This window comes from Emys orbicularis, chromosome 1 (genome assembly GCF_028017835.1).
Source record: "Emys orbicularis isolate rEmyOrb1 chromosome 1, rEmyOrb1.hap1, whole genome shotgun sequence".
NCBI classification, from domain to species: Eukaryota; Metazoa; Chordata; order Testudines; family Emydidae; genus Emys; species Emys orbicularis.
Genome location: NC_088683.1, coordinates 134585055 through 134657143, shown reverse-complemented (window position 1 = coordinate 134657143; position 72089 = coordinate 134585055). Strand labels below are relative to the sequence as shown.

At 40.9% G+C, this 72089-nt stretch overlaps 2 protein-coding genes across 3 annotated transcripts in view; one reads left to right on the top strand and one right to left on the bottom strand.

Moving 5' to 3' along the window:
• The window catches only part of CDPF1 (cysteine rich DPF motif domain containing 1), an 18429-nt gene extending 1206 nt beyond the window's left edge, over window positions 1–17223 (top strand). Inside the window, exons 2-5 of one of the 2 annotated variants that reach the window (XM_065421014.1) lie at window positions 8329–8449; window positions 10110–10221; window positions 16016–16198; window positions 16677–17223. In XM_065421014.1, coding sequence (XP_065277086.1) covers window positions 8337–8449; window positions 10110–10221; window positions 16016–16165 — 375 coding nt within the window. In that variant the 5' untranslated portion in view covers window positions 8329–8336 and the 3' untranslated portion in view covers window positions 16166–16198; window positions 16677–17223. Of the gene's footprint in view, window positions 1–8328; window positions 8450–10109; window positions 10222–16015 lie in introns of both variants that reach the window. The other variant, XM_065421007.1, reaches the window with a different exon arrangement.
• A 14974-nt stretch (window positions 17224–32197) lies between these two features.
• PPARA (peroxisome proliferator activated receptor alpha) lies at window positions 32198–65865 on the bottom strand. Its single transcript, XM_065400606.1, is given in 8 exon segments — window positions 32198–32445; window positions 38242–38689; window positions 50222–50424; window positions 52070–52208; window positions 59004–59164; window positions 65671–65762; window positions 65764–65832; window positions 65834–65865. Coding segments are annotated over 8 exon segments (1392 nt in total).
• Window positions 65866–72089: the final 6224 nt, after the last annotated feature.

Genomic DNA, 72089 nt, shown 5'->3' with positions numbered 1-72089 from the left:
TGTAATGCTCCTTCCCTCAAACCAATGCAATGAAGCAGGACCCTGGATGCCCCACTATATAGGGGCACATCACATCAGTCTTGTGTCTTTTAGGGAGTGGAAGAAGGTTTTGCTGAAAAAAAGCACTAATTAATGGAGACAGCATGAGAATCCGGAGACATGGATTCTATATGCTAACCTTTGCCATTGATTCACTGTGTAACCTTAGCCTTACCTACTTTACAGATGGGAGAAATTGAGGCTAAAGGAAAATTACTTGTCTTGTAACTCTGATTCTTTGAGATTATTGCAGAATTATCACTCTTGGGTCTCAAGCCTGCTGGCGGCTAACCAGAGCTAGCTCAGCACCTCTCCAATACATCAGCAGATGGGAACATTCCAGCCATGCAGCATTAGTGGTACTTGGCCCATTAGGGGCCTCAACAATCAGTTTTAAGCCAAAAGGTGACATTTTCATCTATGTAGAGCCATAAAGAGGCCCCATCCGCTCTCCTCCTCCTCGGCTGTGACCAAGGGAGATGAAGCAGAGCTGAGGATTGGGCCAAAATAACTTTTGGACAGGGTAGAGGGAAGAATTTGGACACCTCTACTTCAGAAAATAGGTTGTGCAGATCTAATAGTGAGTGAAACATCCCTAAGGTTTACAGTAAAAGGTGTTCTGCCTCAGACAGTGGCGATGACCTATACTAAGGTCACATCTTATCTAGGTCACACAGTAAAATATGGAAACAGACAATTGTCAGACCTGGTTCTTTTTTTGGACAGCAATACCCAAGAAACTGTTGTTGAAACAAGCAGTTGGACCTTAATGCCTGTGTACTGTCCCAGGCCAAATAGCTCAAAGGATCCCTAAAATGAGGGCTGGGGAGAAGAACCTCTCCTAGATGAGTAGACTGGCTAAGCACAGTGATAGAAGGCTGAATAAGGGCATTCAAGTGCTTTATCCAGAGCACCTTAAAAATTCACAACATGGGGGGCTTATTTCTGGGGTGAGACTAATTCATATATGGATTGTGTGGGTGGCTACCGAAAACAGAGACTTACCTTGCATCACTGGGTGCTATTGGCACTCAATCTTGTGAGCTCAGGTACTGGCACAGTGAAGCCATGGCAGCATGGGTTGTACAAACCAACCCAGAACCCTTGGGAATGCCTCGTGGGGCTAACCCATGCTGAAACTCACACTGCCCTGGCTTTACTGTCCCAGGTCCTGAGCTAGCTGGATAAAGGCTAGCATGGGTAGGTCAGCTCGAGCTGCAATCACACCTAGTGACTGCAGTCTAGACATATCCTAGCTCAGCAGGTGTTGAAGTAACTAGTCCACGACTGAAGGATGTACAGTACTCCATTTGTAAGCCATACTGAAAGAATGACTGAAGTTTTGCTGCAAACTTTTCCCACCCTATTTACAAATCCTTCTGGCAGACTTCTTCCACTAAGGCTTTGAGATGCTTGTTCAAGAACCCCAAACTTCCAGACGTCTCTCCAGGAAAGGGAAACTCAAAAGTTAGAGTGGAGAGAACATCCGTGTTCTCCTCAAACATACTTGGCCAGATTCCTATCTTGATGGGATTGATCACTGCTATTTGAGACCCAGCTAGAATGAGTATGTTCCCTAGCTCACATGCTAGAGTGCTTGGCTATACTAGAATAGGGTTCATGTACTAGGGAAATGGATGGAGTATATTAGTCAGGGTGGGTGTATGTGGAAAATGATATATGTAGGGATATAACTTCACTGGCTTTCAGTGTTTTGAGTTTGGCACTATTGCCCCTTAAATACTTTTCATAGTTTTTTTTTTTTATATACACTTATGTGTATTTAACCAACCAGGCAGCTTTTCAGCTGTAACTCAGTCCTTGCTACTTAGTGGATGGTGTTAAGCAAACCAGAGAACATCTCATTTAGATTTTAGTGGAAAGGCCCAATCTCTTCTATATGCTAACTCTGAATTTCTCTCTAGCTACAGAGGAGTTCTGGCATTTTTTAGCAACCGCCTAATAACATCCACACACATGTACTCTTCTACATCACTGGAGTGATGATTTATGCTTGCCAAGATTATTTTAACAGTGCCAGTATCTTATTTCTCAACACATTAGGTTCTCTTTTGTTGCATATTTCTGCTTTAAAAAAAATCACACCATGATTTTTGCAGTTTGGAAAGTGTTAAGTTTAGATTGTGTTTAAGACCAGTGGTACTTTCATCTGCATTTGTGTGGCCCACTGTAGCTATTCTTAAATGGTAACCTGGAGGAAGGCGAGAACAAGCACTGTGATAGAGCATTCCTACCTTATTTTCCACCAGGGAAATTGCTTTAACAAAGCTGTCATAAATTAACTTCAGTAGGGACAAAATCAGTTCAAGCAAGGAGGTGGCCTGATGCTGTATCACCCTAACATGCTGAGAATCTTCTGAGCTGGTTTAGTTATGGGGCTTATTCTATCTCTTATTCCTACCACGTGCCTCCCCTAAAATTTTCACCCTTGAAGGGAATGAGGGGGGGACAAACACTTGAGCTAGCAGAGAATCCCTATTAACAGTATAGAGCCAATAACACACAGTTGAGCAATTCTGATTCTAACCACTAGAGGACATAGGTACATATACACCTCTACCCCGATATAATGCAACCCGATGTAACACGAATTCCGATATAATGCGGTAAAGCAGTGCTCCGGGGGGGGGGGGGGGGGGGCTGTGCGCTCCGGCGGATCAAAGCAAGTTCGATATAACGCGGTTTCACCTATAACGCGGTAAGATTTTTTGGCTCCCGAGGACAGCATTCTATCGGGGTAGAGGTGTACTGTATACACACTCACCACTTAATTACAGTATGCTGCAGCATTTAGCCTCATCATGGAATCCTCCTCCTCACAATGCACTGAAATTCTTCTCAGTATATATACTCTTACTTGGAGATGCTTGCCTTATCCAATTTTCTATTTAAATGTTGACGTTCTCCTTTCCTTGTTAAATCTTAAAGAAATATATACATTGACTCTGCAGCATCTAAGGAGACACATTTTTGAGCTGTAGCTTGTGTTTTAAAAGTTCTTTACTCAAGGAAAGGATTTGATAGCATATTTTACCAACCCCCTTGACTCGCTTTGCATATTCAAAGATTCTTAGGACTTTTCAGTTACTTCGCTTGCTTTCATGTTTAAAACTGTCTTCAGGGCTAGTCTGATGGCGTTCTGGATTGCATGTCATGTTGCCACTTGGGAGACATAGTAAGGCTAGCCACAGGCTCTCTAAGTAGTGGGGCTAGGGCATGCTGTGGTAATACACTCAACAGCTAGAGGGAGGCTGTGCATTGCAAGTGAATAATGGATAGCAACACTGAAATAGCCTCCTGTCCTCAGGGAGTCGCACACTGCAGATAGAGGGAGACAGGAGGATTTAATTCCGTGAAATGATCTCCTGGAATGAAAGGATAACTGAAAGCCATATGATGGCTATGCTCCAGTTGGCCATTATTCTCAATTCCTGACCAGTTACCCTAAATCAAGGTAGGGCAGGTGAAAGGAAGATCCGTATTCATATAGGAGGAGTAGGGAGATAGCAAAGAAATGACCTACAAGTACCTGAATGGCATCAACAGGAAGGAGCTGGGCAGGGAGGGAGGGAACTGTTCCGAGTGAATTAACTAGAAATAATGGAGGGAAGAGAAAAATGCTTTTAATAATAAGATTTATTGAACAACAGATTAGCTTTCTAAGGGAGGTGATTGCATCCCCAGTGCTGATTTCTGGGTTAGACAAAGTACTCCAGAGTAATTCTGCATTAGCTGGGCTAGGGACTGGGGACCAGCTCCCACAAGCAGGGCCGGCTCCAGGCACCAGCTTAACAAGCAGGTGCTTGGGGCGGCCAAGGGAGAGGGGCGGCACATGTGGCAATTCAGGGGTGGCAGGTCTCTCACTCCCTCTGGGAGTGAAGGACCTGCTGCTGATCGCGGCTTTTTTTTTTTTTGCTTGGGGCGGCAGAAATGCTGGAGCCGGCCCTGCCCACAAGGTACTGAGCAGCTCCTGCACTCTTGAATTGAGGACACTGAGCACCTTGCAGGATTAGGCCCTGAATGTTCTTCTGGTAGGTCATCACTATCTGTAAATAATATGAGAACACCCTGCATGGTAAACCAAGTCCCCCAAACAGACTTAATTTGAAAGGATTAAAGGTGTGTCAGTGCAAGGTTTTTCTTGACACCCTATCAAATTGTTTATCTGTGTGGGAACAATATATGTCTTGTATAGTTTCTCTAGCTCTTCAGTCACTCAGGGCTCCTCTGAAGGATCAAGAGTCAGTGCTTAAAATACACATTGTAAAGACCTGTGCTAATGAGAGCAGAAGTCTAGAAAGTCAGATTCCTTACTGTCACCGACCCTGACCATTTAATGGCAATTTATTATTTCTGGCATGCTTTACAATCTTACCAGCACAACGCTCCAAGCAGAGCAGCTCAGAAGTTGTTAGGAGCCCTGAGAGAACTGCATTTAGACCCATCCATCCAAATCCACCACACATCAGTCAAGGAAACATTCCCTTATCCCTCCACTAGACTAAACTGTGTCTTAATTAGAAGTGTTTTCTTGGAATTGAATTAAAATATATATTGCACCACCATAGCATCAGGGCACCTCCCGCCACCAGGTTTCTAACTGCACTTGTAGCTTGATGCTACAAGGTGCTGGGCACTCTGACCCCAATCCAGTAAAGCATTTAAATAAACATCTGTTTAACATTAAGCACATGAGTAGTTGCATTCATTTCAATGTATGTACTCACATGCCTAAAGTTCGTAGGTGCTTAAGTCCTTTGCCTTAGGACCAAAACGCTCCGTGCCTTGCAGAATCAAGCTATAAATGAGCAATATTAACAAGTTTTCCATTAACCACAAGCTTGCCAGATAATATTACACATCACTGGAACACGGTGCTTCTTCAGAAATTCCCTATTGTCTGAGATGATGTGGGCATTTTAAAGGAGGAAACAGATACCAACACTTGGAAAGGTTTTGAGTCACTTTAGGCCACTGCTTCAGCTGTAATGATCACCAAGGGTTTATTTTTAAAATGTTGTTCCTCCTTGGGAGCTCCCTGCAGCGTCGAGACGCTGTGTCCTGCCCAGCAAAGGAGCAGTTTCTGGTTGATTCGTCATGTGTTGCGTGGAGAGAAGATACTATTCCCTGATAGTGAATTTGTTAGCATGGCCATTTTACAGCCTGCCTCACTAAGAAAATACTAGAGGACGTTTGGTCAGGGTATGAGGCTCAGGAAAAATGCAGTTCCAGTTGCATCAGCTACATCAAGTTTCATGTAAGTGTCTCATTGCTTTGACTGCAATGGAAGCAGTATAGGTTCACCTAATCCAGTCACTGCCTCACAGGCAGGATCACATGATTTTCAACTGCCGTAGCCAGAAATGTTTCTACATATACATCATTCCTTCCCCTTTAGTAGTCCCTGAGCCATGTCTATTCTAGATGCCAGCAACTCCTTTCGGTATCTAATATTTTTCAATTCAGAACCCTGAGTTATCTTGTCTTTTAATCTGGACTCACACACTCCACAATCTGAGACCCCCCTCATAGATACTGTAATTTGATTTTATTTAATGCCTTGCTTCAAACGATCCTCATTGGCCCACTGTGCATTCTTTACTACTATTTGAATGATTGTTTAATTTGGTGACCCAAATTGCATACAGTACTCCAAATGAGGTCATAGAATCTCATTTGGATACAGGGAGGTATTTGTTTTGCTACTAATTACACATAGAGGAGTTTTTTGGTCATCTAAAATGAAGGCCTCACAACAGAGCCTTGAAGTGCATTTTGTACATAGCTGACTTTAAGAACCTCTGCTTGAAACAATACATGGCACATACACAGCCCAGATCTAATCCAAAAATCTCAAAGCATGTAAAGTGTCTCACTGCCCCTATGAGGAAGCTAAAAGATGTAGAGGGCTCCCACAGAGATGAAGTCACCTCAGGCATTGAAGGTAGTAGCATCATTAGAGTATGAAGTGAGGAATAGGCTGTACAATTGATACTGCTGGGGAATTTTAGTTACAGAGGAATACGAGTCTGTTCCTGAAGTGAACTCTGTTTGGGAGACTGAGATTAACACACCTAAATCCCCAAGCTTGCACTGTGATCTGTATGGGAAGAGTGCTGAACCTGTGTGGAGTCTCCTTGACCTCAGTCCATTGTGATCCTCGCAAGTGCAGGATTCAGCCCCCTTCCTCCTTTGGAAAGTGTCACACACTATTTAATGACAAGTGGGCAGGATCCCCTTCTCAATTCATCTGAAAAATAGAACCTCCAGCAGCCCACGGCTCCCTCACACTTTGCTGGGACACTCCTACAGTACTGACCCCAAAGGAAGGGTCCAAAACACTAGCACCAAGGTGAGTGTCGGGCGTGGGGGGGTAATCTGTCACCAGGGCCACCACTTCTCCCTGGAGCCAAAGCATATGCTGCAACACACAGTCTCAGTCAAGGAGGTTTGTGCTTTAAACAGAGGTTGGGGGGAAAAGAAAAACAAAAAAAAGACCAGAACACAGTCCTAACTTCATTCTTGGCCCAGGTTTCAGGGCCACCCCTTCCAGGGGTCTCTTGCACTCCAGTTCCTAGCAGCCTCCTGGCCTCAGTAGGTTTACCAACTTTCCAATTTCTTAAAACCAGATGCTACAGACCCCTTCCCCACTTACTCACTTCCCCTCCCCTGGGACTCACCTGCTGCCTGCAGAGCCAGGCTGGGAGCAGACATGGAGCCTACCTGCCCAGGAGATACAGGTTGGAGGCAGCCCTGACTGAGAAGGGACTGATACAGGTTGATTAACTGGTACCCCCCTCACTGTTCTGCACCTCACACTGGCCCCTCCCAGTCCCCACACCCAGCTAGCAGGGAACAGGTTGGCAGTAGTATTTACAGGCAGTAACCCTAGGGTGACCAGATGTCCTGATTTTTGGGTCTTTTTCTTATATAGGCTCCTATTACCCCCACCCCCCTGTCCCAATTTTTCACATTTGCTGTCCGGTCACCCTAAGTAACCCCCTATTCCAGCACTCCTGCAGGCAGTAACTAGATATTTGGTGTCCAGTCAGTACTTCTGATTGGACACTGTACATGTCCCCTTTTGACCAGAATTTTTGGTTGAAAACCAGACATGGTAACCCTAAGCCTCAGTCAGCTCTGCTTCCTCACTAGGACAGCATCTACAGGGCTACTTCCCTAAACCCCTAGCTCTGGGGACCCACCACAAGTGCTAACGCCACTCCACTGTGATTTATTCCCCCACACAGCTGCCCACTAGCAGCCCTTTATAGGACCAGATGGAGCCCAACCCTCTTTAATTAGCTGGACTAGGCTCACCTGCTCCAGTCCAGGGACGCTGGGCTAAGTCTATCCACAGAGACCAGCCACCCTTTGACAGGGTCTCGTTCAGTGCTGACCCAGCCCAGATCTGTCAGGGTCACAGTACAAGATGGTACTGCTGTTAGACCTGAAAGGGTTAGGGGTTAGCCGTAGGAAACTGGAAAAACAGAACTCATTTTTGATAACTTTCAAATATGGCACAATAGTTGTGCCCATGGAATTGTGCATTTGTACATGCAAATCAGGCAACCTTGTGTGCAACCACGTAGCCAGGTGTGGATGTGTGTTAATTTTGTGCATACACACATACAGTGCCTGTGTTAAAATTGGTTGCATGTGTCCGATTATATCAGAATGCAATCTGTAATATGCATCAAACCAAGCTTTTTGAAAACTCAGAAAGATGTGGCCTGGGTTGAAAGTGAATGGAAACTAGAGAGAACACAGTTCTTATTGTTGATTAGTCAAGATTTTGAAAAACATGTGCATAAAGTTAGGCCCCTAAAGCCCTTTTTAGGCATGTTGGCTGAAATTTTCCAAGCTGTCTGGGGGATTTAGACACCTAGGCTGTTCAAATCCTCAGACAGCTTTGAGAAATCTAAGCCCTAAATGAGCAGTTTGCTTACTTTAATGGGAGCTGCTGGGGGACACAGCACTTAAAAATCAGGCCACTTGTGTAGGACCCTAGCTGTAAGCACTTACTGGTTTTTTAAAATTATTTTAGGGGGTAGAGGGTATTAGTTTTCAATGTGAGAAGAGAAGAGGTAAAAACAGGATCTCCCTTTGATGTTTACTCTTCAGACCCTTTGTGCTGCCATCCAAAATTCTTCCTCTGATATTGGTGAGGCTAGATAGGACTACTGGAGTAGTTCAGTTTAATTACCTTTCATAGGTGCTCCCAATACTGCATTTTGAATCTAAAAGGATTTGTTTTCATGTATGTAGCTTTATAGATGGATTCCCGCAAAGCAGCCCAGCCGAAAGGAGACTTTGAATGCCAACTATGTGGGCTAACAGCCCCATACAGCTATTATGGGCAGAAACCCCCAAACACTCATTCTGTTGTGTAAGTACAATCTCTTCTGTGGTAGCTCTCGTTGAACGTATTTGGATTTTAGAAATCTCACACTGGGGAATGATGCAATATTGCACAAAATGCCCTGTATATCAACTAATTGGTGCCTTAATTAATGCCTGGGTTAAATGCATGTGGTAAACCACATTTTGTAGGGTTGTTTAAATAGTTTTCCATATAATATATAAGATCTTTAGAAGTGTATTTGCCTGAATTAGACAAATCTCTGCTAGAACAGATAGGTACAGCATGGCCCAACAACTGTGCAGTCAGAGTTCAATCTTGCCAAATGCCAAGCTCTCCAGCAAACCACTTACCCACGTGCTTAACTTCAAGAACATCAGTAAATCCATTGAGTCTATCCAAGTCAATGAGACTACCTGGCAGAGGCCTGAAGTCAATGGGACTTAAGATTAAGTACGTGCTTGGTGCTTGGCTGGGTTGAGGCCAGATGGCTGAGCACATTGTAAAATGGTAACAACTGTTGATCAGTACCAGCTTGGTCTGGCATTGGACCATGACTTAATGGGAGACAGTCTTGCCTCATCAGGATGGTCCCCATATATGAATCCAAGTGCCAGTAGGCTTCTAGTCTTCCTCTAGTCAGAAGAACTAAGAACCATGTTTTTGCAATGGGGACATGAGTGTGAAGCTAAAACTGGGTTATTCAGTGAAATGGCAACATAGTACCAAAAAAATTATTCCCCATACTCTCCTTGTTCATGTTTTTCTGTTCTGCTATTTCTAATGTAAGCTGGGCAAAATTCAGGCTAGAGCAGAAGACATGCCCAAAGACCAGGATTTGCATCAAATAAACCCTATGTTAAGGGTGTAAATGAGTCTTAATGAATACACAGTGCCTTGCCTGGATGTAATTAATTCTCTGTGGCCTAGTGTCCTACAAGGCTTATAGACCAGCTTTTCTACCCAGAACTAATGGCTATAATGCTTTAAATTCCAGGATAGTTCAATGTTTGAGTAAACATCTCCCTTCCCCCACATTACCAGTTACATAAAAAGGGCAGCCCGGGGGTATAAGACTACTTTTGGGTTTTTCTGTTCTGTTGTCCATTTCACTGTGAATTTATTTCTGATTTAAATCAAACTCATCCAATAATGAGCCAGTCTTGCAAGGCTGTGAGCAGACACATAATTGACTTCATTGAGGAGCCATCTGGCATGCCTGGGAAGACCAAGGCCTTTGTCTTTCCCCCTCCTGAAGCTGCCAACTTCTTGAAATGCATCACCTTAATACTCTTGAGCAGCAGCGTAGCCTGAGCTGGTAAGAGTTAAAACAGGAGTATTTTACATCACTATTTTGCTGCCTGCCAACAGCTCTTGCCAACGAGAGTTTGAATTTTAGGTTTACAGAAGTGACATAGCTAGGAGTAGTAAAGGCATTTATATGTAAATGCAGAACTTTTGAAACAGACTCCAAATTAAAAACCGCACAGTTGAACGGCCTGAACTGAAACGGTGTTTAATTTGGCTATGTAATAGTAAAAATGTAGGTTAAAACAATGTGGTTAAAAATTGTGTGGAATACCTATTACGGCAATAATAATGAATCGGTTGCTAAGAGATCTTCATGTGGAAAGAACAGACACAGGTTGAAATTGGTTTTTTAAAGCATGGAATTATTTTCTTCTAGCCTCCTGGAAGAAAGCTATGTCATGAAAGATCCTTTCGTCCCTGACAAGGACAAATTCCTTATCCTTGGATCTCAGTGCAGTTTGTGTAACAGACGGGTGTGTGTGGGCACAGTAAGTAACATGTGATACATGGTGCATTTTTTGCGCTCATTTTTGTTCCAGCCTTTTGGTGAAAGATCAAACAGCAACAGGGGAGAACCAAAGAGTCTGTATGTTTGTTTTTTGTTTTCAATGAGCTACCTTTTTGTCCTGCCAATTCTCATAAACATTGTTCCATATATTAAATGAGAATGTGTACAAACTTGCTGCAGGTCATGCTTACAAAAGAATGAAATCCACACTCCCAACTGCAGCGCTCTTTCAGTGAGTAGAAGTGCTAGGGAGTCGTAGATCTCTTTCCAAACCTTCAGATCCCTTTGCGATTACAACAGACCATGGGACAAATTCTGCCCCCTCTTTACTGTCCCAGCAGTGGATCGGGGTGATGAACGTACCACAGCTTGCTGGACTTGTCCCATCCCCAGTGCAGCCACAGCATAGGGCCTCCATAAGTCCTTTCTGTTGCCCCTCTTGCAAACCCTGGTGTAGGAGTCATGCTGGGGCAGGGGACAAAGCAGAGATTGGAGCATGGTGTGATAGCACAAATGGGCAATTGAGACATTTCAAATTCTGATGCAAGGCAGCAGTTGTTGAGGAAGCAGATGAAAATACAGAATATTGTATAGGAGAAAGATAGTGAGGCCAAATTCCTCTACGTTCCATTGATCAAGGTAATATTGCAGGAATGTAGCATAGATAAATTTGGGCCAGCGACAGTGGGTCAAGTTCAAGTATAACTCTTTTGACTTCAGAGAAGTTACACCAGGGATGGATTTGGTTCCCTATGTTCACTGGGGCAAAATTAAGTCATAACAACTACAAGTTTTCTAAGACTTTCTCCTTATAGCTTTATTTCTCCTTCTGAAATTCTCTTCCATTGCTTAGATTTATGGAAATCAGAAAATTATCAGATGACAAACTGAGATTTGTTTCTTCTTCTGAAGTCTTGAGTCATTTGAGGGCTTCAGTGGGAAATGGATTGAACCCTTGAAGCTGTTTGTCTGCAGCTGAGTTATTTACCAATGTAAAGGAGTAAATCAGGCACACTTAACTGAGTACATCCCTAAATTCAGGATACTTTAACAGCTGATATACATAAGATTTTCAACTGGCATTTTCAATTCCACCAATTAAATTTATCACAGATTTGGAGTTTCAACCAAACACACATTAATAGGAAAGTGGGAGCTACCATTTGTAAGTTTAAAGGATTAGTGCAGTTTATTAAGTATTTGAATTCATTTGGCATAACAATGCATTAGGCATTTAGGCCTTCTGTTAGAAGCCTTTTCTAATAGTCAAAGGGTTGTGGTTCTTTTAGGAACCTTTTTCTGTATGAGCTTTCAAGATTTTCCTAGATAGTATCTTTCCTAACAAAAACCTGGAGATTCTCAGTGATAGCAATAAACGTGCCCACCTGAATAGCTGTCTTTTGCCTGTTCAAGTTAGCTAAATCAGTGGGATCAGGGCCACAAGTGTGCAAGGAACTGGGAATACCTACTAAACTGGCCTGACTCGATATAAAGCCAAATGTGTGAAGATGGTTATCAAATGCATTTAGCAATAACACTCAGCATTTCTGGACTGTTTCAATCAAAAATAAACCAGCAGAGGAGCTATTTGTACTCTGTTGTGGGTTGTGTAACTTAACAGTAATATCTTAAAACATCCCTGGCCAATGTACCTCAGTACGGTGTACAATGCCATGCAAAGAAAGCAGTTTTAAAACCCCTGGGGTCCAAAAGGAGAAGTGATAGATAGATGGCCAAGTGCTTTTTTTGCCTCTGTCTTTACGAACAAGGTCAGCTCCCAGACTACTGCACTGGGCAGCACAGTATGGGGAAGAGGTGACCAGCCCTCTGTGGAGAAAGAAGTGGTTCAGGACTACATCTCTACTCTGATATAACGTGACCCAATATAACAGAAATTCGGATATAACGCGCTAAAGCAGCGCTCCAGGGGGGCGGGGCTGCGCACTCCGGTGGATCAAAGCAAGTTTGATATAACATGGTTTCACCTATAACACGGTAAGATTTTTTGGCTCCCAAGGACAGTGTTATATCGAGGTAGAGGTGTATTTAGAAAAGCGGGACGAGCACAAGTTCATGGGGCCGGATGCACTGCATCCGAGGGCACTAAAGGAGTTGGTGGATGTGATTGCAGAGCCATTGGCCGTTATCTTTGAAAACTCATGCTGATTGGGGAGGTCCTGGAAAAAGGCTAATGTAGTGCCCATCTTTAAAAAAGGGAAGGAGGAGGATCCGGGGAACTAGAGGCCAGTCAGCCTCACCTCAGTCCCTGGAAAAGTCATGGAGCAAGTCCTCAAGGAATCAATTTTGAAGCACTTAGAGGAGAGGAAAGTGATCAGGAACAGTCAGCATGGATTCACCAAGGGCAAGCCATGCCTGACTAACCTAATTGCCTCCTATGACAAGATAACTGGCTCTGTGGATGATGGGAAAGCAGTGGATGTGTTATTCCTTGATTTTAGCAAAGCTTTTGATACGGTCTCCCACAGTATTCTTGCCAGCAAGTTAAAGAAGTATGGGCTGGATGAATGGACTATAAGATGGATAGAAAGCCGGCTAGATCATCGGGCTCAACGGGTACTGATCAATGGCTCCATGTCTAGTTGGCAGCCAGTATCAAGCGGAGTGCCCCAAGGGTCGGTCCTGGGGCCGGTTTTGTTTCATATCGTCAGTGATCTGGAGGATGGCGTGGATTGCACCCTCAGCAGGTTTGCAGATGACACTAAACTGGGAGGAGTGGTAAATACGCTAGAGGGTAGGGATAGGATACAGAGGTATTTAGACAAATTAGAGGATTGGGCCAAAAGAAATCTGATGAGGTTCAACAAGGACAAGAGCAGAGTCCTGCACCTAGGTCGGAAGAATCCCATGCACTGCTACAGACTAGGGACCGAGCGGCTAGGCAGCAGTTCTGCAGAAAAGGACCTAGGGGTCACAGTGGACGAGAAGCTGGATATGAGTCAACAGTGTGCCCTTGTTGCCAAGAAGGCTAACGGCATTTTGGGCTGTATAAGTAGGAGTATTGCCAGCAGATCGAGGGAGGTGATCATTCCCCTCAATTCGACATTGGTGAGGCCTCATCTGGAGTACTGTGTCCAGTTTTGGGCCCCACACTACAAGAAGGATGTGGAAAAATTACAAAAGTCCAGCGGAGGGCAACAAAAATGATTAGGGGGCTGGAGCACATGATTTATGAGGAGAGGCTGAGGGAACTGGGATTATTTAGTCTGCAGAAGAGAAGAATGAGGGGGGATTTTATAGCTGCTTTCAACTACCTGAAGGGGTTCCAAAGAAGATGGATCTAGACTGTTCTCAGTGGTACCAGATGACAGAACAAGGAGTAATGGTCTCAAGTTGCAGTGGGGGAGGTTTAGGTTGGATATTAGGAAAAACTTTTTTACTAGGAGGGTGGTGAAGTACTGGAATGGGTTACCTAGGGAGGTGGTGGAATCTCCTTCCTTAGAGGTTTTTAAGGTCAGGCTTGACAGAGCCCTGGCTGGGATGATTTAGTTGGGGATTGGTCCTGCTTTGAGCAGGGGGTTGGACTAGATGACCCCCTGAGGTCCCTTCCAACCCTGATATTCTATGATTATAAGGCCTGGTCTACACTGGGGGGGGGGGGGGGGGAAGGGGAAATTGATCTAAATTATGCAACTTCAGCTACTTGAATAACGTAGCTGAAGTCAACGTAGCTGAAGTCGACGTACTTAGATCGACTTACCATGGTGTCTTCACTACGGTGAGTCGACTGCTGCCGCTCCCCCGTCGACTCTACCTGCGCCTCTCGCCGAGCTGGAGTACAGGAGTCAACGAGAGAGCGCTTGGGGATCAATTTATCGTGTCTAGACTAGATGCAATAAATCGATCCCTGCTGGATCTATCGTTGCTCGCTGATCCGGCAGGTAGTGAAGACATACCCTCAAAATAACATCTGACCACTTAGGGTATTTTGCAAAAGAAGGAAAGCTGAACAGATACATATTTGGAAAGACTGGGAAGTGAATTTTGCTCCTTGATGCTCACCACAGCAAAGGCTTGAGTGGGGGCATGATTGTGGGATCCTTAAATGGTAGATGGTAATGGACTGCTGACTCCCAGCAGGACAAGCATCAAAGAAAGAGATCTTGAATACACCCAGGGTCTACATCTTAGAGGACTTAAGAACCAGTATGATGCAGAGTCTTGTGATTAAAGCAATGGACTTGGGAAGCCTGGGTTCAATTCCCAGCTCTGCCCCAGACTGCGGGTGTAATCTTAGGCAAGTCTCAATCTCTGTGGGCCTTGGTTCATCATCTCCAAAAGGGGATACAAGGCTTCCTTCGTGTCTTCTTACCTTGTAGGCTCTTCAGATCAGGAATTGTCTCTTGCTGTATGTAGGGACAAGGCCCTGATCCCAGGTGTGACCTGTCAGTGCTACTAGAATAAAAATAATAATAGCAGGGCCAATTTAAAAACTGAAAATCACCACTCTGTCAGTGTCATTATAAAGAATGAAGGGCAGCCAGGGACAGTAGGCTGTCTAGATGGTATAACAAATACATTTTCAGACCAAGTCTCAGAGATGGGGCTTTCCAGTGTATGGGTATGTCCTAAAGTGATACCAACCTGTCTCACTACTGAATGCATGAAAGGACCAATTTACTTAGTACCTGTAAAAAAAACATATAAAAAGGCATATTATTTATTAGCCTTGAAGAATAATCATTAGTCCCAAGAATAATCCTCCAGTAATACCAATGCCAGCTCCATGCATGAAATCCCAGGAGGAACCTAGTGGTCTACACCAGCAGAACCATAAACTTTGGTCCCACTACAGGGCAAAGAAACAGATGCATTAATAACCTTGTCTTCAAGGTTGGCCAACTTGTGCATTGCAAATTGGATTAAAATATCCTAGCTATGCTTTCACCTCTTCCTTTATAACAAATATCTGGCTAGAGCCAACTGGGTCAACATTTTTGGGCCTACAGCATTGGCTAATCATCTGTGAAATATGCCAGATCCAAGAGTCACCACACAATAGAATCAGGGAAAACATTGGCCTTATTCACCACAGATGTGGCAGTACCCCAGCAAAAACTCAAGCAGGAGCAATCTGCATGGCCAACTCCAATTTAGCTACAAGAGTTTTCTCCCCTCAATACCACCTTTTTCTCCCCCCAAAGAACTAATTTAAGAAGGCAGTTGTAAATGGATAACTTTACAGTTGAATTAAACTATGTTTTAGATTCCATTGTTCATTGATAAAGCATTTCTGAGGAGTTCACCACCACAATGTCTGTGTACCTGGTTCTGTGTCCATGGCAACACTAAGCATATAGATCAGTACAAAGAATAGTACATTTTGTAGTGGGCTGTGGACCACGGCGCAGTTGAAGTTACAGTAAAGCTGGGCACTGCCATAAGAAATGGTGTCTCTCATAACCTCCTTTGTGGCAATGTGTAAAGACCACAATTGCCTTTAACCCTTAATTGGGGTTGGAGGGAGAAAGCTTCCTACCTCACTGAATGAACCAGGAATGATCTCTCCATTAGTGGGGAAGCTACATGAGCTGAATGGAGGAGGGAGAACACTGAATACAAAGTATGGTTTATAGCAGTGTTTCTCAATGACTGGATCATGGACTGGTGCCAGTCCCTGAGATCTCCCTGACACAGCTTAGGAAGGCAGCAAGCCGGTCCCTGGGATCAAAAAGGTTGAAAAACACTGTTTAGAAAAGCTGTAATGTAACCAATTCCATTTTTCTATACTGCTAATTATACATATATTTTTACAGGAATGTAGTCTATTCTACTCAAAAAGGTTCTGCCTTCCCTGCGTTAATGAAAACCTACAGGAGTTTCCTTTGGAAATACGACAAGACTTGGATAAAAGGAAGTCTCATTCAAAATCCCACCCCTCCAAAAAAACAGATGCAAGAACTTAAATTAAAAACAACTGGAAGAGACACTGCTCAGAGGTTTTTTTTGTTTGACCTAAAATGTAGATTTTTGTAAAGATGATGTTTAGGCAATTTACTACCAGTACAAGTATTTTCATGACAGTTCTTTAAGTTAGTTTGGATTTAGGTATTCCCATTGAGTGTTGGCAATGCAGGCACTGCAGCGCTGGGCTACTGCAGGAGAACCAGAAAGGGAAGCAGCCAAGCCTGTGGTCACTGACCAGGTTACATGTAGTGCAAATATTAAACAGCATAAAGGTTGGAAAATAAGTCAGAATTTTACAGTTTTTAAGAGCTAGCGTGTTGGACATTTACGTGCAAGTGTTATTAAAAATACAGGCAACATTCTCAGTAGTTTGTCAGGATAGTGCAACTGAAGACGATTTACACCAGCTGAGAATCTGGCCCATAATAGTTAACTTGACAATATCACTTTACTAAGGTTATGATAGACAAAGAACCTGATGCCTTCTGACTCTTCCCCCCCCCCCCCAAGTTTCTGTTCTACAGCACACGATCACAGAGCATATCAGAATGGATATTCATAGAAAAGTATGTGGTCTGGAGGCCATTGCGTCAAGACGAATGCCACATGAGGACTTCTGCAAGCAGATAAACTTGCAATGGAACATATCAGCTGATACTTACAAGACTGCAGCCACTTTTCACTCCAACTTCCAATGATGTGGAAACAGCCTTGGGGGGGAGGGGAGAGTGGGAAAGGATTCCTTCCTAGGTGCAGTGTTTCCTTTACACATTAGAAAAAGAGAATGCTTTCCAGATCATTTTTTGTTCTTGACTGGACAATATGATTTATTTGGAAATAATAAAGTTCAGCCAGTATACTCTGTCAGATTAACCCTTGCCTGTCTTGGGCAATTAGAAAGACATTCAAGAGAGATTTAAATTAGGCTGTGTGGGTTCAAACAATTATTATTGAAATGATGGCCTTTATTGATTTTGCTTTACTTGCATGGGATATTTTATAGAAAAATTAAAGTCAATGTGAATTTTAACCTGATTTTTTTTTTTTTTTATAACAAGTAAATGGTTAATTTGCCAAAATAATCCATTACAGACTGGAGTTAGTTGTACCAAGCGATTTGTTTGAGATCAGTGTTGAATGAATATTGAGAGAGATAGACACTGACTGCAATATTTTAATCTACTAGGGCTGCAGATTAATACTACATTGACTAACGTGGTCAGAAACTAGTATGTTGACAGCAGTCTGAGTGCTGGACTACCCACTGATTCACACAGTGTAAATTAAACCATCAGATAACTTTCACTCAGGGCTGACCCAGGCCAGATTTGAGCTAGGGGCCTCGATCAGGGGTTCTCAATCTTTTTCTTGCAGAGACCCCCTCCACAAAATGCTATAAAAATTCCATGGACCACCTGTGCCACAACAACTGTTTTACTGCATATCCAGTAGATTAAAAGCCAGGGCCGGCATTCAGGGTAGCAAGCAGGGCAATTGCCTGCCACAGGGGCCCCGCAAAGCTAAGTTGCTCAGGCTTAGTCTTCAGCCCTGGGTGGCAGGCCTCAGGCTTCGGCTTTCTGCCCTGGGCCCCAGTGAGTCTAATGCTGGCCCTGCTCTCGGGTTTATTTTGGCAGACCCCCTGAAACTTGCTTGCAGCCCTCCAGAGGGCCCCAAACTTCTGGTTGAGAGCCACTGGCCTAGAGGTTAAACTCCAGAGCTCATTACTATTCCTCTGAGTCATCTAGTCCCACAGAAAGCAGAGCTTTGCTATCTTAACTTAAAAGCGGACTAGTCAATTCCACATTGCTTGTGGGAACAGTAGTGTCCAGTCATTCTAAAGAAATGTAATTTAAACAGCAGGGCCTCTTTGATCACTACAGTACCTGTTTATTATAATGATATGAGGGTGGCTTCTGCTGTGATATCATCACTGGTGAATAAATTGCAAGGTTGAAGTCAGGTGGTTACAACAAACAAACACAGAGTCCAAGGGCTACTCAGTGCAAATACTCACAAGAATAAGGCTTGTAGGATTGGACTCTTAGGCCTCCCACAGTCCTGGAACTGGTTCTGTGTGGACACCTTTGGAGCTACATGGAGTTCCATGGAATGCAGCAGGGCTCCAGTTAGACAAAGATGTTTGCTGACCAATTGCAGGAGCAGGACCTTTATTTACAACTTAGCTTGCAAACTTCTGAGCTATCAGCTTTTTATGGGAAAAAATTGCTTTTGCATAGCATCCCACATTTCTACAGCATCACCCAAACAAGATCAAAGAATGTACATGCTTTTGCATTAGCTACACTTGTGTGTAGGCCAGAACTTAGCCTTTTGGATTTCCTTCTTAGTCAAATTTTCATGGGAAAAATTGCATTAACAGAAGGTGTTCCCATCCAGAAAAAATAGATCTGGAATGTTAAACTTACCAGAGTGTAAAACAGACCACTTTACATTTCAAATTTATGTTAAATGTCTACAGCCAGAAAAAAAGCTTTGAAAATTGTAGCTAATCTTGGGCGGGTAACTAAGTCTCACCTAACACTAAAACGAAGGTTGCAAAAAGCAGAGAGAGATACATGATGGGAAGGTAATAATGTACTTTTCTTGTTTAAAAAAAATATAGTAATTATGTATTGGTGTCTGTCAGTTTATGTGAAAGTGGATGGTAATTTTGTACCAGGAGGGGTCCTTCTAAAAGACCCTGAAACAAAGGGATTTTAACACAAATTAGACAGCATTTAAAACAGAAGGGGTGGATGGGGGAAAAGAAAGGCTGCTGTCTTGAATGTAGGTTTCAAAAGGACACATCATCTTAGACATGTTGAAAGAACAGTTTTAAACCATCATGCTCACAGTCAACCCAACCTTTTTTTTAAGCAATTGTCAATGGTATCTGGGATAAAAGAAAGTAATGTGAAAATCCTAAAGTTTTTAAACAGAAACTAGTTCATCTTCTGGTACAGCACATCAACAACAGGTACATTTCATCATTGGCCCTGCACACACAGCTGCAGTGTTTTGCACATAGAGCATAGGATTGTAGCGTCACTCAGGTTTGACCCATCTGCCCCGCCTCAGATGGAGGCGTGGCTAGAACAACCCTAAGTGATCTGTGACCGTGTGCTCCAGGTTGCAATGGTTGGAGCTGGGCCCAGTCCTGCAGGACAGAGGCCACCACTGCAGAGTGAGTGTGAAGTGGACTCGCTCTCCAAACTCTCCCCCACCCTGCACTTTTAGGGACTTGCTTTCCCCCCACATCTTTGCTGTGAAATTTACTAAAAATTTCCAAGCCAAAATCATAGACAATTACACCTGGAGTGTACCCGTCCTTACTGCCATATACAGGCTCTAATAGTGGCAGTCTTGTTCTCCCTACTGAATTAGTTTTAAAGTCCCTGTGTCATTTTGCATATGGTTTCATAAAACCGCCGACACCACGTCTGTGAGTTCTCAGCCACATGACCAGATTTTCAGAAGCTGCTGCGCAACTACAGCTCTCATTGGTTTCAGTGAGGTCACTGGATGCTCAGCACTGCTGAAAGTCAGGCCATCAACCACCACTCATCACTACATGGTTGGAGCAGCAGCATGCTTCTCCAGCCTCTGCGACGATTTCTCTTCAGCATTCTTCTTTCCTAGCTAATAAATGCTCCAACTCTGCCAGGAGTGACCTGATGATCAGGGATCCTAGTTTTCAGTGATAAACAAAAATTCTTCAATAAAACCCCCCATAAAAATCCATGTTTTCCACAATTAAAATGAAACACTGAACTTTAGTTTCCCTAGCCACTATATATAGAGATATCAGTTGAACACAGTGTTTTATTGATATATTTACTGTTGTAAAACACTGGAATGAGCCCATCACATTGTTTCTTTACTGTTGTCAATGGTCCTACTGTTTCAGCCTCTTGTTTTTGTTTCTTTTTATGTTTAGTGCTTTCCATGTGTTCAACAATTGTCTGCCTTCGAACGTAATCTACAGCCTTGCTGCATACCGTACAGAACAGCACATTACCAGCAATGTGAAATTTGTCCTTTGCAAGCTCAGTGACAGTCTTTAGGGGTGATTTTTAAAGTTTTTGGCATCTTTTCATAACTTTAATTAGCCATATCTGGAGGCTGAAGTGAAATTTGAGATGCATTAAAACAAGAACACCTATACACCATTGAGTAAGCTTTGCATGCTGGAAGCAGTTTATTGGAGTATGTATAGCTATGTAAATTTAAAGCACATTCAACAGTCTACCACAAGAGGGGGAGGTTGCACACATTGAATAAGACGTGACACTGGTACTTTCAGTAAAACTTAGTTAATAGTTAATGTGTTTTTGTTTTTTTTCACAAAATGTTAAATGCCACATTTTTCCAGGGCAAACTGATTTCTAGGATCTGTGCTGATGATGTAACAGGATATTTAGCACTGAACAAGTGAGCTAGAGCAAAGGTCCAGGCAGATGCGATAATACAGTAACTTGTGATGATATAAACTAGATCTGGGAGAATAATGACTTGATTAAAGTTTTTTCTAGTTACAAAATGCAAATGAATTCAAGCAACTGTTCTGGCTATTGGTAATTACCCTCTGGGATATTTCAGGGACTCTCTTCATTGTTATTCCAAAATAGGGGCCTGACTCTGCGAACACTACCCAGCATAAGGCCTGATTCAAACAGTCATCCCTATTCAACAAAGGACTTAAGAACATACTTCACTTTAAGGATGTGCTTAAGGGGTTAGCTGAACAGGGATGACTAGTATGTCATTAAATGCTTTGCTGAATTGGGGCCATGCTGCTTACTAACATAAGTAGTCTCATTCATTTCAGAAGCAGCCTATTACACAAGCGACAAGGTTTTAGATAGGATGCATTTTTCTAAATACACTCTTGATATTGTTCTTTTAAAAACTGCTCTCACAGTGCATAAGTTGTATTATGTAATAAGCATACTCAGCACATTTCTTTACTAGTACTTCATGTTACCATGAAAGATTTGGGCCCCAATCCTGAAAACACTTGTTTATATGCTCAGCTCCACATGAGTGGCATCACTGAAATCAATGGGATTACTCACTAAGCATTTAAGTGATTTCTGCACTGGGGCTTGCATATCAAAAGCTAGAAGGAAAAACCACTAAGATAAAGCTCTATTACAAATTAAACCAGTTCTATTGTAGTGGTACAGGATGTTGCAAAGGAACACGTTTTTTCCAGTGATACCTATCAATCTTTATCTGATAAAGCTTCATGAGATACTAACCTAAGCAAGCCCTGACCCCTGCAAACACTGATTCTCGTGAACAGCTAAGTGAGTAGTTCCACTGAGTTTAAAACAGAGCTAGTCACATGTGTAAAAGTTATTCATGTGTATATAAACATGTATTTACAGAATGAGGGACCCAATTTGGACTTTCAGCTCTTTCTGATTATGTGCTGGATGCAGTCAGCAGAGGGTGGCAAAGCTGTTTGCTTTAAAAATACAGGACACATTTGTGATCACTGTGGATGTGTCTTATCACCAAGAAAATCAAACACCATTCATGATGCACCACTCATTCAAACTTGTGATCCAATTTTTAAAAATATTTTATTTTTAAACCATTAAGGCAAAACCATAGCTTTAAATTAACCATCTTTACATTCATCAGTCTTACAGTATGACTTTTTAAGCGCATATGGTTCTTACAAGTCATGACACAATCACTAATCAGCTCAATCCCGTATTCTTAAGGAGAGAAAAATCAGAAAAAAATAACAATTTACAGGCCTGTTTCCAGTCTGTTGATTCTAGAACAAACATTCAGAATCCATTATATTTAGTAATTAAAAAACCTGTTTTTGTTGCTTGTAGAAGTGCAAAAGACCTCTTAACTTTGTCTTTCCTACAAGTCCCTATGCTACCAGGGCTTTCCATTCCCTCTTAAAACAGCACCTGCACCATTGTGACTAAAAAGTACTAGGGGATTTAACCTGAGTTACTGGTACTTTACAGGAAGACAATCACTCCATGATAATTATTTTTGACTCCTCACCACTAAGCAATATCTGCTACTGATGAGTTTGATACATTTTTCACTACACTTTTGTACATTTAATACAAGTAAAAGGCACCCAAGAAAAGTTTGACAGACAACTGGAAACCCTGACATAAAATGTTTTTTACATCTATATTTGTGCTGAGTTAACCACTTATGACCCCCCCACAGGTTAGGATTTTAATTAACGGCAGCATTGACAAAAAAGTGATCATTTTTTTGTGCCGCGTTGGATACTATAGGTCATTCTAAAAAAATTAAAATGACCACCACTATACAAGTACATTGGTGTGTTACATTAATAAAAAAATAATTCAACAGCTGTTTCTACTCCCGTTTCACTACTTTTAATCTGCAATGTAGATCCTTTGAGAAGTCAATAAAACTGACCTTTACTGTTTGACGACATTTCTTTTGTGAAATCAGTAATATTACAACTTTGACTATTTCTCTGTAATTACCAGGGCTGCCCAGAGGGGGGGGGCAAGTGGGGCAATTTGCCCTGGGCTCCGCAGGGGCCCCGTGAGCCCTGGCCCAGCAGTGGTCCGGGTCTTCGGCGGCATTTCGGCAGTGGGGGGCCCTTCAGTGCTGCCGAAGACGCGGAGCGACTGAAGGGCCCCCCGCCGCCAAAGACCCGGACCACCACCAGGTGAGTACAAGCGCCGCAGCTCCCCCGCTTTGCCCAAGGCCCCATGAATTCTCTGGGCAGCCCTGGTAATTACCAAGGAAATAAATCAGGGCTTAAATGTTCTCTTCCACTTCTGCAAGCTAAGGGGAATACTTAGTAGCTGTCTGTGGATCAAGGACATAGAGATGGAATCCTGGCTCATCAGCATGCTTCCCTCACACACTCACTCTGTGGGAATCAACTCCAGGAGTGGGAATGCATGAAAGCCTCTTTCCATGGCATCATTCTCCCCTTAACCCATTAATGCTGGCTGGTTGAGCATTAGCCACCCTGATTAGTAAAAGCTTCCCGAGTAGAAATGCTGGGGAATGTTGGCAATGTGTGTGTGTGTGGGGGGGGGGGGGCGGGGGGGTGGACATGGCAGCAAGACTAGTTAATAACCATTCTGCTTTACTGTGGAAAGCAGGAGGCAGTACGAAGCGGTGGAGCCTCCATGAAGGCAGTCCTGGCTTCCATGTGGCAAAATATACCTATGCTATATAAATATGTCAGCGGTATTAAAGTACAGCTATGATGTATTTGAAGTTGACTTGTATACAAATCCAGCAATTTTGTTTCAGAAATCTTCTTACAAAGCCAAGTTAGGGGAAAAAGAATAAACAACAGATAGTGGATACTTTTACTGAACTCATATGCAGTCAATTAGGATGCCCCATTTGCTTACTGTCAGTGTTTCAGCTGGTTAACATTGTTCCAAACCCAAGTACTGTAGCCTCCGGGAGGTAAACGATAACATTCCGAGTCACCACATAATCTTTTACAGCAATCATGAATCAGGATTTGTCAAATGTGTGTAACAATTTGAGCCAACATGCATATCAAGAGGAACATATACTCCAAAATGCTTAAATGACCTTAAATAAATTGGGCCAAATCTTGCAATCCTTACTCAGGGCCAGTCCTGCAACTAATATTCCTGTGAGTAGTCATTACTTAGGCAAGTAGTCCCAATGGGTACAAACTTCTCACATTGTTGAGGATTGGGACCTTGGTGTTTACCTTGGCAAATCAGCAAGACTAAAGGATCTGGCCCTGTGTCTTCAGCATTAGCTATTCTGTTGCTCCATTACATCTTTCCCTGCAATTGTGATCTCACAGGCAGACAAATTTAAGAAAGGTAAAAGAGGCCAGGATTGAAATAGATTAAGAAACTGAAAGAAGCCTTAATAAAACTATTAAACATATTGATATTGCTTAGAAAAGCACCTTGCCCCTGGGATGGTTTTAGTTAACAGGAAACACATCTATTATACAGTTGCAGTATAACATGACATAGCTGATGTAGCTCTTCGCAGGTTTTACTTTACTGCTGCCACAGACCGTTAATCCAGTGCAGAAAAAATAGATTACCAAAAGAAAACATAGTATATCTTTTACAAATAAGTTCTTAATAGAAATTTGACACATCGATGAACACAGAGAACTTGGATGATAATATATCATCTACAATTTTAAAGTTGCACCAACATTATAAAATGTGATATTATGTACTGCAAACAAAACAGCAACAAATATAAATCATGGCTAGAACAATTAGAACATACTGTGCTTGTCCTGGGTGTCATTTTTGAATTCTTCAGAATAAAATTTAACCATTACAAATAATTAACTTAGTGTCTATGGCCTGATCCTGCATCAGGATTTGCTAGAAGAGATCCATGCAAACATGGAATTGTACCTTAGTCACAGGATGCAGAATCAGGGCCTATATATAGATTGTTTTAGTCTATATCAAAAGCAGTGGTTTTCAGCCTCCCTGGGGTCTGCAGACTATGTCTAAGGGGTCTGTGAAAGGTTGTCTTTACCATAGAACATGGTTTTCAACCTGTGGTCAGTGGACCACTGGGGGTCCGCAGACTATGGCTAAGATTTCCAAAGAGGTCCATACCTCCATTTGAAATTTTTTAGGGGTCCGCAAATTAAAAAAAGGTTGAAAACCACTGATCTAAAGTCATAGGAAAAAAGGAATGTTCCTACAGAAAAATTAACAAACAACTTCCAAGTTATTGCATATTTTAATTACTTAGTTTTCATTGTATAGTCAAACAGTTACATATTTTGAAATGTCTAAGAAATCATAGTTCAACCTCAGTGTGGGTGGCACCAAAATTATTTTTTATATAAACAAACAATAGGACAGCTTTATTCCTGTAAAGCCAAAAATCAACTTCTCACAAAATTTAAGTATAAATTATGAGAGAAACGTAGGTCTACAGGAATTGTATAGAAACGACCTCTCTTTAGTTTTCCTACTAGGCTTGTAATTAAACAAAGTACTGCAGGCAATGGAAAGATGAAAGTGGTTCTGAAGTCCACCCTACACCTTGGCAAGTTTGAGCCCCAAACCTTAATTACGTTAACTAAATATTTTACAGCTACAGTTTATCCTGTGCCAGACTTATTTGTATCAAAAGAGAAATAAAAGGAAGTCTACATTCTACATACAAATATTTTCAAACCTTGTTTACAACTGCAAATGCTCATGCACTGATGTATCCCAAAGTTTTGCACAACACTTGCCCTCCACCGCCCTGTGAACTACACTTTGGAGCAATGATGTGCCCCAAGTGATGCCTCATCAGCCAAATTAGTAACGGAGCAGCTGAACTCTATAAGGAGACTGTCTGAGTAGTATAAGAAGGAAGCTACCCACAAGTGTTCTCTCTTTGGGGAAGGCTTGAGATCTCCACAGATTAGAAAAGATCCTACATGAGGAAGAGCAGGGGGGAACACTGAGCTGGGGCTTGGAAGTAGTAGGGAGAAGCCTGAGGGAAACTATCAGGGAAGAGGGACCATAGGAGAAATCCTATTAGCTCTGCAAAAAGAGCTGGTGGATGCCTCTGGACAGGAAAGGCCTGCAGCTTCTGGGGAGGGAGTAGGAAGGCGCAAAGTCCTTTGAAAAGGAGTAAGTTTGTGGGGAGGGAATAGCTGACACAGGCAATTCGGAACAAGAGACCGATAACCCCAGTGTGGATGGGGAACAGCAGGCAATTCTGAGGTGGCAGGGTGGCTCATGACTGTTTCTCGGTGAGAGAAGAACAAGAGTCCAGAGAGACAAACTATTGGCTGAGACTGTGTTAGTTTCTGTTTAATTATTGGAACCCTCTAGATGAGGGCTCTAAAATGGTAAAAGTCTGGCTCAGGACTGATTTATACAGATGGAGTGGAAACTGAGGCAGAGTCCAGGGCAAAGGAGCATGACACAGTCCTTTATATAGTTTGTGGCAATTAAGTCCACAAACAAATTAATAGCATCTTTAACTTGAGACCTTGCGGCCTTTACTCATACAAGTTTTCACTTTGTGACTAAGGGTTTGCAAATCAGGTCCATAGTGTTTCACTTAAATAATAGACATATTTTCTTTAAAGCTTTTGTGGTATAATTTACTAAAAGTTTGTCTTGCAATTATATTTGTATATTTTACATATGGAAGTTTAAAGAAACATTATCACATTCAGTTTAAAAACAAAAGACAAAACTGAACAATTCCAGTAATCTTAGTTCAAACCTCTATATTATAAATTTAATCATTCAGTACCCGAGGGTTAACAAACTTGATTAAGCACAGATATTCAAATTTGAATGTGGTTATTAAAATAGCACTGAGGTAAGTTACAGGCAAGCCTCAGACTGTGCCTTTCAGTTCAACAAGCCTTAATAAAGGATTATGGCTTTGAATGAAGTACCAATTTTATGACATATTCAACAATTCATTAATTTTATTATAAAATAGTACAATGGCTATAAGTGCATTTAAATAACTGCTGATTTTTTTCTTTTTTAAAAATTTTGAGATAGAAGCTTTGTGACTGAAAATTAAGGGACAAACTGAGCTGAAACGGAAGAGGACCAGAAATAATTTAGGTAGCTACAATGCAATCTTCTCCAACTGCTTTGTCTAAGACTTCTTACCGTAAAGCTGTCCACTAGAAATGAAAGACAACACAGAAATGCTAGTTCAGTGTGCGACCTAATTCTAGCAATGAGTAAACCTTCACAGATTTAGTATTTAAGATAAACACACATTTAGATGCTTATCTTAACCCCTTGAGTTTACAAACTTGTTAGAAATCTCATGAGAATGGACTCTGGTACAATTGCTGGTATTTCCTAAATCTGTTTGGGCCAGAAATAGTGCAAACATAAGCTCTTTGGCAGCATTTCAACATTTTAGCAGCTGGTTGGCACCAGAAACCCAAAGGCACAGGAAAATGAAAATTAAGGCATTTTTAAATGCCAAAAAAGTTCAGTTTGAGTAAATGGAAAACATTCTGATTGGTCGTCATTTTAATTTTAGTGCATTTAAAATAGAGATGGGCTCCTGAAATTAAGGGATATGTTGATATCCACAAGTAACTTCATTTGTATTAATGAGGGTTGCATGCACTCACTTTGAAATTAGAATAAAGCTTTAAACAGAATAACCAAATGAATTAAAATTAAGGTTATACAATTTCCCCTAGAACCTGCTGCTAGTCAGAGTAATGATGTACCAAACAGGCCAGCAAGTCTGTAATAGTGTTCTCTTTTAAATAAGACCACTCTTTCTTGTATAGAATTTATTTTTTTTTTAAAAAACCCTAAAGCTTGGATGTTTTGACTCCTTTGTGCATGATGAAAGTTGCTCAGGAATCTGTTAGCACTTAGTCCAAACTGTAAACTTTCACAAAAGCAGCCATCTTGAAAATCTAATTTGTTAGTGTCTACTGTGATAATCTGTTGAGGTAGCTGAGCTAAATCTGTGAAAAATGTAATGCTAAAATAAAGTTCTGTATATCAATACTAAATTTACAGTTGAGATTATTGTTCTGTGCCTTGTATTCTTTGAAGGCAGTATAGGTATCTCTGTAGTGCACTTAGTGGAATCTCTCAGAATTTTAGGATCTGTTAACATCTTGTTCAAGTTTCTGTAACCCCTAGACAAATACTTTTTGTACATATATTTTAAATGTTAATTTTAATTGTAGCTCTTTAAAACACTCATCAAAATTCAAATGGTTATGGAAACTATCCAAAACATTAGCCGGTCTTGAAATGCGACTGCTGTCTTTTCCTACTTAAAAACTTTTAGATGTTTGATGAATGAATTTTTAGATCAGGAACTTTGCTGACAAACAAAGATCCTAGCTGAAATGCAAAGAGGCTCTGGATGTGTGCCATTGCTATCGTTGTCATCAGGTTCACACCAAGTGTGCTGTTCACTGTTACACACATGTGGGTGCTGCATACATCAAGAATACTGAAAGAGATGCCAACCAGATGTAGAGACCAGCAGTAGGGGTAGCACTATTGGTGTTAAGTGTGAAAGTTCATAGGCATGGGTGCTGACGTACTCAGATGCTCGTAGTTATAGCATATACAAGTGGAGGTGGGACAGCGTACTGCCTCACCTGGGGAGATGTGGTGTGTACAGCTGCTATTTAACTAAACAAGAGCATTAGGGAGTTAATAGGTTTTGCTCCACCTTTGTATTTAGTATCAGACAAAGAGGCACCAGGAAGACCAGGGTTTATGAAAGACTGAAGGAAAATGAGATGGTTTCATTCAGCAGATGAGGTGAGAGTGGACAAAACAAAAAAGTTTCCTCAACTATCAGGCAGCAAGGAATTAACTGTTAGGGCTCCCAACAGAGCAGGTATTGGCTGATGGTCAAAGACTTAATTATGGGGACTACTATTAGTCAAACACAAGGCATACACCTAAAACTGAGTCAGCTGCCTGCATCACACCCCCTTACAGGATAAGCATTCTGAGGGTTTGAGTTTTGAGGAACAAATACTTTCATCTAAGTTTTATAAACAGTAGTAACTCCATATGCATATCATCTACCTGCTGAGGCAATTCTAGCATTGCATTGAAGTCTCTCTCTCTAGAAAGTGCTGTCCTTGCTCAACCATCCAGGCAACAAAACATCACATTTTATCCCAAATGGCAAAACCAAAAATTCATCATTCACTGTAATAGTTATTCATTCTGGGCCAAACCCTACCTCCCTTTCAATGGAAGCACAGCAACTTAAAGTCAGTGGAATCACTGTGATCCTTCTGTACTGCACGCATTCTGGACAGCACTGAACTTTACTCCACACTGGCTTCCTCCAAAGCCATGCAGAATAGTGGCTGGTGGTAGGAATGGTGGGGGATGGGCAAGGGTATAGCCAGTGTGACAATGGTTATGTGGCTCCACCAGTCTAATCACCTGCATGGAGAAAAGTGGGTGTAATGGGTGCTGCTCAATAGGGTAAGAATGCTGCCCTTCCTGACTCCCATGGACATTTACCTGAGCAAGGTTTGTTTATTTTAGGCCTGTGCGAAGGTCCAGAATTTGGACCTATATGAAAGTTGGAAACAAACAGGGACAGTGTACTGGAAATGCAATGAACCCCGAACAAGTCTGAAATAAATTTCCAGAAGGACAGATAACAATAGGAAGTTGAAGGATTTTAAAAGATCCAGAGCATTTAGGTCCATATTTAACTTGAGAAGTCAAATGTTGGCAATTCTTATGATTTCATTATGAGTCTTGCAATATTTGATATTTTATTTAAAGCCCCATCTTCTGGAAAACAGTGATTATGTGAGAATCTCTGCCTTCATTTAAGTTTCTAACCCTCAATCTTGGGAGTAAAGTTTGAAAATGTGACCTAAAAGCCCCTAAAACACCCCCCCCCAATCCAAGATATTAGTGATATATCTTATAGTTTTTAAGCCAACCTCATCATTTTTTGGCATCTGATTCATGATTTTTAAATGTTTGCAGTTGGCAATAGGAAACATTTTTAGTAGCAGAAAGTACCATTGCTGAAATCCTCTCATTTTTCTGAAGTCACAGTGTACAGCAATAATACAAAAAGCAGATCATTTCTCAATCCACTATTTTCTGATAAAACTTGAAAATCTATTCTTTAATTCAATAGATAAGGTAGGTGTCCTATATCCATACTTTTCACTGCTGCTGGTTGTGGGAAAAAAAGAAAAAATGGTGGATGGGACAGGTAGCATGTATGTCATCATTTTGCATATATGCATTCTTTACTTTTTCCCTCCCCCAGACACATGCACCAGTTTGAGCTGTGTTACATAACTGGAATAGATTCTAAACACACTGATGGAAGTATAGATACTTTGATTTTAACACTTGCAATGTGTAAGTTGAAAAAAATCACTCTAATCATCTTACAATATGTAAGGCTCAATGACCAAAAGCCTAACTGTACCAACAAGTCTCTAGCAGAAAAGGTCTATGATGAAAACGAGATCACTGTTCTGGGATTTATCAAGCCTTACTCCCAAGTTGATTCTGTTAGTGAAGGTTTATGATTCTGAGGCCTTGAAACCATGCTGCAATAAAGCAGGCATGAAAACTGACCCTTTTTCAGCCACAGAAAGTATTACTATGAAAGTATTGTCAAAATTGGCTGTCAAGATCATTGTTTTAACACCCCATAAAAAAAGATCCATAAACTCTCAGGGTAAAAAGGAAAAGAAAGATAAGAGAGCAGAAGGAGACTGTCTTTAATATATTAAATGTTACTCCCAAAAGAAACTCACGACTAGCAGTTGTTTTCATTCTTTATACAGTAGTCTGTGAAAAGTGGCATGATGGAGTTCCATGTCTATTATGTTTCAATGATTTTCAGATTAAATGTGTTCAGTTTACTGTAACACGATTGTTCTAACTGCCAGTCAAGCTGTGTTATTTTGGCTTTATTTCACCAGTAAGACGTACACTGTGGCTCAGATTCTGCCCTCAATTACATGAAACGATTTTCTCCAGTCTGTGCACTCTTCCTTTACAACTGTGCAATCAGTGTCTACAAATTCTGCTTTCTGTACCTGTTGCCTCCAGTGTGGTAGAGTAAAAGGAGGGCAGAATATAGTGCGTTTGGAATTTAGTTAATAGTTCTATTGACAATGTATGAGGAGGAACAGAAGGCAGTTCACCCAGCTGGATTGGCTCTGAGGGGGTAATATAAGCAGAGAATGTAAAATAATATTTTTTATCAGAACAGTAAATACAGTATGTATGACTTTGAATACATATTGGGTGCAGATCTGTTAAGAATAAAGGTGCCATGTTTATACAATCACTTTTCAGAGTAGACCACCACCTGAAGCTATTGTATTCTGACAATCTGGCATTCAGCTTCCTGGGGGCAAGAATCAGACTTCTGGGTGACTCCCCAAGTCCTGCTAATTCAAAATGGCATTTTAAAATAAAAATTTCATCTTCAGCAATTAAGACTTCTCCAAGATGCACACAATATACTACATCTCCACCCAAAAGGGACTTTTGCCTAGTTTCATTAGAACACTTTTGAAAAAGTATTCCCCCATTGTAAAGTACAATTCACTAACAAGCATCTTGCTAAAATATCTTTGACATATTTTATAGAGTCTTACAGTTTACGGCCAGAAAGGACCACTAGATCAACTAGTCTGACCTCCCGTATATCAGAACACCAGCACCACCCAGGACCCACACACTGATACTTTGGTTGGTCTAATTTTGGTCATTGGGTATTACATCCCATGGGAGACTACACTATTATGTGCCATAGGCAGAGAACAGAAGGGACCAAGGTGCACCAGTGCCCAAGGCTCCCGCAGTGGCAAGGAAGTGATTATGTGAGTTACACCATGGTAATCCTTTAATTAACTTTTTTTAAAGACTCTTTTTAAAAGGCTAATCCTAAAGTTACTTAAGTAGTACTATTCCTCTCATAATTCAGACAGCAACAAAGTAAATATCTTTCAAATAAATATACCTGTGCACGTATAGTTATACCCAGCCACTTGATACATCTAGCCTGACTCTTGTTTGAGAAAAAAATTGAAAGTGCTAGTTGGTTCTCAATAATGAACATGAGAGTATTTAAACCAAGAGTACATAATCTATAGAAGATAGTGCATGTATCTTGAACAAATGTTGCCCTATTTGGTAAATTAATGCTCAATGACTAGCCCAATACAGAATATAATTTTGATCAATCAAGGTCTATTTGTTAGTCAACAGATTCAGATTTGTTAAACATCTACTTGTTCAGTACATATACATTCTCGCTAACCCTCAAATTTCAAATTAACCAAAGCTTCTTATGAGCAAATTCATGAGCACTACGTAATTTCTCTAAAGTACTTAAAGAACCCACGACAAAAGAAGTGTGACATTCCAGTTATCTACAATTTAGATTTTTCATGTTCTGGAATTCAGCACAGCAGATAACTGTACAAAGTAATTTTTCTCCCATCTATTATTAATATTGCTCTTGGCTTTAAATACTGTGGAAAAAATTACAAAAACCCCTTAATACATATCGCTGTAGATTTCTTGTAATAAAGGATGCAAGAGTGCATCAGATTCAGTCTTTTTGATTATCTGAACAAGTTGAGCATGCTCTGTGACAAGCTGTCGGAGGTCAGCCATTTTCTGGAGGAGTTTTGGGAAGAGGAAGATGTCATCAGGATGGTTGTTTTGCAAGTGAAGTTTTAGTACATGCACAATGCCCTCCTGCATCTTTTCAATGTATTCTACATTTACAAGACCAGGACGATCTGTTCTCAAAACAAACAAAAGAATACACGTCATATAATCTTACCATTGTTCACATTTTATCTGCACGTAAGGCCTGCTCCAGGCATCCACTGAAGACAATGAGATTATTTCAATCAACACCAATGATTTTGGATCAGGGACAAAGTAAAATCTTGTCATTAGTGAACTTCTGAAACAACTGAATAGCTATGGAATACTCTCTCAGGAGTACTGGTACAGACTAACTTTATTAAATAAATAAATAGATCCTCATGACTTTTGCCAATGTTATTTCAAGATGGGCTGAAGAGAGAATTCTCCATGTGACTCAAAAACCTTCTGCTATAGTACAGTGGACATGTCTAGCCTGGATATCTGATTTTATGTTCTCTATATGAAGGTTGTGGCGTCTCCAACCCAAATCAGAAGGATGAATAAGATTAAGCATTTGTGTGTTTTTAATAAGCTCTTTGGAACAGGGAAGATATTTTACTGTGTTACTACAGTGCCAAACACATTGAGTCACCAATCTGGATTGGTACTTGATAGGTATTACCATAGTGCAATCATAGAGGAGGCTGGCAACACCACTTATTATTAAGATTATGAGAGACTTCCCATTATCAGAACATGTTTTCAGTTGCTCATAACTTTGACAAATATGTGGGCTGAAATTTTCCATGCCAGGTGTGTGCCTCAGGCTGGAACTTCAGCTGTTTCCAAGTATGAGGCTGGGAAAAATGTATGTTGTCCATATTAAAAAAAAAAAAAAAATCTTTTCTTTGGAAAGATATAGCATACCTGTTCTTTGGAACAGGGATTTCAAATTTGGCAAATGAAAGGGAGGCCTTTGTGTTAGGATGTTGGAGAAGGGGAGATGGATCTGATGAGGAGCCTTGGTACATAGGGACAACTGCGACTGTCTGGGCAAACAAACTTGGACAAGGCGCCTCGGAGAGGGAAGGTGACAATGAAATTGGCCACGGAGCCTGGGTGGGGAAATTTGAACTAGGAGCATCAGCTGGAGGCTGTGGTGGGGGAAAGAGACTGATTAGATGAAGAGCTGGTAGAAGTGGGGCGGGGGGGGGGGGGGAGGAACGGGGACTGGGTATGGATGCTGAAGGTGACTGGGACGGTGAGTCCAGAAGGGCAAGACTATCATTTGCTGGGCAAGGATACGCCTCAGGAGTGAAGATAGACTGCCTAGGAGAGAACAGGAATGGGACAAGGAGTCAGGGATGGGTGTAAGCATTATGATTAGGCTTGGAAAGATCAGACTTTTATCAGGAAATTTGGATTTCACCATACACACACGAAACAAAAAATGTTTCCATTGATGATAATCCAAATTTTCAGGCAGGCAGAGCAAGAAAAATGCTGCCCAAGAGCTTTAGAGTTTGATTTAAGGATATTTATTTGGTATATTTTGACATGAGATGTTGACAATTTGTGTTTTAACTAGGGCTGTCGATTAATAGCAGTTAACTCACGCGATTAACTTAAAAAATTAACTGCGATTTAAAAAATTAATCGCAATTAATCGCACTGTTAAACAATAGAATACCAATTGAAATTTATTACATATTTTTGGATGGTTTTCTACATTTTCAAATATATTGATTTCTATTACAACACAGAATACAAAGTGTACAGTGCTCACTTTATATTATTTTTGATCATTTTTACAGTGCAAATATTTGTAAACAAAATAAATAGTATTTTTCAATTCACTTCATACAAATACTGTAGTGCAATCTCTTCATTGTGAAAGTGTAACTTACAAATGTAGATTTTTTTTGTTACAAAACTGCACTCAAAAATAAAACAATGTAAAATTTTAGAGCCTACAAGGCCAGTTCTACTTCTTGTTCAGTCAATTACTAAGACAAACAAGTTTGTTTACATTCACGGGAGATACTGCTGACGGCTTCTTATTTACAATGTCACCAGAAAGTGAGAATAGACGTTCGCATGGCACTTTTGTAGCCGGCGTTGCAAGATATTTACATGCCGGATATGCTAAACATTCATATGTCCCTTCATGCTTAGGCCACCATTCTAGAGGACATGTTTCCATGCTGATGATGTTCGTTAAAAAATAATGCGTTAATTAAATTTGAGACTGAACTCCTTGGGGGAGAATTGTATGTCTCCTGTTCTATTTACCCTCATTCTGCCATATATTTCATGTTATAGAAGTCTCGGATGATGACCCAGCACATGTTCGTTTTAAGAACACTTTCACAGCAGATTTGACAAAATGCAAAGAAGGTACCAATGTGAAATTTCTAAGGATAGATAGAGCACTCGACCCAAGGTTTAAGAATCTGAAGTGCCTTCTAAAAATCTGAGAGGGATGAGGTGTAGAGAATGCGTTCAGATGTCTTAAAAGAGCAACACTGATGCGGAAACTACAGAACCCGAACCACCAAAAAAGAAAAATCAATCTTCAGCTGGTGGAATCCGACTCAGATGATAAAAATGAACATGTGTCGGTCCGCTCTGCTTTGGATTGTTGTCGAGCACAACCGGTCATCAGCATGGACGCATGTCCCCTGGAATGCTGGTTGAAGCATGAAGGGACATATGAATCTTTAACGCATCTGGCACGTAAATATCTTGCAATGCCGGCTACAATAGTGCCATGCAAACGCCTGTTCTCACTTTCAAATGACATTGTAAACAAGATGCGGGCAGCATTATCTCCTGCAAATTGTAACCAAACTTGTTTGTCTGAGCGATTGGCTGAAGTAGGACTGAATGGATTTGTCGGTTCTAAAGTTTTACATTGTTTTATTTTTTGAATGCAGTTATTTTTTGTACATAATTCTTCATTTGTAAGTTCAACTTTCATTATAAAGAGATTGCACTACAGTACTTGTATGAGGTGAATTGAAATATACTATTCCTTTTGTTTTTTACAATGCAAATATTTGTAATAAAAAATAAATACAAAGTGAGCACTGTACACTTTGTATTCTGTGTTGTAATTGAAATTAATATATTTGAAAATGTAGAAAACATCCAAAATATTTAAAGGCTATTTATTATTGTTTAACAGTGCGATTAATTGTGATTAAATTGTTTAATCGCATGATTAATCGCAAATAATATTTTTAATCGCTTGACAGCCCTAGTTGTAACTGTTATAAAGCTTTAACTTTGACTCTAAGTCTACTGTCATTAAATAATTATTGCCTGCCCCTGCAGTCTCCCACAACTATGAAAATTGAAAGTGATAAAATAAATAAAAATACTTACACATCAATATTATCCATTGAAATTATATATAAAAATAGGCATCTGTCAAGCCTAATTACGATACCGTCTTTACTTACATGATCACATTTCCCTCCCCTCACTCTCCTCCCCCCAGGACTCCCTCATTCAGTGCATTGGGTGGCTGGTGCTCACTTAATGAACAGCTATTTAATATTTTGTTTTCTCCTTGTTGTTGGGTGTGTGGCCCCAGGCCTTATTTGCTGCCTACTATGCATACCCTGCCCTGAAGACAGAATTATTAATTTCTTCATTAACTTTTCTGTAGCACTCATCACCATAGTATCTGAGTATCTCACAATTATTAGTGAATTTATTTTCACAACACCCCTGTGAGATATGGGGATATTATCCACATTTTACAGCTGAGGACTGAGGCACACAGAGATTACAGTCAAAAGTATCCACTAATTTTGGGTGCCCAAATTTGAGACCCCTAGGGCCTGATTGTTCAGTGTAGCTAGAATTATAGAGCGTTTATTATGTTCAAAGCATAGCTTCCTTTTACTTCAATTGTAGCTGTAAGTGCTCAGTTCGTCTGCAGATCAGACCCCCAGGTCTCAAGTCAGGCACCCAGAACATGAGGCGCACACACAATTAGTGACTACCTGGGAAAAGACTGGTTTGAGTGACTTGCCAAGCATCACATCAGAACTCTTTGGCAAAGGCAGGAATAGAATCCAGTTCTTCAGGTTAACAATCAACTGCCCTAACCATGATACCATCCTCTCTCTTCCTTGACCTTCTGTCTCATTCAGTACACACCTTCAAACTTCTGTAACAAATAAAGCAGGGCTCCTGCTCTCCTTCGCTACACAGCCCTGCTGCATCTCCAAAGCACTATCTTGGTGCACTGAATGAGGCAGGGGTCCTGTGGGAAAAAAAAATGCCCATGTGATCATGTATTAAAAACTGGATCATATTAATATGCACAAAGAGGGTTGAATTAGAGTTGCACAGGCATGGACAATTCCAGCATTTTCTAACTTTTGAGTGCTTGAGTTTACAACCTTAATGTTTTTTAACAGTTTGTGTGCAGTAAAAAATAATGTTCACAGGGTATATTGGGCCTTTTGTCTTATAGTAAATAATGATGGGGGGATGTTTGTGGATTGTACTTAGAGGGTATCAGGTCATAAGCTGTGGTACATTGATGACAGTAAGAAGTTGGAATGTTGGGGCAGAGGTTTTTGGTCTGCACATTAAATAAAAGATGGAAGATGCAGGTTGGGCAGGTGGCTTATATGTAGTGAAGGAATTGGTGCAGTATGTTAAGTATGGGACAGTACAGTGCGATATATGGCTCATTTTGTGAATATTGGGAGAACAGGTGAAAGGCTGTCCTGTTAATATGGGTGGATGAGGATCCAGAGATGGGAGGGTAGAGTTCATTGTTTGGAGCACCTTGACTGTGCATTTTCAAATGTTTGTCAGGAGTTTTAAAGTGAAACCTTAACTCTGATTTTTTCCATTCTGTTTATTTTAAATTACATTCTTTTATGCCCCCCAGGTTATTAAATTTAGAGTGTAAACAATGTTGGGCAGTGGTTTGTTTGAGGTCATCTGTGAATCATCTAGAACAGTGGTTCTCAACCTTTCTAGACTACTGTACCCCTTTCAGAAGTCTGATGTGTCTTGCATACCCCAAGTTTCACCTCACTTAAAAACTACTTACAAAATCAGTCATAAAAATACAAAAAAGTGTCACAGCACACTATTACTTTAAATATTGTTCTTACATTTCAGTGTACTGTATGTAGAGCAGCATCAACAAGTAATTGTCTGCATAAAATTTTAGTTTGTATTGACTTCACTAGTGCTTTTTATGTAGCCTGTTGTAAAACTAAGCAAATATCTAGATGAGTTGATGTACCCCCTGGAAGACCTCTGCGTACCCCTGGTTGAGAACCACTGATCTAGCACAACTTTAATAGAAAGTATTTATAATCTTAACTCAAATTTAAGAACGCTATTTTCTGGAAATAAAACATTAAAATTAAGGTCACAATCCTGCAATATGAAATGCCTGGGCAGAATGCTATGGCTGCGCAGAACCCTTTGATTTCAATGGGGAGTCCACTCACATGTACCAGACAGCAACATCAAAGCCATAATTTTATTGGCCTCTAAGGATGAGATTAGAAGAAACAGGAATATCTAACTCCACTATCAGTCCCATATTGTTGTATTTCTCTGCCTGTTTCACAGTTTAGAAATATTTCTTCATGCCCAACTGTATTCCTCAAGGAATGGATACTCTTCACATCCCACTTTTAAAACTAGAAAGCTCCAAGGCACCAATCCAACGACGTGTTGTAAATGGGCAGACTCCTGTGCAATACATTGCAGGATTAAGGCCTTAATGAGTATGTGTCTTGTACCAAACATAATTTAACATGAGACAAACATTTAGTGGCAGAACTGAATTGTCATAATTCCATAAACTGCAACAAAATATACTTTTCCATTTTTAAATTACTAAATGATGGGAGTGAAATCATAAATATTACTTCAAAGAACAGATATTTATCTCTTACCTCCACAGCAAATGATAGCAGCTACAAAAAGCGATATGTCACTATCATCCAGCTCCAGTGCATTGAATTTCATTGCAAAATCAAACTTCGGCTCCATAATATCACAAAATGGCTTTCTTAGGCTTTTCAGGAACTCTCGAGTTATAAAGCCGTTTCCATAGGCTACCAGCATCCCATCTTTGTTCATTACAGAAGCTAGCATGGCAAAAATGGCTTCATAAACTCCATATTTTAACAGAGTCACCTGATCATTCAAATCAAGATTTGAGAAGCCAGGAATAGATTTGGCAAATTCAGTAAGTTCTGTTACAGTCTCTACAGATGTACACTGGCAACAATGGAAGATTCGAACTTCTGCTTCCTTGTTCTGGATTCCATTGGCTACCAGTTTTGCCACCAGCGTCTTCTCTGCCATACACAGTGTTTCCATGTCATGTATAACAAATGGCTACAGAGAAAGGTACCAATTAATCCATTTACAAAATAAATATTTGAGGACTATTTCATTCCCCACACTGATCAGTCTTTAGCCATTAATAAATCCTGAATTAAAAGGATAAGGACCAGATTAGTAGTACTAATTTGGCATTTATGCAGATAACATCCTGTGATGATTTGAGAAATCTGTCTATACAGCTTATGAATTCTGGTTGCAATGGTCAAGTTGTTCTTATGAAAAACACTATCATGGAATGTCTCTCTGTCAATGTGTATCCGCCATTGCTGATGAACCTATCACAACTCTCCCAGGCCTGGTCTAAATTTAAAACTTAGGTTAACATAGCTATGGCATGCAGGGGTGTGAAAACTCCACACTGTTGAGCGCCATAGTTATACCAACCTAACCTTTGGTGTAGATGCAGCTAGGTTGAAGGAATGCCTCTGTTGCTCTAGCTACCATTCTCTGGGAATGGAATTCCTACAGTGATGGAAGAACACCTTCTGTCACTGTAGCCTGCCAAACCATAGCTATGCCACTATAGCACAGCCATGGCCCCAGCTAGAAACAGTGGAGAGTAGAGTAGTTAACATTAATGACTGTGCTCTGACTGGTCAATAGGTATACTAAGGAGGTTGGCTGGAGTGGGGACAAGTTACTTCCTCCAGCTCATCTGTAAGGAGTAAAGGGCTTGGAGAATGTAAAATTTCCAGAAGCAGGACACAAGAAACAGCGACTGGTGGTGGGACTTACAGGGACTTGAGGGACTTACAGAGCCATCTAGGAAGTTTTGGGCTGGAGACAGGGGAAAAGTCTGGCATGCTTTCATAGTGGGAGCAAGGGGGTTTAGCTATGCGACCAACCAAGAATAGAGAAACCAAGCTGACCTACGGAGGGAGAGGCTCTATAAATCAGAAATCAAGCCATGAGCTGCAGAAGGAGGATCTTTGACATCCCTAGAGTATCCAGACCCCAGTCCAAAGAATTCTCTGGAGTGACGAGAAAACATGTTGCAGGGAAATGTGTGGAGGATGTATTATTTTAATATAGCTCTGTGTATTTCTTATGAGGTTAAGTAAAGAGCAGTGGTGATTTAGAATTCTTCACGAAGTCTGTCCGCATGTTTGTTATGTGTTGCACCTCTCATGCGCTGTTAAAAAAAGTTAGCCTCTGAACCCAAAACACCCACATGGCTACAGTTCTGGGAGAGGGTGTGTTAAAGTTATGCAAAGTTTAAAGGGTAAGCAGTGGTCCCCCAAGGGCTGGGCAGTTGGACTACAAGGTCTGTTCTCAGGAGGAGGTGCTAAGACAAAGGGTCTGTACAGCAAGAGTGTGCCTGGGACCCCCAGCTAGAGGCAGCATATGGTCTCTGTTCAGGCTCTGATGGCTTAGAGCACATGGAATCCAGTTGCTGGAACCCTCACAGCAGTCTGGTGAGCAGTCAAGACGGGGCATTTGACAAGATCTGTGACACATCCCATTCACCTCAGTGGGATATTAGCTATGTAAACGCTAAGGACTGCGGGATTTGACTAAGAGGAACTAATTTAGTCATTTAAACATAGGTTGGCACTTTACATATTTACACAGTCCTCTTACAACTATCAGTAGAATTGGACTTTTGTATTGTTCTTGTACTTCACTACTGGATTATTTATTTTAAGTTATATCTGTGCAACTGATCTTCTGCAGGAGCTCTAGCCATTACTCCTATTAAGGTTACTGCTGGATTGTTATTACAGATAATGATTTTCGGGACACTAAAACAGTGTCTCACAACGTAATAAAAATATTCAGCACTGAGCAAGAACTTTCTCCTCTCCATGAATGAGGATGCTCTAAATAAAGAAATCTGTGTACTGCAAACTGAGGAGATGATTCCTTCAAAAATTAATTAAAGGCCACAATTTCTTAAACAGAGTAATCAGAGCTCAGGAAAATGATAATCAGACTATAAAGCCTCAAAATATTTTTGAAGAGCAAGAATTAGAAAAAAGGGCTATCCATTAAGAAAAACTAGGTCTATAGAAGTTGACACCAGTTATAAATCTGGTTCCTTAAGTTAATCAAAGTATTTCCCATCTAAGGTAAGTAAACCATGTGAAGTCCTTAAATCCTTATTCAATTCTCCTTCAGGCAAAACTCTCCTTGTAGTCAGTGAATTTTGCTTGAGTAGGGACTTCAAGATTTAACTGAGAGTGAAAAGGTTAATCTCTATTTAGATAACTGTAATATATACATTTTTCTTAGGAGTCAGTGACATCTCATCGGTACTTGTCCATCTTTGATCTGCTTATGGTAGCTACACTCTACACCATTTCATTACTTCTAAACATTATGAACATAAAACTTCATGGGGGGGAATAAAACACACACGTTTCTAAACCATTTAAAAGGTTTAACCTATTTTTGTAAATACTGTGGGTCATTAGAATTTAACACCTTTTCAGTACGAAATGCTGTTCTTTGAGGGTGGTGTGTGTGTGTGTGTGTGTGTAAATCTATTGCCAAATCCATCTTGGGACCCAACGTTAATACTGCTACCTTGTCTCTAGGTAAAAGAGCTTGTAATTTCTGAAAATGAACTACAGTTGTGCCAAGAAGAAATGGTTACTCACCCTGTGCAGTAACTCTGGTTCTTTGAACTTATGTGTGCTCCACTCCAAGTTCGCTAGTGTCCCCTGCGCTTTGGACTGGAGATTTCTCATAGCTGTGTCCATTTGGCCTGCACATCTGTGTTAGTCAGTCTCGTGCGCAGTGCAGTTGTTACATAGGACTGCGTGGGAAAACTGCCCTCAGTTCCTTCTATATTGCGGAGCCCCATGGCCAAGAACTCCGAAGCAGAGGGGATGGAGGGCAGGTAGTGGAGCACCCATCAGGGAAACGCATCTTGAAGAACCACAATTACTGCACAGGGGGAGTATCCATTTCTTCTTCTTCAAGTAGTGTCCCCATGGGTGCTCCAGGTGACTATGGAGCAGTGCGCTCTAAGGCGGAAGGGGCTTCGGAGTTGAGTCCAGTACGGTGGAAAGTACAGTCGAGCTGAACGCAGTATCGGGGGTGGAGTCATGAGTTATTGCATAGTGTTTGGCGAATGTATGGATGGATGCCCTAATAGTGGCTCTACAGATGTTGGTGACAGATAGGTTTTTGAGGAAGGCCATGGAAGTGGCAATGGACCTTGTAGAATGAGTGTATAAGCAAAGGTGGTTGAATGTTACAAGACTGGTAACGAGTTACTGCAGTCTGATATCCACTTGGAAAGTTTCAGGTTAGAGACTGCTGATCCTTTTGATCTGTCTGCTATCGAGACAAATAACTTGTCTATCTTTCTGAAGGGCTTTGTTCTGTCTAGACAAAAGGCCAGAGCTCTCCAAGGTATGCAGCAGTGTGTCCTGGGAATTCAGATGTGGTTTGGGGTAGAAGACAGGAAAACGAATGGGCTGATAGAGATGGAACTCAAAAGAGATCTTAGGTAAGAATGCGAAGTGGGGCTGCAGTGTGACCTTGTCCTTAAAACACTGTGAAGGGGGGATATGCCATTAGGGCCTCTATTTCTCCAACCCACTGCACCATCAGGGATGCCATCTTCATTGCAAATGGAGCAGTGAGAAGGTAGCCAGAGGTTTAAAGGTCAGTCTTGTGAGGCATTTCAGGACCAGATTGAGGTCCCATACTGGGGTAGGGAGTTGGACCAGTGGATAAAAGGTTTCCCATCCCTCCAAGGAATCTTGCTGTGGTCAGGTGAGTAAAGACGGAATAGCCCTATATTGGGGGGTGAAAAGCCAGGATGGCTGCCAGGAAGACTCTTATGGAGCTCATCAAGGTTTTCAGAGCTAGGGTGTAGTATATCCAGAAATGATGTAGTCATTGGTGAAAGCTGCCTGCGGTCACACCAACTAGCAAACCGCATCCATTTTTCAGAATACATGTAGTGAGTAGATTGTTTCCTGCTGTGTAATATCACTCTTTTTATGTCCTCTGAGCAGGCTGTCTCTAATCGCATGAGCCATCAACAACCATGCTTTGAGACCAAGCATCGTGAGATTGGGATGAAAAAGTCTTCCTGCACTCTTAGAAGAGGAGATGGGGAGTGATGTGGAGAGTGATCGGAGGGCAAACAGATAGCTGTATCAGGTAAGAAAACCATGTTTGCCTGGGCCAAGTCGTAACTATTAGAATTACTCTGGCTCCGGCACTCTTTATTTTGAGCATAACTTTGGCTATTAGGAGAGCTGGCAGGAGTGCATACTGTAGGGTTGACCACCACTGAAGGTGAAAAGCATTCCCTATGGATTGGTGACTCAATCTGCTCCTTGAGCAGAGGTGGCAAACAAGTCTATCTGGGGGGTACCACACTGACAGAATCTGTGATGTAATATGTTGGGGTTTATTTCCCACTTGTCGTCTTGGAAGAAGTGTCTGCTGAGTCACATTCTGAATGTCCAGGAGATAGGCTGCTGTGATAGTGATCTGGTTTCATATGCACCAGTTCCAGAGTCTGATGTCTTGGTGAAATAGGAAGAGGATCTTGCTCCTTCTTTCAGCAGCCAATTGTCCTGGTAAGGGAATACTTTCCTGCATAGTTACCATCAACATGACCTTCGAAAAGACCCTTAGGCGGATGATAGGCCAAAGGGGAGTAATCAGTATTGATAGTGGTCCTGACCAACAATAAAATGGAGAAATCATTTGTGGGATGGGTGGATAGTGATGTGAAAATACAAATCTTGAAAGTAGAGGGCTGAGAACCAATCCCTTCCTCTAATGGAATTATCACTGTGAGCATCACCATTTTGAACTTCTGGGCCTTCAAATAGGTGTTGAGTAGTCTCAGGTCTAGGATGGGTCTCCAACCTCCACTCTTTTTTGGTACCAGGAAGTACCTGAATAAAATCTCTTCCCTCCGTGCTATATAGGAACTGGTTCTATAGCTCCCATGCATAAGAGAGTGTCTATTTCTTGACGAAGCATGCTCTCGTCAGAAGGGTTCCCGAAGAGGGATGGGGAGGAGAGTTCATTGGTGGAAGTGAGGCAAAGTAGACTGTGGAGACTATTTTCAAGACCCAACTTGTCCGTAGTGATAGACTCCTGGCTCACCTGAAGTGGCGAACGCAGTCGCAGAAGGGAGGAAGGCTAGTAGAGGATGACTATGGTAGTTCAGACCTAAGTTCCTTGTAACCTGCGCAGCAGGCTATCAAGGACCACGCCGGCGGGGAGAGGAGCCCCTCCCCCGGCCCAGCCCAATCGGAGCTGCCGCGGACCGGGAGAGGTGCCTCTCACCTGGCCCCGAGCTGCTGCAGCAAGAGGGTTTGGGGTAGTCCTCTCTCTCTGCCGCAGCCCTGGAGCAGCCTGCACCTCAAACCCCTCATCCCCAGCCCCACCCCAGAGCCCGTGCCACCCCACACCCCAACCCTCTGCCCCAGCCCTGAGCCCCCTCCCACACTCCAAACCCCACCACCACAAATCACCTCCATATTGGTGCACATAAAATTAATTCCACACATGGACGTAAAAAATTAGAGGGAACACTGGTTCAGACCCTCAATCACCACATCAAAATTGCTGCTTGGTGTGTGAGGCAAGAGGCTGAGAAGTGGATGGTTTCCTTCCCTGAAACCTATGCCTTCTCTGGTGTGGCACATCCATCCTCTAGGAGGGAAGGAATTGGACGGGGCAGGATCTGAGGGCCATCTGAGACTTACTGAGTTTTGTAGTGTATGTAGGAGTATAAATGCCAAGAGAATGCAAAGTCACTCTAGAATCCCTCAGTGGTTGCAGAGACTTATCTGTACTATCTGAAAACAAATTAGAGCCATCAAAAGGAAGGTCCTCAACTGTATTCTGAATCTCCTTTGGGAAACCGGACAGCTAGAGCCAGGAGGCTCTTCTCATCACCACCACTGTAGTGATTGAATGGGAAGCAGTATCAGCAACATCGAGGAAGCCTTGCAAGGTTATCCCAGCAAGTAGTACACCATCCACAACAATTGCCTGGAGTTGTTCCCTGTGTTCTGCCAGTAGATGATCGACAAATGATGTTAGCTTGGTAGAATTGACATGGTTGAACTTTGCTATCAAAGCTTGATAACTGGCAATTCTAAATTGAAAGGAAGCTGAAGAGTAAGACTTTCTCCCTAGTAGGTCCAAGCGCTTATGGTCTTTGTCATGAGGCATGGATTTAGCGTGGTGCTGCCCACCACATTCATTCACCGCATCCACCACCAAGGAGTTAGGTGAGGGATGGGAAATAAAATCTGAGTCCTTTGCTGGGACACAATACTTCTTGACCGTTCTTTGCAGGTAGGCAGAATAGAAGCTGGAGTGTGCCAGATTATCTTTGCTGGTTCTAAAAGAGCCTCATTTACAGGTAAAGCTATGCATGCCAATGAGGGTGAGTGAAGGATATATCAAGCATCTTATGATGAGGCTCTGTAACCTCCTTGAGGGGAATCTGCCAGGAGTCTGCAACTCTCTTGATCAGATCCTGAACATGTTTTAAATCACTCACCAGGGATGGAGGAGGAGGCATGACTGCTTCATCTGCAGATGAAGAGGCAATGTTCCTGTAAGAGAAACCTCTTCATTGGCTTCCTGCTCCTCAAAAGAATCCTCTTGAGGGTCAGGTCTCCTGGAGGGAGCAGGTCTTGAAGGCTGCCTCTCTCTATGGTGGGTGGTACTGGATGATCTGGAAAATACTTGGCAATAAGCCACCCCAGAGTCCCAAATATGGCAAAGGAGGAGGTGCATAAGGCAAACCAGGAGGCACCCAAGGGTGCTCATACCAGTGAGGTGTTGGTGGTAATCATGGGTTGCAAGTAGCTGCAGCTTCAGCAGAAGCCTCTGGGAAGGACCCTCTGAAGGACTGAGGAGACCAACTCTAGACTGACGCTTGAGACCAAGGCAAGATCCACCTCAGAATCCTCTTCCTCAGGTTCACTCGGAATGGTGGAGCTCCTGGAGAGATCTGAGGTGAAATCATTTCAGGTGATCCTGATGTTCTTAGTACTGACAGCAAATCAGAGCTGAGGAGCCAAGTCAGGAGTCTCAGTTACAGCCAGGTCCTGGGGAAAACAGAACTCTTGCAGCACTATGAGGCACATCAATACCAAGGCTCATGATATCAGACATGGCCGAGGACCCTGATGATACCACAGTCTTCAGGTGCTCAGAGGGAAGCACAGTTATTGACAGAGCCAAAGATCTCATGTGCCCCAAGGGAGGCGTGGTCGGAACCTCAGTGGACTTCTTCAATACTGAGGAAGCAGAGGAAGAACTCTTCTTGCTGTCTCAATCTGATAATGGTACCAAGGGTCTCTCTGGGCCCGTGGCCTTGCCGCCTTGTGATCTAGCTGTACCCTGGGGACCTGAGGAACTGAGAGCCTGGTACCTGAATGGGGTGCTGGAATAGCTGAGTGAACCAACAACCTTGGCTTTTTAGAAGTAAAATATCTATGCGGAGAACCCTTTTTATTTTGAGGACTTGAGAGAGGAGTCCTGTATCTTCCTCTTGGGTGCCCTGGAACTGTGGGACTCCAAGGCAGCAGACTTGCTTGGGGACTGACATCTGGGGGGTCCCTTGGCCTGGGTCGGAGGTTGGACATAGAGAGCTCTCCATCACAAGGAGGCAAAGCTTTAGTTCTCTATTTTTTCTGGCTCTTGATTTAAAGGCCAGATGAAAATTGCACTTTTGAACAATAGATACAGCGGGAATGTCTGACGCTGACCGGGATTGCCTCCTGGCACAACAAACAGCACTTGAAGCAAGGAGAACTGGGCATCACCTCCCAGTCAGAAAAAATGTCAGATCTAAAATCTATTTAAATAGTATGTAGAAAAATATTTAAAGAAAAAGAAGCTATAATAGGAGTATATACTAACTATGGAAAAACTAACACTACTACAATCAGCAAGAGAGAAAAAAAAAAAGAGAGTTGAGGAAGTCTATATACGACAACTGCTAAAGCTCCGTCTCAGTCCAAGGTGGTTGAGGGTGGCTTGCCCACTCAGTGCTATATAACAGGAGGAGGCATGAGACTGACAAATGCATGTGCAAGCCGAAGAGACTCTGCTATGAGAAATCATGGGTCAAAGGCGCAGGGGACCTAGAGTGGAGTACCTGTAGGAATATTACTTGAAGAAGAATCAGAATTTATTGAAATTAACTGCTAAAGTACTGTTCAGCAACAAGTAAGCTGGATTCCCATCACCACCAACTGAATCTGAAGGGCCCATGTTTAAAAAAAACCCAAACCCTGTCAAATAAAATAAAAAAATATTAAAAAGGCATATTCCCCAAGTGTTAGCAGAGTCTGAACGAACTCTCCTCTGACATCTAGTAATGAGCTGGGGGAAGAGACTTCAGGAACAGAGTGTGTTTGCATAGACATGCCTACTCGCCTAGGTGCGTAGCATGATGAAGCTGCTTTGCCAAAATGATCACTTTTGGCTGATGCTGGGCAGCAGAACTGTACTTAGCATGCCCTGATTGAGGGGGTCACCCGAAATGGAACTTCACTTGCTAAGCAGGTGGAAGGGATGCCGAATACCAGTAAAGGAGAGACAGGTGGGGTCAGATGTTCCTACATGGTGGTGTGGACTCTACCCAAAAAGTCCTACACACCATTTGACCTTCCACTCTCCAGTGTTTAAAGACAGAGCTAATTAGACTCTGGTTATCAGTGATTATCAGAGCTGAATCATTGATAACCAGGTCTAGAAGCTATGCCTTAGACCTGGTGTAGGCACAGTGGTGAAAGGAAAGAAAATGCAGAGGCTGTACTGACAATGAGGTTCCCTGCTACCCACTGAAATCACTGAAGACCTGGGTGGAACCTAGAACAGAGCACTGCAGAAGTAACAGCCTGTGATCAGCAGCAGCAGCAAACAGCCAGTTGCAGAGGCAGACAGCAACCACAGAGACATTGCTTGATTACTCCTCCCCCTTTGTTCACAGGGGTTCACCTCCCACCCCAAGGACAGCCAACTGTGAGTAGGGTGCAGTGGAAGGGTGTGAGAGATTCGTTAAACAGACATTTGTTTGTTGGACTTTTCCACCACAAGGTGGAAAACTTAGGCAAAGGAAACTGCTCAACACATTGTGGAGTCAGGTTTTGCTTATGGTTGCATGCTTTTGAATGCAGTTGTGGTGTTTTCCCAAACTTATGCTTGGTTCCCTTTCCCTTTTATTAAAAGTTCTCTTTTGTTATACACAGACTTAGTGCTTCCAAATGGGGAAGTATTGCCTCTCAGAGGCGCACACGGGTGGTTATTAAAATTTCCCAGATTATTGGGTGGAAGCTTGAGCTGGTTCTGTTTTGAATGGTTAAGAAGAACCCCTCAATACTGAAGCTGGCTCTTGTTGCTGCTGACTCCACTTCACAGAAGGGTTACACAAAGAAAGACTTTGTTAAATAATTTAAATCCTCCTCTTTCCCATGTACTGGGGGAAATATATTTTATTTATGAATATACAAGCTTTGATTCTCCACTGTCTTGTTCATGTACATCTACCCCAAGTAAGTGCAAAATGCTATCATTGGTATGAACAGAAATTTCTGATTTGGCAATTTGTACATCTATTTTGCACAGATATAAATGAATACACAAAATGCAAGGTCTAGAAATTCAGGTCCACTGCACCTACAGTAGATATGTAACCAGATGTCTTGATTATAACTTATGAAAAGTTTGTGAAGTACTGTGTGAAGGTCCATACTATGTGTTTTAGATTTATATAGGCCCCTAACCTGCAATGAAATTAAGCACATGCTTAATTTAAGGCATGTGAATAGTTCCATGGAAGTCAATGGGACAATTTATGTGCTTAAGTGCTTTACTGACTGGGTACACACAATGGGATGGCAGAGAGCTAATGTATCAAGGATCCCACAAGAGAACCACTGATCAACTCATAAGGGAAACAAATATTACACAATTTCCTACAAAAAAGTAATAATTTTGGTATTCCTGAGTAAGAATCAGATAGTGTTCACCACTTAATATAAGAGACTGGCTAGGTTATATTTTAAGAAAAATAAACTCCATAATAAAAATCAAATTCCTTTTCAACCTTGTTCACTTCCCCCTTCAAAGGAAACCATACAATTAGAGTAGGGAAGATGTGTGTACCAGTGGCTAGAGCTGGAAAATAAGACTCTGGAGACCTGCATTCTGTTGCCAACTCTGTCACTAAGTCACTCTTTGTGACCCTGGATCAAGGCACAATCTTTCTATGATATGGTTTCCCCATTTGTATAAATGCTGATAACAATACTTACCTCTGAAAAGAACTTTGATATCTGTGGATGAAAAGTGTTCTAGAAATTCTAAATTTTATTACCATTATTATAGTCTTAATAGGAAATAAGTACATTTCCCCCCCAATACTAAACCAGGTCAGAAGCCAGATATCACATTTCATTTTCTGATAACTAATTTACTTCCCCCACCATTTAGCCCCTTGTCACACAGTGACACTGACCCTTTAAGAGGGAGCAGCACACTCCAATTTGGCCGATTAATTGGATTTAAAAGAGGGCACTTGGGCCCTAGGGAAACAGAGATCTGGTGAGTCAGGGCTGCCTGAGAGGAGAAGCTTGAGTACGAGATAAAAGCTGACACAGACTATATGTGATCCCTGGGAGAAGGCAGGAGAGCAGCAGGAGGGGTTTGCTGGCTGGCATCCCCAAGCCAGAGAGCCAGGGCAGTAGGGCTGAAGGCCAGGGAGCAGCAGAGGGAGTTGCCTGCTGGCCCTAAGCTGAAGAGTCACAGCTAAAGGCCAAAAGCAGAGGAGGAGCTTACCTGCTAACATCTCCAGGGCCGGAGAGCTGAACCCAGAGGAACAGAGAGAGGGCCAAGGGGAGTGAGGGATGCTCCCCTGGCAAGAGAGGCTGTGGCTGTTTCTGCAGGGAAGAGTGGGGTTGCACACTAGCTGAAAGGGCTGGGGTGGCTGTCCAGGGCCAGAGGAAGAGCAGAAGACTGACAGGGTCTGAGTGTGGTCAAAGTGGCTGGTGTGTTGTATAGGGCATATTGAGGGACTAGATGTTGGGGATCTTAATCACTATTTAAACTGAGTGTGATAAATGAATTTTATGTTGGGACTATTGTTATGGACTATTTTGCATAAATTTTTAATAATAAACCAGTCCAACGGAGGGGTATTATTGCAAGAGCAGAGTGTCCATGGAGTTAGTAGGTTATGAGAGGGGGAAACCTGGGTTATATGAAGCAGGGTGCCACAGCCACGAGGGAGTGCTCAGGAGGTGGCCAATCCTATTATGCTGCTCTACATCATCTAGTAGTTTACTGTGATCTTTCATTTACAAGTTAACCACAACTTTATTTTCTAAAGCTTCCCATTATACTGATCTTGCATATCAAAGACCAGATTTACGACAGGTACTACTTTTTCGTATTTCATGTCTATCACGTAGTAGTACACCACTTATTCCTAAATGATTTGCTTAAGAATTCTACAGTTCATTGCATTAGCATCAATATATTTTAGCTCTACAATAAAATTAAAACAAAAACACCTACTGGATTGTTATTGGTTTTCCCTGCGAGAATGACTCTAGCTTTGACCTTGTTCATATTGAAGTTTTTCAGATAGGCCTCATAGATTCTCTTGGCAAGAGATTTAAGATCTGCCATTTCTGAATCTTCCACATCTTGTTCACCTGTTAGAATTTCTGCTTTCAACTTTGCCTTCTCAGACCTTGGCATTCGTCCAAAACGAATTGCTGGTAAAAAGACAATTATGAAACAAATACATAAATTCTATACAAGTCCATACTATTTTTTCCTCCCTGAATACAGCAGTCAAATTTCTATCTAGAAGGAGTAATGACTAGAGGTAGGACATGCTGACTCTAATAAAGCCATGAATTAAATAAGACAGCCCTTCCCCACATAATTAGTCCCTAATTATTAAATCACCAATCTCCAATGAGGATAATCAAATGTCATGCTTCAGAGCATAAGCTGATAGCTGCAGTGGTCCAGAATTAGTGCACTCTGCTGTATGCAGAGGGGAAACGGCAATGTACTACTAACTGTTTGCCTTCAGTTGAAGCATCCTATTCTAGCCATAGCTGTTGGCAGGAGACTAAACCGGACTAGATATTTATTTAATGATTATACACTTGCTGTGAAAGATTGGAAAGCAGCCAGTAGACGTACGTCCCATAAATAAAATTTGGAACACTCAGATCTAGTACTATCCCAAATTACGAAATACACTATATTTTTAAATCCTCAGAAGATATGGGGTGCTTGAATACAAATAGATTAATCCACATATAAAACAAGCTCCAAAATGCAAACAATGTCTTCCACATAAGGAAATAATAGAATAAAAAGTTAAGAAAAGTTTTTAAAAATAATATTAATGACAGTTGCAGTCAAGATCCCTACATTTCAGACACACACTAAGTATTTAACTGTAGATTTATTCTACTTGGTGACTAACAAAATTGAAATGATTTTAAAATATTTAGAGGACCAGACAAACAAATGGCAACTATAAAATTAGGATATATTTTCTGGAAATGAAAGGCGATTTTCTGATGACCCTAATAGTAAAAGTGAACTAATACATACTTTTAGTGACCTTTCATTTTGTTGATCAAACTGAATTATACATCAGAGGAGAAATCTCACAAACATACATTCTTAAGCTAGCCTTCAATATTTTTTTCCTCATTCCCAGTTAACCATGCTCACATGCCTCTTCCGCACTTAATTTTTGAAAACGAGTCTTTTGGGTTTTTTTTTTTGGGGGGGGGGAAATGACCTTTAAACTTGTCCATACACCGTGCACCTAAAACATGCTTACTCCAGAACAGAGGAAAAGGAGGAAAGCAAAACACAAAACAAACGAACCCCACTAATTAGGCCTTGATCCTGTACTGAGAACAAAATCCTGCACACAAGCGTTCTCAATGCAGGATCAGGGCCTCATTTTAATACACTGTAAACACCTGAGACTGAGGGTATGGCTACATTTGAAACTCCAAAGCGCTGCCACGGGAGCACTCCCGTGGCAGCGCTTTGAAGTGCGAGTGTGGTCGCGCGCCAGCGCTGGGAGAGAGCTCTCCCAGCACTGCAGGTACTCCACTTCCCCAAAGGGATTAGCCGTGCTCCCAGTGCTGGGGCACTGTTTACACTGGCGCTTTACAGTGCTGTAACTTGCTGCGCTCAGGGGGGTGTTTTTTCACACCCCTGAGCAAGAAAGTTGCAGCGCTGTAAAGCGCCAGTGTAGCCATAGCCTTAATCCTGTAACCCTTGCTCACACAAGTAACTGTGTGGAACCACTCATGTGAGTAAAGTTATTCACATGCCTGCTTGCGGAATTGGGAACAAATTATTAAGGGCACTCTTACCTACCATTATGTGACATTCCAACTGAAAGGCACTTTTGAAAACGACAGTATTGGCACTTATTACGATTTTTTTTCTGAATTTTGCAGGTACGATCACATTTATCATAGATGAGTTTAAGTCGAATTGTTCTCCTAAAAAATCCCTGTAAAAAGTTTAAGAGAACATTATATACTGTCAAAAATGTGAGCTAATAGTCTTCCAATAAATCTTAATCATACCGCTACATTTTCTCTTTTCTTTCTGTCTTATTTTTCTACAGTTGACACTTACAGAAACCTAATTGGAATCGATATGAGCAAGCACTCGAAGAAGAAGAGTAACTTAATAAAATACATAATATTTAGTATTAATTAATTAATATTAATTTATTAATATATTTAGTATTATAAATATAATACAAGATAAAAATAATCTGAGTTATAAAGATAAAAATAATTAAAGAAATTATTTAAGATAAAATAATCTTATTAATTTTAAGATAATATAAATATGTTCTTATAATAAGATAAAAATAATTAAAGTAAGTACGATGTGTCAAAAGGTAATAGCTTCCTACTTCACTGAATACAACATTACATGGAGGCCAGATTCTCACCTGCACTGAGTTTATACTTGGCCCAGATAGAATGTGGGGGGTGGGGAAGGTAGCGTTAAGCCTCCTTTCTGCACTCCTGATCCTTTGCAGGCTGGGGGGGGGCAAGATGACTCTTAATGTACTATCACAGCAGCCTTTAAGGATCAAGCAGAACAACCATGCACTTTGCCCTGCACCTTCTGCCCTAGCATACCCTTTGCCAGCCCCCTCTCCCTGTCAGAAAGAATCCTCATCTGCCATACATGTGTGCACACACCCGCAACAGATGGTTATGTGCAGGAAGAGCACATGTTAACAGCACAAAGAGTTGGGGATTCACAGGAAAGTGCAAGGGTGCAGAGGAAGAACTAAGGACAGACACATGGGCACCAGAGAAAAGCCTATAAACAGGGGCAGCCCATCCATATAGGCGAACTAGGCAGTCGCCTAGGGTGCCAAGTTAAATGAGGCGCCAAATTCGAGGGAAAAAAATCAAATAAAAAAAAAAAAATGAAAAAAATTGAAAAATATGGAAAAAATACAAATAAAATAACGAAGCTGTCATTTTAATTCCCGTGCATGTACGGAGAGAATATGAATTATAATTCATTTTTCTACATTTCTGAGAATTTATTAATAGGTCAAATCTTTTATTTACTTCAAAAATAAATAATATTTTAGTGATTTTTTTTTCCAATTTGTGACGTAGGGTCAAGAGGATCCACTCCGCAATTTTGATAAGCAATAACTTAGCCACAGTGAAACACATCCGACAGCGGCAAGAGCTGCAATGCTAGTGACCCCTAACTTGAATATACATCAAGGTCGCATAGCCAGAAATTCATGTAGAGAAGAGATATTGCAAGATGATACATGTCAAACGGTCATTTTAACATACGTCACAGGTAGATGGTTAAGAATCGAGCGAATACTGCGGAAAATTGTGTTTCTTGGTGCCAAAGAATAAAGGATAACGTCTTTCAGCATTATAAAGCCAAAATGTGAGTATCTTTAAGCGTTTTTAAACCTTAGCATTATTATCGGGCTGTATAATTATCAACTTTTCTTTGTTATAACTGGTTCACATGTAATAAATAAGGTCCATAAAAGAAAAGTAACAGTGTTAACCAGTGGTGAGCTGGAGCCAGTTCGCACCATTTCGCACCAACCGGTTGTTAAATTTAGAAGCCGGTGTAGAACCGGTTGTTAAAGGGGTGGGCAAACTCCGGCCCACGGGCCACGTCTGGCCCACGGGACCGTCCTGTCCGGCCCGCCTGAGCTCCCGGCTGGGGAGGCTCCCCCGGCCCCTCCCCCCCCTCGCAGAGCCTCAGCGTGCCACGCTGCTGGTGCCAGTGCTCTGGACCGCTCCTGGGCAGCTCTGCAGCTCCTGCTGCTTTGAGCTGCATGGTAAGGGGGTTGGGCTGCGAGCTCCAGTGGGCCTCGCAGCATCCATACATGCTGCCCTGAGCAGCATGGTAAGGGGGCTGGGCCAGGGCTAGGAGGTTGGGTTGGAGGTTCTGGGGGGGGGGGCCGGTCAGGGGGGGTTGGGTAGGCGTGGGAGTTCTGGGGGGGTCTGTTGGGGTGGTGGTGGATGGGGTCGGGGCAGTCAGGGGACAGGGAGCGGGGCGAGTTGGGTAAAGGGTGGGGTCCGGTGGGGGGGTCTCAGGAAGGGGTGGTCAGGGGACAAGGAGCGGGGGGAGTTAATGGGTTGCGGGTTCTGAGGGGGGCAGTCGGGGGCAGGACCTGGGTAGGGGTCAGATGCGGGGGAGGGGGAAGACAGGCTGTTTTGGGAGGCACGTGGGGCTTGTACTCACCAGGCGATTCCCTACCGGGTCTTCAGCGGCACATCCTTCACTCGCTCTGGGTCTTCGAAGACCCGGAGCGAGTGAAGGACCCGCCGCTGAAGTGCCGCCAAAGAACCGGTAGGGAACCAGTTCTTAAGATTTTGGCAGCCCATCACTGGCGTTAACGCTTAATAGACTACGAAAGTGATGACACCACACTCCAAGCAGGTAACCTGAGGAAGAGGATTACTTTCCAAACAACCAGTGTCGGGTTATAAAGTCAAAAAAGGTCATTTTGTTTCTGTGTAAATGCTGTAACTAACTGTTTTAATAGGTAAGTGAGTGTATGTTACTAATCATTGAACCTTTAAGCAGTGAAAAGACATGTTGCGATGGCTGCAATGTGGTTTAAATCACCAACCATGTGGTGCATCAGCCATCCTTAATGCTATAATACTTGCAGTTGGGAGCACAGTACACAATATTCAAATGCCCCATGGCAGAAAGAGGAAAAAGAAAACCCTCAGGAACCGAGTATTGTAAACGAAAGGCTGAGAAGGAAAAGGACCAAGCAAAACAGCAGGGATCCTTCCTGAAATATCTTCTCTTTAATCCAAATAAAGATGGAAGCAGTTCATAGCATCCAGATGAAGGAATTTTACTTGGAGAGGAAGTTAGCTCACATCCGCATGGAAGCAGTTTGGAACATCAAGATGAAGGTATATTACTTCAAGATGAGAGTAGCTCACATCCACAAAAAAGCAGTTTGGAAACTCAAGATAATAGAAACTTACTTCTAGATGAAGGCAGCTCACAGCGTCAGACTGATATGGAAGTTGAGAAAATTTATTCACCTTCAGAGACACATGCAGAAATTGAAGTAAATGAAGTAGAAGGAAGAAAGGATGAGGAAGTCACAAACAAGTTACAGTATGGGGACCCAGCTTCATGGCCCAGATGTGATGACAGTGTGCGGCAAATATTCGTGGAACATGGATCTGAACAAGTTCATGAATTTCCCTTCCCTAAGGAGGGAAATAAAAGAAAATTGCTCAGCATTACAAGAGGAAACTCTTTAATGAGGAAGAAATTCATCGAAACTGGTTACAATATTCAGAGTCGAAGAACTTTGTGTTTTGCTTTTGCTGCAAGTTGTTTAGAAATCAAGCAATTGGTACATCACTTACTGAAAATGGTTCGAAGGCCTGGAAAAACATATCTTCAATTCTCTCTTCACATGAAAGAAGTATTTGGAATGTTTTCAAAATTGGAAAGAACTTGAATTATGATTGAAAAAAGGAAAAACTATCGATGAAGAAAATGTATGTGTGATCAAGGAAAAAGAAAAATATTGGCAACAAATATTAGAGCATCTGATTGCTTTAGTGAGAGTTCTCAGTGGGCAAAATTTAGCATTCCGCAGCCATGGTAGAAATGAAAAATTTTACACTCCAGGTAATGGAAACTTTTTAAAATGTGTTGAATACGTACCTTTGTTTGATCCAGTCATGAAGGAGCATCTATGCAAAATAACTGATCATGAAACACAGGTTCATTACTTAGGAAAAATATGCAGAATGAAATTATTCAAATCCTAGCAAATGCCATTAAAAAGAAAATTGTAGAAGCTGCCCATTCTGCAAAATATTTTTCAATAATACTGGACTGTATACCAGATGTGAATCAGGTTGAACAAATGACAATGATCATTCGTTTTGTGGATATGGAAAAGTCTGCAGAGGAAGATAATGTTGAAGTGCTCATAAAGGAACATTTTTTGCATTTCGTATCACTGAAGGAGACCACTGGAGCATTTATGTCTGAAACTATTCTACAAGAGCTTGAAACAATGTCATTATCTGTTGAAAACTTACGTGGCCAAGGCTATGATAATGGGAGTAATATGAAGGGTAAAGACAATGGTGTGCATAGGAGAATGATGGAAATCAATCCTAGGGCCTTTTTCATTCCTTGCAGTACGCATTCTCTGAATTTGGTTGTCAATGATGCTGCTAGATGCTGTTTGGCGGCAAGCAGTTTCTTTGACCTGGTGCAACATGTTTATGTGTTTTTCTAAGCTCAACATGCCATTGGGAGATTCTGACTCACCATGTGAATTCTCTAACTGTGAAACCACTTAGTCAGACAAGATGGGAGAGTCGCATTGATGCTTTGAAGCCTCTTCGCTATGAACTTGGAAACATTTATGATGCCCTAATTGAAATTTCTGATACTACCTTTACTGGATCATCTGGCAATACGGCATGTTCAGATGCAGAAGCTCTTGCAAATGGCCTTTCCAAGTTCAAATTTGTGACTTCACTCATTTTGTGGTATAATATCCTTTTCGAGATTAACCTCACTAATAAGCAGCTTCAGGAAAAGAACATGAACATACATTCTGCTATTCAAAAACTGAAGCAAACTAAAAATATTCTGGAGGAATTCAGAAGTGATGAAGGATTCGAAAGAACACTGGTAGATTCTCTCAAGCTTGCTGAAGGAACAGACTTTCCAAGAGAATTTGAACCAGAGCCAGTTCGCATTTGGCAAAATAAACAGAAGTTTTTGTATGAAGGACAAGACACACCCATTCAGAACCCAAAACAAAGGTTCAAAGTGAATTTCTACTTTGCAGTCCTTGATACTGCTATTCACTCGGTTGACGAAAGATTTCAACAGATGCAGCAGCTAGAGTTGGTATTTGGCTTTCTATATGATATCCACAGCTTGCAAAAGAAAACAGCAAAACAGATAAGAGAATTTCGTATAAAACTGGAGTCAGCATTGACTCATGAAAATTCAAAAGACATTGATGCTACAAATTTGTGTAGTGAGCTTCAGGTTTTTTCAAGATGACTTAAGAAACATTCCACTCCTGAAGAAGTACTGAAGTTTGTTTGTGAAAATAAACTCAGACAGTTTTTCAAACATTTTTATAGCTCTACACATTCTTTTAACTTTGCCAGTTTCCGTAGCTAGTGGGGAATGTAGCTTCTCAAAGTTAAAATTGATAAAAACATATCTGCATTCAACAATGGTGCAAGAGAGACTAGTTGGACTTGCCACAATGTCAATAGAGCATGAAATAGCTGGAAAACTGGATCTAAAAGAACTAGTAACTGAATTTTCAAAACTTAAAGCAAGAAAAGTCATGTTTTAAGAGCACAGCATGTTTTTTATTCGGAGTGTTTTGTAACTACAGGTTAAAGTTCATTGAAGAGTTTTTTTATTTCTTTCTATGTTGGATGTGTGGTAATGGCAGTTAAAGCAGGATAGCGTAATGGATGATTTTGGATTTGTAATAATAAAAATTATAATTAACATTTTTAATGCATTTTTATTTGAAATTGGACTGAAATATCATCTAGCTGCCAGGTACAAATCTATTCTGAAAATTGTGTGTCTCTATTTTATCTGATCTCAGAAACATTGGTTGGACAGACGGACAAACCGAACAATTAAGCCTCTGTTTAAAAAAAAAAAAAAAAAAATTAAAAGGAAAAAAGGGCCAAAATTTTTCTAAGTTTACCAAAAACCTCAGCCTAGATCTGCCCTTGGGGTTTGGGGCACCGACTGCATGGTTCGCCTAGGGCGCCAGTTGCTGGCAGCTAATCTAGGGCTGCCCCTGCCTATAAATGATCTTACCATGATGTTCTGAGTGACACTGCAATGAAATACTAGTCTCTACAAACATTGCTACACGGCGCTGTGTCATGATAAGACATTGTGATGTGTGAAGCAAGATGTTGCCAGCATGTCATGAAGTGCCACATTTGATCATGACCTAGTTCTCTAACTCTAGAAGAATGAGTACAAATCTTCAGATTTGAGCTTAGAATTATTCCACCAATTCCAGAACATTAATCCACAAAACTCTACATTTGAACCTTATTATCCTGACCCTAGAGTTAGCATTGAGTGGTTGTAAAATTTTTTGAATGTTTTAAAATTGCTTCACTTTCTCAAGTCCTGTTATGTGATGCAGAAAAAAAATAAAATAAAACTAGACATACATTAGAAAATAATCAAAACATAAAACCTTTATATGTTTTTGGTCATCTATCCTATACTTCAAAGATTGATGGCAAGCATGTTTGGCTTCATGACCATGTACTGGCTCCAAATTTATAATAAATAAAACACTGTACTAAAAGTGATTCAGGTAGGATATAGTGGTGATAAGGCATTCAGGATTTGTTCATTGGAAAGATAATGGAAATGTATCAAATTCACATGGTTCCCATAGCATATTCCCAACACAAATAAAACACTAATGGAACATTTTTTTATTCCTTTTAAATTATTTTAATCTCTAATGATAACTAGTTCTTTTCACAAAAGCACTACTTATAATCATCATCAACTGCCTTTCTTGAAGAAGTTCTAGTGTCAAATTACGGTACCAGACAAAAATACTTCTTGAGAAGATCACAAGTGACTATTATTTAAATTATGTTTTCTTTTTACAGCTAGACTGATTTTAATTAGCCATTTACAAAGCAACTATGTTTTTTCTTCATATAACCCTGTAAATAAAGCAATATGGTTTAGGCTATTAAAAAAAAATCAACTGTACCTTACAACCTTCACAAGCATGTACTCCATAATGGAAGCCAGAAGCTTTGTCCCCACAAATTCTACATTCAATGTTTAATGCTCCACTGGGTGATTCATCTATGCTACCTGGAATTGTGGCAAAATTAATGGATGAAGGACTTGATGCTGGTGAAAGAGTGTCTAAAAGAAAAAGGAACACTTCATAAATTCTGTACTACCAAAATCAGTAGCAGTTCTGTGCTAAATTTCATCCACATAGGAAAGGGTTTATTTTAAAAGTCTGAAATAAAAAATCATTACATGCACTATTAATTTAAACAGTAACAAATCTGTTTGAAAACTAGCTCATACTTCTATTAATAGTGCAGCAAACAAATACAGGGTCTGTACTAGAATTAATAGAAGCTAATGTCGATGATACACACAATGCACACACAAAAGGATATGAGAGCGAAGAGCCAGAACCAAAGAAGTTGTAGTGGTATTTCAACAACAGTTCAGTAAGTATGCACAGAAACTCTAAAATAATTTAAATTGTGATCCAAAAGTATCTAACTAAAGCTTTGAAATCACTTGTTAAATGAATGACAATTTAATGTTTGCAAGGGAATTTATTCATTATAATTCTCTGCAATTATCTATTTTTCAGATGTTTTACTGGTTATAAAATAATGCAAGTTGGAAATGGAAGAGTGGCATTGGCTGAACAGACTGATCCATATTGCTGGGGCAAAGCCCATGGACCAGATCCTCAAAATAGTACCATAATGCCCAGGCAGCCAATGGACCACCCTTTCTCTATGGTTATAATCAGCACAGATGGACATTACATCTTCTGCCCAGGATACTTCCTGACATGTGCTTTAGTTTAGCCTACTCAAGTCAGAGTCAGACCTGCTGTTATGAAAAGACAGCAAACACACCTTCCTGGTTAAAGCCCCCAAGTCAGCAGAACATTTAAGCACAAGCTTATCTTTAAGCATGTGTTTAAAGTCCCATTTTAGTTCAGTGGGACTACTTGTGAACTGGGGCCTAAGATAGGAGATATTGAGCTTCTAGTGCCATTCTGAAGAGTTTGCCCTTTACCAGAGGAGTGAAAACAGGCCATATGATTAAACGGCAGTGAGGCTAAAGAGAAGCTTCAAAAGGAAGACAAACTAGGGACTACAATGTAGATGATCTGGCAAGCAAAACCTTCTTTGAATGACTACGCTGCCTCACCTCTCTAAATGTGAAGAAAACAATGCTCAATAACTCCGAAATAGTGAAATAACCAAGCAGAAACTGTCCAATGCTCATCTGTAAAGTTTAAACATCTTGCAAAATTAAAATGCTTCACTTTGAACCACCTCCAACAAAACCAAAAAAAACCCATAAGAACAGAAGAGTTGCCATACTGGGTCAGACCATGGTCTATCTTGCTCAGAACCCTGTCTCCAACAGTGGCCCGAACCAGAGCTTCAAGGAGAGTATACAGAACAGGGCAATTATGGAGTGATTCTGGTAGTCAGAGGTTTAGGGTTGCATCCCTGACCATCTTGGCTAATAGCCATTGATGGACCAATCCTTTATAAACTTAACTTATTCTTGTTTTAACCCAGTTATACTGCTGGCCATCACAACATCCTATGCAATGAGTTCCACAGGTTAGTTGTGTGTTGTATGAAAGAGTACTACTTTTTGTTTCTATTAAACCTGTTGCCTATTAATTTCATCAGGTGACCCCTGGTTGTTGCACTGGGTGAAGGGATAAATAACCTTTGTCTATTCACTTTTTCCACATCATTCATGATATTATAGACCTCTATCATATCCTCACTTTGTCGTCTTTTTAGTCTCTCCTCATATGGAAACTGTTTCATAACCTTGATTACCTTTGTTGTCTTTCTCTGAACTTTTTCCAGTTGCAAAATATCCTTTTTTGAAATGGGATGATCAGAACTGGACACAGTATTCAAGGTATGGGCATAGTATGGATTTATATAGGCTCATTATGATATTTTTTCATCTGATTTTCCATCCCTTTCCTAACAGTTCCTAACATACTGTTAGCCTTTTTGTCCGCTGCTGTGCATTGAGCAGAAGTTTTCAGAGAACTATCCACAATGACTCTCTTTCTTAGGCAGTAACAGCTAATTTAGACCATTGTGTATGTATAGTTGGGATTATTTTTTTAAATGTTCATTACTTTGCACTTTCCAACATTTAATTTCATCTGCCATTTTGTTGCCCAGTGACCCAGTTTTATGAGATCCTAGGAGATAGAGTTCCCCCTTTCACAAACTCATCCCTAAGGGATGTCTCCACCCCACCATGTGCTTCTCCGCATCAATCCTCTGCAACAGTGATACTCAATAGGCAGCCCGTGGGCCAAATGTTGCCTGCCAACGCTTCCTGCGTGGCCCATCAGCTCACCTTTAAAAAATGTTTATCATTAAATTCACAAACAGAGATGTGCTGTCTATCATTTGCCTACGACTTCTTTAGTAAGTAACTTACTTACCCCAGCAAAAATTAAGCACTGCTTACTGGATCTTAAGTTCTTGCGATAGCATCGGCTATGATTGAGCTAGGATGCCATCCATTTTTTCATTATTGATGGAAATAGAGTAAAAAATGAGTGAGAGTGGGAGTAAATGTTGCAAAGTTGACAGTGAAAACCAAACTTTTAACCCAAACTGGACAGCGGATTTTCTTTTTATTATCCCACCTCATTTAAATGCAAAACCTTTGGTGTTTAATATGCCAAACCACTGTATCCATCTGTAAAGTCACCAACGTGAGGTGCCACTTTGAATCAAAGCACAGTAATTTTAACACGTCCTATTTTCCTGGCAGTGTTGCAAGACATGACAAAATTGAAAATCTGAAGTCTTTGTATCACACTTCAAATGTCATTTTCACATCAGTTACAGTACAGGAAAAAGCAACAGCTGCTTCTCTTCAGATAATGTTGGTACTAGCTAAAAAGAAAAAGCCTTTCCTGGCTGCCGAGCTTGTGAAGGAGTGCACATTGGAAATGCTGGAGGAGCTTTTTGCCAGAGATAAAAACAAAGATGACATTGTGAACTGTGTGAAGCAAGCTCCCGTGTTTGATTTCATAGCAGTGTGAATATTGGAGGTAATTTACAAGAATTGTTTATCATCACTGCTTTCTGATTTAAAAAACACCAAATACATGCCTCTTGCAAGCGATTTAAGTGACATGGCCCAGATATTGCTGTTTGTTAGATTTTATGATAGTGACATTTTCAAGGAAGAATTTTTGTGCTTAGTACCATTAGAAATCAAACCACAGGCACTATCATTTTTGAAAAGGTAAAAGGCTTTTTTGAAAAAAATGGTTTAAATCTGCAGAAAGTAAACTTGCTTGTTACAGATGGAGGTCCCTCTATGACAGGGAAAGTGAAGGGATTTGCTTCACATTTGGCAGCGATACACCCTTCATTAAAAACACTTCACTAAATCATTCACCAGACTGTCCTGTGCGGTAAGTTGTCTGGGAACTTGGAAAAAAAACAACAATGGGTATTGTGATGAGATTAGTGAACTACATAAGCTTAACTTCTAGCTTGCAACATCGTCTTTTTTAAAAGTTTTTTACAAGACGTTTCAGCTGAATACAGTGACCTGTTGCTGCACAATGACGTTCGCTGGTTAAGTAGGAAGCGTGTGTTAGAGAGGTTTTGTGCGCTTCAAAAAGAAATAACCACAAGACCAACAAGATGTGAGAGTTTTTCAAATTTATGAATGATGTCCCCTCTATGTCACAGATAGCTTTTTTAGTGCAATATACTGGTCACTTGAATTGCCTCAACTTGCAGCTCCAAGGCCATGCAAACAGCGTCGGAGATCTGAAAAAGTGTGTGCTTTCAGAAGAATCTTAAAACCTTTCAGACAAACTTAATAGGAAAGGTGTTGCACTTTCCCACATTGTATGTTGTTGCTACAGATGAAACTTCAATGAAAACGATGCAAGAATTCCTAAACAATCTGATCACAAATTTTTAAATGTGATTTGAGAATTTTAAAATTCCAAAGGATTGCTTTTCTTTGTTCATGATCCATTAGTTGTCACTGCCAGTGGACCTAGCAAAGAACTGAAGAAAAGAGCATTCTTGATTAAAGCAAAGAACATTCTTGATTAAACGGATGAAGGTACCTTTTAATTAGAAATTGTAAAACTCCAGAGCTCAGATGTCTTGAAGGCAAAATTCAGAGAAGTGAGACTTTGTGATTTCTGGATTCAATATGCTGACCAGTTTCAGAATAGCCAGAATCTAGCCATCTATCTTTTAACAATGTTCAGATCAACGTACTTCTGTGAATCTGGGTTTTCTACCATGACTATTAAAAACCAACACCGCAATCATCTGGCAGATAAGCATCTTCACCAGTGCATGAACCTTGCCCTGACCCCCTACAAACCTTGCCAGCGATCGTCTGTTACCTCTCCCATTAGAGTTTGCCACAAACACAGGTAATAATGTTGATTTATAAACTTTGTTAAAAGATAGAAAAACTAATACTTATGTTGCAATCAAGGTCTTTATTTATTGGCAGCTGAAGTTTTTGTTGTTTTTTTTTTAAATTTTGTCAGCCTTCTGCGCAAATGGCCTGCCTCATCATAAAATTCTCAAATCAGCCCGCGGGTAGATCTAATTGAGTATCACTGTTCTAGAACCTACGCTCCACCAAACTTGAAATTTTCTAAAGCTACAAGACTTCCTTATATCTTGCAGTACGCTAAGATTTTACCAAATTCACAGGTGTTTTATTTGAACAAATACATTAAAACAATTATATGAATGTAGGTCAAGGGATATGATGTTAGAAACAGGTTAACTCAGAACTTGTATTGCCAACCCCAACAACCTCAAAAATCTTGACTCAGACCACCCAAAATTATTATTATTATTATTTTTAAAGTTGGGTTCCTTTTATTTGCCTTCCAGATTTTGAGCCTTTGGGTTCATGTTTTCCATCTTTTCTTTGCAACCAGGAAGGCAATAAAATCGTGAGAGTTGGTAACACCACGTCACAAACTCAGATGTGTTATGTCTTCTGTTTTGGCCAGAAGGATCCTGTTTTTAATCAGCTTTCTGAACTGTTCTTGCACAGAAGTTTGAGAGCTAAGGAGATATTCTAGGCTGCATCTTTATGATTAGGGCCACTTTTGGCAGGATTTCTATTGTAAATGACACTTGCTCTAGGCTACATCTCTGATCAGTCTCCCAAGCCATCCCTGAGTGACACTGGGCAATGCTCTAGCCATTTCTCCCTTGTCACAAGGACAAGCATGCAGCAGCCACAGCTTCCGCCCTCCTGTCAGGGAACAGTAGGTGAGGTCAACCAAAAAGAGAAAGGAGAAGCCAGAACTAAACACCCAGGTACAGCAGCTCAGACAGAGCACTTCCCAGTTGACGTCAAGAAGCAACCAGATCTCCTTGATAGCGGAGGGCAAGAAGCAGTCAGCAACAGGGGCTAACAACCCAGCCACAGCCTCATATGCATCCACTCCAGGCCTAGGGGAAACAAGGCACAGCTTCCAGAGTTAGCTGGACACTGGTCTAGGGAAATACCCCAGTCAGCCAGGAGCATAAAAATCCATATGTTCCTGAAGCTCATTCCATGCTGGAGCCTTGTCAGTCTTATGTTCTGGTAATCAGGACATTTGCTCTCATTTATGTAAATAAGTCATGTATATTTACTCAATAAGAAAGTTAGGACATTAATTAATTTGCATAAACATGCCACATTTATGCACCTTCAGCATTAAAATCTGTGATTTCAAACACTATTCTAAAGTAACTTTAATCTTCTTCTCCTTGTCCTCCAAAAGTGGTGGTGGGGGGGGGGAAATCTCCTATTGTCACTGTACTGGATAAGCAAAAATGGTACACAATAACCTTAATGGCAGCACTACAGTCCTCATTTATGCCTTGTATACAACAAAAACCTCATGTAGTCAAAGATCTGAGGATTAATGGCTCTCTGCCTTAACTCTCTCAGATGTGTTACTGATATCAACAGAGAAACCAACATTTAAATAAGGGCATTTTGGAGAGATGAAAAGTTACAGACAAACCTTTTCACTTAACTTAACACTAGCTTAACTTTTTAGCAGTCAGAATGACGAATCTACTTTTGGCACAGATTTTACTATACATATCATGTATGTTATAAGAGTCACACAGATTGTAGTTCATGGGACGGATTCAAAGACCGCGAAATTTTTTTGAGGTATTATAAATATTATACAATATCTGCTAAGTTAGGGGGGAAATGCAGCTACTTTTGTAGTAACAGCTGTTGTGATTATTTTGAACGATGCTGGTAAAAAATGGTGTACACTAAAGGTAGTCAGCAAAATTTCATTTTAAAGGGAGCACAAATTTATACAAACCAAGCCAACATGCTTTTATCTCCACCTCATCAGTGAAACCAAAAAAACAATTTTAAATTTTTGTTTTAAAAATAATCACTTTTTCTATGGAGTAACATTTATCTCACAAATTTCAGGCTGCAGTTAATTTATTGACATTATAAACAGCTGAAAGGTTTTTGTTTCCAGTGTGATCTATACATCTGAAACCACTGTTGTAATTTAAAGGAAGGATTTGCTTAGCTCAATTAAATACATCTTATCTCAACTGATGAAGATTTACTGTATTCTAAACTCTTACCTGTAATGACTGATCCATCAGATCCTGGACCATTTCCCAAAGACTGGAGCTCTGTTACACTTAATGCTCCAGGGCTATCATCACCAATAGACAGAGATGTCCTGTATATTTTCCATGTCTTGTAGGAACTCTCTAGATAAGGGGCTTCCGAGATCATCCTCTAAGGGGGAAAAATTGGTTTTCTGTGTCCACCATTTAATCCTCATATTAGACTGTTGAAAAAAAGATATATATGTATAACACATTTAAACGCTCTACAAACTGAAACAATTACATACAGTGTACAAAATAAGGGAGTCCATAATTTTTAGTAAAATATTTTGTACTAAAATGTTTTTTCAGAAGCATTGTGTAAAATGAAATACTGACACGATGGCAAAAATCCCCATAGATTGACTACACAAGAAGATTATAGCTAAGTAAGTGTCTATGTTGCCTTCTCCCTCTCTTCTGCTGTTGAAAGTGGCAAATTATGTTTCTGTAGCAGACAATAAGTATTTCAGCCTGAACTGTGCTAGGTAAATGGCAAATGTCAATAAATAAATCTACAAATTATGAATAACCATACATCAAAATACTCTCTTCATCTCTCCCAAATTTGTTCAGTATATCCTGTGATACCGCAGAGATCACAACTTTACCCTATGGTATAAACCTTTGGGAAATAATGAGCCAAACTCATCCTGGGTGCAAACCTGCTGAAGTCAGTAAAGTTACATTGGAATAACCTCACCCCGATTTCACATTTTAAAATTTTCTTTAGTAGAATCTGCCAGAAAAGGAAACAATGGCACATACTGTATAATGTTGCTACTCACGCCAAGAAGTACTGCTACTAAAAGAAGCTGGCCTTTGAGGCTGAAACTAACCTACACTTAGAGCTGCATTTTCTTCAACTAGTGTAAGAACACATACTAATTCAGTATGTCCATGCACTGAATGTTCACTGCTGGTTACAGAAAAGCTTTGACTGTTACTTTTGTCACCATGAAGAGTTGACATTTACCAACATACCACGTTCTTACCAATTTTTACATCTTCTCAGTTAACGAGAAAACTGTGGTATATGCTAGCAAATGAAGTTTTAAATACATACACACAACCCCAAAGTCAATTTCTTATTTGACATTGTTAAAAGTTGTGAATATCTTTAATAACAAGCAATTTATGCTTGTTTTGAGTCACTCAATTTCCAACTAGAACCACAGAACAATACATTCAGCTCATTGAGTTTTGAGCATTTATCTTGGGAGAAATTTTTTTATTGTTTTCTTTTGCATGTAACTCAAACAAAGGCAGAGTTATGATTGACAGGCTGTGCTGATTGCTGGGGATATATCTTTTACAATGCGAAGGACAATCACCTTTAAAAGTCTGTAACAAATATCAGAAACACTCAGGGAGGACTAGTCATGTAGGAGTCTGGCCCATCAAAGTTGTTGCAGAGGTGTAATTGAGGGTAGATAGTGATTCAGTATGGGTAACATGAGTCTGTGCGAGACTAAACAAGTTGTTTGCAACAATGCACACTGCATACACAGTTTTTACTAGTGATCTTTAATTATCAAAGAGCTGTTATAGTACTGCAGTCTCGCAGATATTCATTATACTTTCCAGAAGTTCACTAGCATATAGAAAAAAAGTCTATAGTGTTTTCCAGTGTGTGCTTATTATACCAAATTATATTGTAAGGTAAAAAACGTAGAATAGGAAACAGCAATTGAAAAGTATATATAAAAGTAATTTGTATGCTGTAGCTTGCAACCTTAACACAGGACTATCTGAGCAATTAATGTCATTTACAATGTTTGCACTGGCTTTCTGTCAAATTCCACATTAATATTAAAATCCCCCAATTCTCAAGGAGATCCCCGAATAACTGTGGTTCATCTTACTTATCCACACTCACTCATTCTGACCATAATGGATGACTAGGAATACAGATTCTAATCCTTAGATTAAGGGAGTATGCTTCGAGTTGGAGTATGTGTCCATAAATTAGCATATTTGTTTTCCTCTAATTATGATCTGTATGACTTTGGGCAAGTTACTAAGCTTTTCTCTGCTTCTGTCCCCACCCGTGAAATGGAGAAAACACTGTCGAACTTTGTAAAGCATTTTCAGATCCACTGACAAAAGACATTATACATAAAGGCCAAGTATTTTTTAAATTGGGATTTGCTTCCCTGATCAGCTTGCCAGGAATGTTTGGCTACTACTGTGGGGTTCTCTCCTTTTCAAACCACATAGTAATGTATAGCACTGGATTATTTTAAAAATGCAGGGTCTTCCATAATCAGTGGCCTAACTCAACATGTATGTATTTGGAGGAAAAGAACTAGTACAGACACATAGATATAGGGCCTTCACTCAGTTTTCATTTGGTCCACATCACACCAATTGGGTATTTTACCTGAGTAAAAAACTGGTTAAGGAATTCAGTATTTGGCCCAGAGACTTTACAATACAAGCTTTTCCAAGAAGCACATTGTTCAAACCAGGCCAGGGAAATGTTCGGTGTACCAGAAAACTGAAAAGAAACTGCAGGTAGCAAATTGTAAGAAGCATGTCTCCAAATGGCTGGTGGTACGAAGAGGGGAACAGCATTCAAGATTTATTTATTTAGGCAGCATAAAAAAAACAACAACACAGCGGCTGAACTGCCAACTCAAAATATGGAGACAACTATTATTAAAAAGTTGCTCTACCTTACATGGGTAGGCGGTTTGGTTGGGAGTAGGAAGTACTGCTTTTCCCTGTCTAGTTGCCAGACATTTCAGAAAAATGGACAATTATTTTGTTTGTAGTGCTAGATTTCTTGGCAAGATTTGCTCCCTAAAGCTAGGCACAACCCATTTAATACAAACAGTATTACAAATAGCAACAGAGAGTCCTGTGGCACCTTTAAGACTAACAGATGTATTGGAGCATAAGCTTTCGTGGGTGCTTATGCTCCAATACATCTGTTAGTCTTAAAAGGTGCCACAGGACTCTCTGTTGCTTTTTACAGATCCAGACTAACACGGCTACCCCTCTGATAGTATTACAAATATAAATCAATTTGACAAAAAGAAAGGACAGATCTTGAAATAGTAGCAACTAATCTCTAAGTGCATCTGTCTTACAATTTATAACATTTAAGAACATCTATGCTACAGAATGAGACTGGGCAAAGAAGTGATGACAAATTAAAACAGATGTACTAGACCAGGTGTTGGTGAATGATACTGAGACTAACAATAAGAATTATTCAATCAATCATCATAAAACTATGCATCAATTGGATGCTACCACAGGCGATGGTCATGTTCTGACTAACGTTAGTCTGATTTGCTGCCGTTCCGCTCAATTTATTTCTATACATTACATTGTGATTTTAAAAAAGATCAACTCAAGTGCCAGCTGCCCATTTTGATATGTTATATGATGGTGAGGATATTTTAATTTCCTTTAAATTTAATTGTATACAAACATTTTTTAAGTGGATACCAAATATAAATAAGTGATCAGTGATCTCTCGGAGTTTAAGGATTATTGTCTTCCATAAAATGATAGCCAGTTATCACTAGTGGATACACAGGTGGCTAATCTGGGATCCACAATTGATGCAGACACTTCCCAATGGAAAGAGTGAATCTGGATTGTTGAGTTGGCTGTGGCGCATTCTTTCCTCCTTTCCCATTTTTCCATTTCCTGTTATCTCAAAATACTAGGCTCCTTGTCACAAGGTCTTTTTCCATTTTAGTCAGCCAAGGGCTTGGGTCTCCCATGAGTTTATGTCAATATTGCACTTCTTTATGTTGGCTTTAAGGGTGTCTTTGAAGCACTTTTTCTTTTTTTTTGCCTCCCCCCACCCCACTGGCCATGGCTCAGTTATGAAAACATGACCTGCTTCAGGAGTTGATTTTCTGGCATTTGAAGAACATGACCAGCGCAATGGAGTTGGTGGTGGATGATCACACTTTAATGCTGGAGGCTTTGGCCTGGGACAGAACACTGATGTTGGTGCATCGGTCATTCCACTTGACTCAGAAGATTTTTCAGAGGCACCGTTGATGGTATCATTCAAGAATCTTGAGGTGTCTACTGTACTTGACCAGGTTTCAGCACCGTACAAGAGAGAAGGGATAACATCAGCCTGATACACGTGAAGCTCTGTTTGATTCTCGATGTAACAATCTTTGAAGATTGTTTTCTCAAGAGTCCGAAAGCTGCACTGGCACATTGAAGGCAGTGTTGAATTTCATCATCAATGTCAGCTTTCTGCAACAGACAGTTGCCGAGGTAAAGGAAGTGCTCAACATTCTCCAGGGTCTCTTTATTGATCTGAATTATGGGAGCAGGATCCTGGTGATTTGCAGCCTGTTGGTGGAGTACTTCTTTTTTCTTGGTGTTAGGTATGAGCCTGAGTTGGTGGTAGGCCACAGAGAAAGTGTCGACTATTTTTTGAAGGTGCCCTAAACACAGTCTGCCTTGCCTCCCCCCGACTGGATAACCGTGTCCAGAGGTATCACCTAACTGTGGTCGAAACTAAACAATGAAATTTGGAACCTGGAACGTTCAAAACCTGATGGACAACCTGAAAAGTAACCGTCCAGAGCAAAGAACAGCAACTGTGGCCAGCGAACTCAGGAGGCATGACATCAACACTGCTGCACTGAGTGAGACCTGACATACAGGAGGACAGCTCAAGGAAAAAGGTGGTGGTTTAACTTTTTTCTGGAAGGGAGCAGTGACAATGAACGACGAATCTACGGTGTTGGTTTTGCTATCAAAAACAAAATCATCAACCAACTCTCGGAATTACTTGTTAGCATCAATGAATGACTCAGGACCCTCTGTCTTAAACTTGGCAAAAATCAGCATGCAACACTCATCAGTGCATATGATCCAACCCTTGATGCTGATGATGAAATCAAAAGAAAGGTTTTATGCCAACCTTGACCAAATTCTCTCTGCCATTACCAAAGAGGACAAGTTCATACTCCTTGGCAATTTTAATGCAAGAGTTGGACATGACTTGCAGCTTTGGAATGGCATGATCAGAAAGGAAGGAGTGGGCAAGACCAATTCCAACAGAATTCTTCTCCTGACCAAATGCACGGAACACACATAAATAAGTATTACTCCCAGGAAAGGTGCCAGACAACTAACAACACTGTATCTGAGCTCTCAATATCAATTCAGGCTGTCCCACATGAGTCAACCTCATTGAAGAGGGATGAACTTAAAGGGTAGCTCAGCTGTTCTATTAAGAGTATCCAAACAATATCCATTGTGATTAATTGTAAATATTTATATAATATTAGAACCCTAATACAGAATATTAGAGATAATTATGTTATTTTAAACATGGCCCTGAGGGGTAATGACTATTGAATAGATGGTCCCTGTTGATCTAATGTAATTTGTAGCGGTTATATAAAAGTGAAAATCTCTTTCCACACACACCTTCTTTGAAAATCATATTGTTGTCAGTTGTATAACAATATTCTGTGCTCCTGCAGGAGGGTCTGATCTTTCCCTCAACATACAGCTCACTTATGACACAATTGGTCATCAGTCTCCATAGAAGGATCTTTATTTCACTTACAAAACCCATTGAACTAATCTGGCCACATCACTGAGAAAAATAAAATTTGGTGCTCACCAGACTCAGAGGTGATATAAGAGATGTACAAGACACAGTAAGTTGTCATAAGTCAATACGAGTATAGCTCACATGCCCAAGGGGGCATAGTTATAACAAGAAAAGCAAATAGCAGCAGCAACATAAGTAAGGGTTGCAGAAACAGCACTATAGTTAGGACTGTGCTTAGAAACATTAAACCTAATGCTTTGAACCTGAGAGGCCATATACTAAATGAAGGTGGCAAGGATGGTCATCATCATCATCAATAGACATGGATTTTATGGCTAAACCAGCCATACATGTTCAGAACCGTACTTCCAAACTAAAGGAAACTCAGATGTGACGTAAATTTGAGGCCTTGGAAAGACAGCGCTTCTGTAACAGAAACCAAATGGGCTGCATTTATTTGGGGTTAACATCACTGTTATTTTCTGCCAATAGCTCTGATCTCTAGATTCCTTGCATAACTTCTGTCCTAGCAACACCTTCCAATTTAGTATTATCTTGAATTTAATGTGCTGTTTACTACTACTTCTAGGTCATTAGTAAATACGTTAAATAAAACTAGGTCCAACACCGGTCCCTGGGGGACTACACTAGGCACTCACCTTTTACTAGGTACATCATCAAGCATTATTACTTTAGTTAAGGAAATTCTTCCACAAAAGAAATACATAGGAAACAGAGGGTTACACTGCAATCCCCCCTACATGGCCATGCAGTGAAAGGAGGGAATAAGGAGCCTTTCCCCCTTGTGTGGCCCATGTATGGACAGCCCAGAGTAACA